We start from the raw sequence: 72,089 nt of genomic DNA on the forward strand, positions 1-72,089 counted from the left end.
TAAAATATTGTGAACTTGACAGAGATAGGGGAAAAGTCTGAGCCAAATGGCCACCGAAGTAACCACCTTGGTGATGCGGTGTGGACCAATAAATCTGGGTGCCAGTTTATGAGATGGCAACTGGAGACGCAGATCTTTGGTGGAGAGCCACACACGCTTACCACACACGTAGGTAGAAGGAGAAGATTGGCGGCAAAGGAATGCAGCATTGAGTTCCTGAGAGGGAATAAGGGTGGGAGGTAACAAATAGAATATTCAAATGGGGATATACCTGATGCCAAAACCAAGAGAGAATTGTGGGCATATTCTATCCAAGAGTGTTGTTAGCTCCAGGAACTCAAGTTATTAGATGTCAAAAAGCGGAGCATTGGCTTGAGATCCTGGATAGCCTATTCACCTTCATAAATTGGTCTGGGGGGGAGCCTAAAGACAGGCACGAAAGGGCTGCGCCGACCCCTCCAACCAATGACAGCACTCACCAAAAGCCAGCCGCACCACCGAAAGCTCTCGGTTGCCGATGTTGTAGTTACATTCAGCAGGGCTGAGGCGATGAGAATAACTGGCACAGTGATAGGCTTTCCCATCGTAAGAGAAACATGGTTTGCATATTAGGCAACACCCCTGAGTTTACAACAACAAATCACTACCAACATTCTATCATTATTACAAAGCTTTGTTCTCGCTGAATATTTAAGGATAGTTTGTCAAGGGTTCAGTGGGGATTTACTATATTGAAAATTGCACCCCATGTTTTTCAGTTGATTACAGCCTTTTATTGATTTATGTTTTGTGTCAGGAACGAGTCAGAGATAGGATTCAATTGCAAGTAAAATCTTTATTTATAAAGATAGTCACAAAATAACCAGACAGGAAACACCCTCCACGGGTAAGCTGGTGATGTCAGATGATCACTTGAAAGCCAGCGGGAAACTCCCTCCACGGGCGAGCTGGTGATGTCACGAGTCACTAGAAAGCCAGCAGGGAAACACCCTCCACGGGTGAGCTGGTGATGTCACCCGAGTCACACGGAAACCAGCTGGGAAACACCCTCGACGGCCGGGCTGGTGATGTCACACACGTACTCAATGGCCATCAAGAAACACTCTCCACAGGCGAGCTGGCAGTGCCCAATGTGGTGTCCGTAAGCGGGAGATGTAGACAGCGAAGCCGATACTCAGGAGACAGTACAAAGTTCAGGATAGGAGACTGGGGCAGATGGCAGGAAACAGTGATTTGAAACAAACAAAAGTGAAAGCACACGAAAAGCACTGGAGACTAAAACACTGACGGCAAAACTGCAGGAAAACAAAAACTAAAGAAGCTAAACTAGGCAAGAAAATAGGCGAAGACTAAGAATAAACTTAGACAGTCATTGAAGTGATCTCACAAAGTTCCTTGGGATAGTCACAGAATTTTGTGTTCATTTTTTGTGACATTCTCGTGGATCTCCGCATTTTTCCATGGCATTACCACGGATTGGTTACTCAACTGCTTTTTCCTATTTTCAAACCATTTTCGTTTCGGTTTAGGGTTAGATTAGGCTTATCACTAACTTTGTATATTTCTAACGTTATATTACAGTTATATTATGTTGAGTCTTGGACCTTCAATGTTTTTAGTACAGCCTGATCTCAGGAATTTCCTTGGGAATTTGTTGCTAATTTTTCCTTGGCATTCTCACGGATCTCCTCATTTTTCTGTGGCCCTGTACTAAATGGTCTTTTTCCGTGGCATTCTCGCTGATTGGTTACTCAACTGTTTTGTCCTATTTTCTTACCATTGTGGCATTACTCAATGCCAGGTGATATATTTTCTTTAACAGAATTAACCTTTCAAAGCCTACAGCGAACGGCCGGTTTGGACTACAGCCCTCTATTTCCTGCTTTAATGACGTCAGTAGAACAGTTTTTGACTACCTTCCGCCCACAGGAATATGTCAAACGTCAGAACTGCTATCGAATCACAACACACTACACAATCAGAACTCAATATGTATTTCTGATGGAGGGACTTCACAGAACAAGGAAGACATCGGCTTGTTTTTAGGAGAGTGAAAACAGCGGTATACACAAGTAAATTGTGTAAAAAATGCCGCATTTTTTACACGTGAAATACGGCTGCAGCTATCGTTTCTTTTGTGTGTTTAAAAAAAATTAAAAAATAAATAATGCATAACGAAAATGATGTGGCTGTAAAACGCTCAAGCATTTGGCTTTTATTTAAAAAAAATACTTGCCAACAAAGCAATTTTTTTTAAGCAATTTAATTTATTAATTTGCACAACAGGTTTGCTGTAATCTAGCCCTGACTTCAAAGTAAATATCTGTTTTATGTAGATTTCTACACCTGCAACATCTACCATTAGGCTACTAACAAATAATATATAATTTCTGGGGTGAGCCTATTTGCTATGGTACCTGTGTGTGTGTGTGTGTGTGTGTGTGTGTGTGTGTGTGTGTGTCCCCATGAGGAAACAAGCTTATAAATCAAACAAGATGATGTTTATTGAAAATCTAAGGTACAAGAAAGGTTTTTGTGATGGTTGGGGTTAGGGAATGGGGCAGGTAAGGGGAATAGAATATACGGTTTGTATGGTATAAAATGCATTACGTCTATGGAATGTCCCCACAAAACATGGAAACCAGAATGTGTGTGTGTGTGTGTGTGTGTGTGTGTGTGTGTGTGTGTGTGTGTGTGTGTGTGTGTGTGTGTGTGTGTGTACCTTATCACGTTGTGGGGACCAATTGTCCCCACAAAGATACACTCAAAAAAACGATTCCTGGCAATATTTACTTTTAAGTATTTGGATCATTTAAATTTTATTTAAATACTCGTTTTTCAAAATGTATGTAATCCGATTTATTAGAATATATATAAATCTGTTCAATGTAAAAACTATTAGATTTAATCAGTTAAAATGTATGAATATGAATTAAATAAAGCTACCCGTGAAACAAACCGGATAAATTCTATGAGATTGGTTTACATACAAATTTAAGGAAACTGACTTTAGTAGAAGCGGAAATGACGCCTATCCACACTCCAGTCAGGAGGTGGCGCCAAAATCAAAAACAGACGCTACAGACTTCGCCATTTTGCATTGGACTGGATCGTGCATAGTGAGATGTCACTAGTCTACGATCGCCAAATTGTAGGTGAGTAAAGTTAACAAGTTTGATGTGATTATCTAAAATATAATTGTCTGTTGTTTAATTACATGTGTGACGCGTTGCATGTTTCAGAGTAAAATACACCTCACTACAGAGTCAGACGGTCTGTTTGAATGTAAGTTACCATGTCAGTGACCGTTGTTTTTATTGGTTATTTATTTGTGGTTTAATGTTTGAAACCTAAGAAATAAATAAAGTCATAGGCTACTGTTAGCTTAATCAGAATAAAATAATCTTATAATCTCTGTGACTTCATTAACGAAAGAATGTTACAATTATACTATGTTGTTGAGTGCATTGTGTGTGTCTAACTAAAACTTTATTTTACAGATACAGCATCATTTCATCGTCTATATGGTGGGACAACCTGCTAGACAGGGTATGTAAGTTATGCTACAAAGATATTGATTTCTGTGATGCAAAGCTAAATTTTCATCATTCTAGTGTCACATGATCATTTAGAAATAATTTTAATATGATGATTTATTGTCAATATTGGAAACAGGTGGTTTATTTTCCAATAAATGCAGGCATGATAAGCATAAGAGACTTTTTTTCCAAACATTTCACCGGTAGTGTACACACATGGTGGGACACAATATTTCTGAAAAAGAAAAATACATACTCTTCACCTCACAAAATCTTTATCTGTCTCTATAAAAACTATTATCTACATAAAACATTGTTAAAGAAAATTATTAAATCATGTGGTTTTTTTGTCTTGTTCTAGTTTAAGAATGAAGACATCTGTATCTACCTCAAAGAAGGCTTGGAGAGACACATTAAAGAATATGTGGTAAGTGTATGTCAACCTACTCTATTTTTATATCTATCTATTTATACGCGTATGTGCACGCGTATGTATGTGCACGCGTACGTGTGTATATAAATATCTTCTGGATAACTAGATGTTTAAACAAGGTGATTATCTGTTTTCAGGTCTTTTGATGGTTTTGTGACTAATGTTCTATTATTTTACACATTTAAATCAGTCTACATATTTTAAATATCAGAGTTTGTAAAACAATTTGCCTGCACATTTTTGAAAATTTCACTGCTATTGGGACTGATTTTTTTGTTGTTCTTCTCCAGAATTGTGAAATTGGTGAGTTGGGGATTGCACAGACAGTGGAAGTCTTGCAAAACCTACTTGGTGTCACACATGGGTGTGAAATTGTTTTTTGGACTCATTTATGCACTTAAACTGAACTACCTGAAGAACCTCAAGTGCACCTTTTGAAAAAAATCCTAAGGGAACTGGACTTGATACAACCGAGCAATCACTGAAAGATGCTTCAGTGAATACCTGACAGACACGCTGATGCATCCCCCTCAAAGTGGGTACATTTTTGTACATTTATAAGTGAACTTTATAACATTAAAGGAATATTGCACTTTCATTAAACAAAAATCCTGGTAATTTACTGTCTGTCATCCAAGATGTTTGTCTTTTTTTTTGTTCAGTCGAGAAGAAATTAAGTTTTTTGAGAAAAACATTCCAGGATTTTTCTTAATTTAATGGACCTTATTGGACCTCAACAGTTTAGTTTCAATGCAGTTTAAAATTGCAGTTTCAAAGCAGCTTTAAAGGGCTCTAAGCAATCCCAACCGAGGCATAAGGGTTTTATCTATCCAAAAGATTATCATTTTTGGCAAGAAAACTTTTAAAACACAACTTCTTGTCTTGCATTATCCATGTGACACACAGTGCGACATTGTGTACTATGTATTAACGTCGAATGGTTACACATCACAAATGTGAAACGCACATTTGTGGACCATTTTAAATAATAAACGGACCCAAAGACATTAATTAGTATCATTTCACATTCAACAACATCTGAACGCTCCTCTTTCTCCCGGAACACTGGAGCGGTAGTTTCAATTATGTCATGCTAGCGTGTCACACAGCTAGTGCAAAATTTTGTGATTTAAAAGTCCTCTTTTATTTTTATTTTTGAAAAGTACAATCGTTTCGCTAGATAAGACCCTTATGCCTTATTTGGGATAATTTAGAGCCCTTTTAAATCTGCATTGAAACTGTAAACTTGAGGTCGAATAAAGTCTTAAATTTAGAAAAATCCTGGAATGTTTAACTCAAACTTTATTTCATCTTGACTGAACAAAGTAAAACATTAACATATGGGGTTAGAAAATTATCAGGATTTTTGTTTTATTCAATTGGAATATTCCTTTAACAATTTTAAAAGTTGGAAAGTTTTTGAAAAATGTAATTGATGTATATCTAACATGTAATTAAAGATGCATGAAAATTGTTCATGGCACACAGCCACTCAAAACACTAAGCCATGTGCCATTTATTTCATTCTAAATTATTATTACATCATGTCACAGATTCTGTTGACACAGAAAATGTTAATGTTGTTGTCACTGATTTATGTCTACCTCGAGTTTTACAGGGTTTTTTGTATTTCTGCAGCCTGTTTAAATGTTTGCTCTTATTTGTGGATTGAGGTTGATTGTGGCTGAAATGTCTGAAACACACTTATTAATTTATTTTTGCACACAATACGAGGTGTATAAGCCATGGCTGTCATGCTAGTTGTTAGCCGCTCTTTTTTTGCTGTCTTATGAGTAATGCCTTGAAGTATTAAATAAACTGATAAAATGTAAAACCAAGTGGTCTGGCTATTCTGTTTTTTTATTATAGCATATTGTGATTAAGGAGGGTGAATGGGGGAGGAATATATACAACTGTATAAATGGTTTATTAGTAAGATACATAAATGTAATGCATTTTAAGTGAATTGGGTTTATTAATAAAGAATACATAATCCATTTTTTTTAATGCATTTAAAACACATTGGATTAAGTAAAACAATTACATACATTTTAATGGTTTCATTTACATATATCTAAAAAAATATCTATCATATAAAGTTTATTTGTTTTTTTTTAGATTAAAAGTATGTAATCCAAATGGATGGAAATTCTACATGTAATCAAAATACATAAATCTTATGAATTAGGCCTAAATATTTTTTTGAGTGTAGGAATACCAGTGTTTTTGTGACCTTGTGCGGACATTTTGATGTCCCCATGAGGAAACAAGCTTATAAATCAAACAAGGTGATGTTTATTGAAAATCTAAGGTACAAGAAAGGTTTTTGTGATGGTTGGGGTTAGGGAATGGGGCAGGTAAGGGGAATAGAATATACAGTTTGTATGGTATAAAATGCATTACGTCTATGGAATGTCCCCACAAAACATGGAAACCAGTGTGTGTGTGTGTGTGTGTGTGTGTGTGTGTGTGTGTGTGTGTGTGTGTGTGTGTGTGTGTGTGTGTGTGTGTGTGTGTGTGTGTGTGTGTGTGTGTGCGCGCACATGTGTTTGTGTGTGCACGCGTGCTGTAGAAGAGTGAGGCTCCAGTCAGACCAGTTGCTTCATTGCAGTTTGGTACAGTAGAAATACATACATAAATTTTCAATAGAGTGCTGCATTTGGCTTGCATCAGTTCTGAAATATCGCGTCACAACATCACGTTGTATGCAGGTGTATACAGTGAATGCATGCTGAAATTATTGTTGCCTGGCTACATAAAAGTTTAAACATATGTGATGCATTGCGTGATTGGTCTGATTGTCGCATGAGAGAGACGAGGGTGCATGCGTGTGTGTGAAGAGGTTCTTTTTTATGCTATTGTAACCCAGGTTAAAATAAACTAACCACCTGAACCCTAAGTATTTTAAGTTACAGATGATAAAACAATTATTTTGTTGGAAAATTAACTACAGTCCAAATGTATGTTTAAAAATGGAAACATAACTTAAAGAAAATGAATAAATAAATTAAATGCAGAAATAATATGGTTTCGTATGCGGATATGACGAAAATAAGTATGACGTAGTCATAAAGTGTTAAGTCATCTGACTTGGTCAGGTTTTTTTGATCGGTTTAAAAGTGAAAGTGAAAGTGATCTTTGGCCAACGAGATCTGTGCTACGGAGACAACAAACACTGTGAAACTGATTTGTGGCTGACAAACTCCGCTTGAGTGGCTGTAAACAGACTCTACGCTAACTTTTAGTCATTTTGGAGCAACAAAAAAAACCCCTCCGTGACGGCGAGCCAACCCCGAGAGTAACTAAACAGAAGGCTTGTCTGTTAAAAATATACAGGTTAAAACGAACAACGGAGAGTAAAAATAATTTCGCACAAATTAGAAATAGATGTACTGCTGAACTGCGTAAGGCTAAGGCGATCTATTTTCAACAACAAATTGTTTTATCCGCCGCAAATCCAAAGGCGTTGTGGCAGACCCTTAAAGTCATCACCGGCGAAAATGTGAGGAAAAAGAATGTCAATATTCAAATTTCGCTACAAGGTACTCTCATATCAGATTTAGACAAGATTGCAAGAGCTTTTAACGACTACTTTATATCATCTGTTAAAGAATTGGCAACAAATTTTACAACTCCTTGTTCTTCACCTGTTCTCTCTTTGACATCTGATCAGTTCTCATTTTCTGAGATCTCACAGAATGAGGTAACAAGACTATTGCAGTCATTAAAAAATTCTCATACATGTGATACTTATGGTTTAAACACCTCATTTTTAAAGACTCATGCTGACAGCCTCATACCTCTGTTCCAGCATTTAATTAATCTTTGCATTAAACTTTCGATCTTTCCTACTGAGTGGAAAAAAGCGCAAATTACTCCAATATTTAAATCTGATGATTCTACTCTTGTGTCAAACTATAGACCTATAGCAATACTTCCAGCAATGTCGAAGTTACTTGAAAAAACCTTACATAACCAGTTAATTTCTCACTTAGAATTTTTTAACTGTCTCAACAACGTCCAACACGGTTTCCGTGCAAAGCGATCTACTATGTCGGCATTACTACTCTTTACAGAACAAATACGTAATGCACTTAACAAAGGTCACATAACTGGAGCTGTTTTTATTGACTTTAGTAAAGCCTTCGACACAGTGAATCATCAGATTTTATTAAATAAACTTCACTCATTTAATTTATCCTCATCTGTGATAGAAATGTTTTTATCTTTTTTGACACACAGGACGCAATCTGTTAAAATTAATCATGTAATATCTCAATCTTTAGCCTGTGACACAGGTGTTCCTCAGGGCAGTATTCTTGGACCCTTACTTTTTATTTTATATATAAATGATCTTCCACAAGTGTGTAAATATTCAGAATGCCTATTGTATGCTGACGACACTGTTATTTTTTTTCTGACCCAAATCCTGATGTCATAAATTCCAAATTAACATTGGACCTCCAGCATTTACATGACTGGTTAAACGCGAATCATCTGACCATTAATGTGAAAAAAACTGAATGTATGTATTTTCACTCACCTAGAAAAAGTCTTTCCTATGTTAACCCAATTACTTTTGCAAAACAAGATCTTGTTGTGACAAAGACCTATAAATATCTTGGGGTGATACTTGATACACATCTTACATACCGGGATCACATTTCTGATTTAACAAAAAAACTGAATCAGAAACTTTTTGTATACAATAAGATCAGATCATATCTTTCCTCCTCTGTTTCTGAAATGTACTTACATGCAGTGGTGTTATCTACAATGTCTTATTGCCTTCCAGTCTGGTCTCTTACAACTAAGGAAATTACTGAACCAATAGCACGACTATATAATCGTGCTTTTAAAATTCACAGTAATCTCCCAAAATGGTCTCACCACTGCATTGCACTGAAACGCTCAAATGCGCTAACTTTTCAACATTATATAAACAGTCATGCTGCTACATTTTATTTTCAAATTCAAAATGCTACTACACCAATATTTGATGCAATTCATCCATTAGATAATACTAGACCAGTACGTCACACTAGGTCAGTATCACAGGAACTTATACCAGTCCCCTCATATAAAAACAACTATGGTCAGAAATCTTTCTTTTACATATATACCAAAATTTGGAATGATATTCCATATAATATAAAAAAAGCAACCATCTATCACATGTTTTAAAAAAACATACAAATCCTATTTACTGAACAGTTACACTTGTACTCATTGATTGTTGTTAAATTGTCCTAGCTGTCTGTATTGATTGCATTGATGTTTATAGTCCTTGTGTTTGTGTAGTTTATGAGTGTGTTTTATATGGTATGTGTTTTATTGTTTTATGTTCTGCAGAACAGGAACCTGCTGGAAACCAGTTTTTAAACTGAGTCAGGCCCGTTTTAAATTGTACCTTGGTGTTACTTTTTATTCTTTCCTGTATAATAAATGAAATGAAATGAAATGAAACTAGGATCACCATAGCAACAGCTGGACGCGACTTGAGAATACGATAAGTGCATTTAAATATTTTCGTTTTGGACCACAGAACAATTCATCTACGATTACGGACGAACTTTGAGGTTTTTGTTATTCATACGAACTGAACTGTTTACATTTGTGGAATATATTTCAAATTGAGAGGTTTCATTCATTCTACTGAAGAGGTTTGCCTCTGTAAGCACAGAGAGTCTTGGTTTTGAATTATTTTTGAAGTCCACATACAAATACATACATATCAAATTGATTTGATTAACATAGATATATTTACAGCAATTTAAGGATTACAATTCTGGAAGTAGATTATAGTTCTTAACTATTTACATAATACCCTGAACTAAAATTAAGCCTACTCTACATTATAAACCTTTATAAACTAAGGTTCATAATAACCTTCTTAAATCCAAAATTGCTTTTACAAATAGCATTCATAAAGCCAAAGAAACCTAAAACTATATTCAAACAATAATTAAATAATTGAATAAGAAGACAACAATATTTTATTTTGGTTTTGTTTTCTTTATTAAAGGGGAGTTATATTGAATTTTACACATGTGAAAAGAGTAACTCAAGTCATTTTTGTGAATGAATGTTTATTTTTTTGTTTGGTTACTTCTTTGATTAAAGAAAAAAATCTGTTTAGTTATCCATCAAAATCTCTGTTCTCCGTACGAGCCTAGCTTTCTGGTCCATTCCCCTGGTGTTCCTTATTCTCCAAAAGTAGTAAAGGGTCTTCAGTGGAACACGTGTTACACAAAACTGGCGAGCCAGCCAGGAGGACAGTAATAGCAAATATTCTGAAAAAAAAGAGTGAAGTTAAGCAAACAAAAGAAAAACAAACATGGATATTGTTAACACTGAAAACGTTAACATTGCAAACTCAGTGATAGTCCGTGGGTTGACTGATTCAGAAGCAGACGAAGATCTTGCTGAATTTCTAAATCATTATGGCCATGTCAATAGACATATCAGAGTAGATGACCCAAACTCACCTTTTCATAGGGAAGTTTATAATAGAATTTGAAAGCTGTTCTGCCATAGCGGCTCTTGAAACTATGTTGCCATACACTTTTAGAAGCCCACATAACATCCCCTATGTCATATCACTCTTGTCTAGCGCCTACTTGCCAACGGCAACCAAGCAAGCCACTGCCTGCTACTTTGCTGAGCTTCAGAAATTAGCGGCAATTAGTGGACAAACATTTGATGAACTCCTGAAAGAGCAATTATCTCAGGCCACAACCACATGTGCTGGCATTACCACGGCTGTGAATGAACCAAAACTTGCATTAGGTGCAAGCACTCCAGTACATAATCCTTCCACGTCTAACAAAGGAGCTATAAACACAGAAGAGTGTCATAGCCCAGATACTGTACGCTCTATGCTCTTTAAGAAGAGAACATCAATCCTTGATGTGGCTGATATAAATCCACCTGAAATACAACGCGTGGTAGTTGAACATTTAGTGAGAAATGAAGCAATTTCCCACCTGCAGACATCATTCAGGCTTCGAGTGTTTTCTGGGTCCACGGCCTAGCAATGAGGTTGACTATGAGACCTGGCGAGGTATGGTTGAACTAATCCTGCAGGACCCCTCACTTTCTGATTTGCTCCGGTCTCGAAAGATACTAGACAGTTTACTACCTCCAGCATTAGACATAGTAAGACAATTGGGAACAACAGCTTTGCCTAATGCATACCTTGACATTCTAGACTCTGCTTTTGAAACAGTTGAGGACGGTGATGATCTCTTTGCACAGTTCTTGGATACAATGCAGAATGCAGGAGAAAAAGCCTCCTTGTATTTACAACGCTTACAAGCTGTCCTCATGAAAGCAATGAAAAGAGGTGCCATTAGTGCTAATGAAGCTGATAAACAGCTTTTAAAGCAATTCTGTAGAGGATGTTGGAATGACACATTAATAACAAACCTCCAGCTTGAGAGTAAACGAGACAACCCACCTTCATTTTCCAAACTGCTGTTGCAGTTACGCAGTGAAGAAAATAGACACTCTGCCAAAGAGAGCCGTATGCGACAGCATATGAATGTGCACAGACAGAAGGTTAGTTCACATGTGATATCTGCAAAAACATCTGATATAGAACAAAATAGTACATCAGAGGGGTGTGAGATTGACGAGTTAAGAAGACAAGTCACAAAACTCCAAGGTCAGCTTTGTAACCAGAAACCTAAACAGCCCGAGAAAACTGTACTACCGCAGAGTGATGAAGTGCTTGACTTAAAGGGACACAAGGCAGCATTTTTATGTTAATAAATCATCTTCGTAAGTCGGTATATGGTTAAATGACTCATTACATGAGTAATGAAGACTCTCTCGCCCGCCCCTACCGTCTGTAGGAAGAATACCCCACTTGCAAGTTCGCTGTATCCGACCCGGTGTGCTTCAGTCTCGTATAGTCTTAGATATAGAACGCATTTACTCCCAGACACTAGGGGGAGCTAGTAGAGAAATAATACTCAGACTTGCCTTGTGTGCCTTTAAAAAAACAAGTGGCAGAGCTTCAGAGCCAGTTTGCAAAGTTAGGGTCCCAAAAGCCTACAGAGCAAAAGAGAAATTTCAGTAGTACCAAACGGGCTCATACTAAGTCTACTCATTCAGCTGATGTTCCAAAGCCCCAGGATAGACCCAAGCCGGGTTACTGTTTCCGTTGTGGCGAAGATGGACATATTGCATCTGGTTGCGAAAATGATCCGAATCCATCGTTAGTCAGTGAAAAGCGAAAACAGCTAAGAGAACAACAGAGTCTATGGGACCGCCAACAATGTGCAGATGCATCAGAGTCTTTAAACTAGAATTAGCCCCTGTAGTGAGACGTACAAGGGCTACCCTTTGCAAAACTAGTCTCAAATTGCCTAAATGGAAAACCGATGCTTCAGAGGCATTTCACAGCAGAGATTCTTTAGCTAGCCTCCCAAAGGGGTTAATAGGAGCTAAATGTACTGCCCAGTTGTATATAGAAGGAAAGCTGTGTTCATGCCTCTGTGTTCGCAAGTGACGACTGTTTCCCAATCCTATCATGAGCAGAATCTACCTGAGCTAAATATTTCCCCTTTGCAGAATATTTTGGAAGGAGAGGCTGCTAATGGACAAACAATGCCCTATTTGGGATATGTAGAAATGAGAATCAAGTTTCCTGAAGATTTTCTTGGAAGTCCTCTTGAGGTGTCCACGCTAGCATTAGTTATTCCAGATACCAATGGCACCGCGGATTTCCCAGAAGTTAATTAATATGTCTGAAGTCTTTGCTATGCACTACTTTGATGTTGGGCGAACTGACATAGTGAAACACAACATTAAGCTACATGATGATACCCCTTTCAAACGCAGGGCTAGACCAATAATTTTAGACATCTGGAAGAGTTGCTTGAGGCAGGCATAATCCGTGAGTCAGAATCTCCCTTTTCGTCACCCATTGTGGTAGTCAAAATGAAAAATGGCAATGTCAGACTTTGTATCGATTATCGTCAATTGAACTCACATACAATAAAAGATGCTTATGCACTGCCAAACCTTGAGGAAGCCTTTTCATCCCTCCGTGGCTCTAAATGGTTCTCAGTACTCGACCTAAAGTCTGGCTATTATCAGATCGAGGTTGAGGAGAGAGATAAGCCCAAGACTGCATTCGTTTGTCCCCTTGGATTTTGGGAGTTCAACCGCATGCCACAGGGGATAACGAATTCTCCAAGTACCTTCCAACGCCTCATGGAGAAGTGTATGGGTGACATCAATCTGACTGAGGTTTTGGTATTTTTGGATGATTTTTGGAGTATTTTCTAAGACGTTGGAAGAACATGAAACCCGCCTTCTGAATGTCCTGAATCGCTTGAAAGAGTATGGATTGAAACTTTCTTTAGAGAAATGTAAGTTCCTTCAGACATCTGTGTTACGGCCAGCTCGTTTCAAACCACAACATAAACGAGGGGGTCAAACACCAGTTCAATAATCATAAGATTTTATTTAAACATAACAAAAACCACCCATTACAAAACATTAGTCTAGGGAAAAAATAAATAAACAAAAGAAATGACAAACTAAATTACTATAACAAATATTAAGGCTACATGATATAAGAAAGCATAAACAAAACAAAAGCTCAATGAGAGGTAATGAGCCTCTCTGGAGTTCAAATTGTCAGAGTGTGTGAGAGAGACAGACCAGAATCACTGCTCAGCTTTTATACACACACACACGCCTGTTCCTCAATTAATAATTAGGATAAGGGGGTGTCTCAAAACTTCGAGAACTATCACCATCAGGTACGCAAAGCACTTGGATTCGTCACACCTCCCAATCCAAAAAGTGGTTCCCTAAAGAACCGACAAAAACAACAACTATAAACTATACAAATTATTACACACAAAACATTCAGGTCACTTATACTCATCTTTGCAATCCCACTCCATTTCGCTCTCGGATCTCCTGGGCCCTAGGACATCAGAGGGGGATAGAGACAAGGAGGGAAAGAAAAATACACAAATGACACAAACAAGTTCACACACGTGACAAAGCATCGGTAATCAAATTATCCTTGCCGCGGATGTGTTTGATCAATAAATGAAAAGGTTGCAAGATAAGGCTCTATCTCAGAATTCTTTGGTTTTTACCACGCATTCTGTCCAAAAAGGTTAAAGGGTTATGGTCAGTGTAAATGATGATTGGACCACAAATTGAGCTCAAATAGACCTCAAAGTGTTGAACAGCCAATACAAGGGCTAAAGCCTCTTTTTCAATAGTGGAATAAACCTGCTGATGGCGATTAAATTTTTTCGAAAAATAACCAACCTGATGTTCAATTCCATCAGCATCCTTTTGTAGAAGGACTGCACCAGCACCAGAAGCACTGGCATCTACTGCAAGTAGAAATGGTTTCTTAAACTGAGGTGCAACAAGTACAGGAGCATTGGCTAACAGACTTTTAGCATTATCAAAAGCACACTGACATTTTTCTGACCACTTGAATGGATTTTTCGGGCTCAATAAATCAGTCAAGGGAGTAACTACGCTGGCAAAATTCTGGCAGAATCCCCGATAATAGTCCACCATTCCTAGAAATCGACGGAGTTCACGACGGGTACTAGGTGTAGGAAAACTAACAATAGCATCAACTTTAGCTTGAATTGGTTTTACGCAACCACGACCAACCACTTTACTCAAATATGTCACGGTGGCTTTCCCAAACTCACATTTTGCAAGGTTAATGGTTAAATTGGCTTTGGCCAGCCGAACAAAAAGTTCTCTTATTTGGTCAAGATGTTCAGACCAGGAAGAACTAAACAAAACGACATCATCCAGGCAGGCCTCGCATCCAGACAAACCAGACAGTACTCTGTTTACCAACCACTGAAACGTAGCGGGAGCATTTCTAACCCCAAAAGGCATAACGGTGTATTGCATAAAGCTGTCAGGAGTAACAAAAGCAGACAATTCCTTAGCATGGGTTGTTAAAGGCACTTGCCAATAGCCTTTCAAAAGGTCAAATTTGCTGACAAACCGGGCAGAGCCAACTCTATCCACGCAATCGTCAATTCTAGGTAAAGGATAACAATCAGGTTTAGTCAGGGCATTGAGTCTCCGGTAATCAGTGCAAAAACGATAGGTATGATCAGGTTTACTTACTAAAAGACAAGGTGAGCTCCAAGAGCTAAAACTGGGCTCTGCTAAATTATGAGCAAGTAAGTAATCCACCTCTTTCTTAAGCAACTCCCTTTTTACAGGGTTTACTCGATACGCATGTTGTTTTACAGGTTGGGCCGTACCAATGTCAATGTCATGTTCAATGACATGAGTTCGGGTAGGAATATCAGAAAAGAGAGAGGGGAATAAGTTTATCAACTCAATGATCTCAGCCTTTTCTGATTCAGACAAATGAGACAAATAAGAAGTCAAATCAGCAAGAACTTCAGAATTGTGGAGTCGCCCTTCTACTACTCCTCGAGAAGGACTGTTCACTTCATCCATAACTGATAAACCCAAATTTCCCACCATCTTCTCAGACATTTCTGACATGTTCTGATCAACAGTGGCAGTAGTTGATACAGTATTAACAGATAGAGAAGTCACAGGAGTTACATAAGGTTTTAATAAATTAATATGACAGACCTGTAGTTTCTTTCGGCGATCAGGAGTGTTTATTTGGTAGTTGTTATTAGGAAAACATTTTGCGATCGTATAAGTTCCCATAAACCTAGCCTGAAAAGGACTAGTCAACACTGGTAACAATGCCAATACTTGGTCACCTACTTGAAATTCTCTAAATTTTAACCTTGCGGTCAAACAATCTCTGCATCTTCTCCTGGGACTTACCCAATTTTCGTTGAGCAATAGCTCTAGCTTCATAAAGTCTGTAACGAAAACTACTCACGTAATCCAAAACATTCTCTGGTGGATCAGACGTCTTCCACTCATCTGCCAAAACAGCAATAGGGCCCCTGACAGTGTGTCCAAACACTAATTCATTAGGACTGAACCCTATGCTCTCTTGCACGACTTCGCGAATAGCTAATAACATCCACGGAAGCCCCTCTTCCCAGTCACAGTCCAGTTCAACGCAATAGGATCTCAGAAGTGACTTCAGAGTCTGATGGAATCTTTCTAGCGCCCCCTGACTCTGAGGATGATAAGCACTTTAGATGTTATGCGTGACCTTAAGTTGTCGCATGACTTTAGAAAAGTGTCGAGACATGAAGTTTGAGCCTTGATCAGACTGAATATTTTTCGGAATGCCGAAAATTGACATAAAACTAGCCAAAGCCTTTAAAATTGCCTTGGTAGTGATAGATCTCAAGGGGTAAGCTGCAGGGTAACGTGTAGACCGACACATTACAGTAAGCAAATAAGCATGTCCAGCCTTAGATCGCGGTAAAGGACCTACGCAATCGATTATCAAATGTTCGAATGGGTTAGTAACCGCAGCTATAGGCTGTAAAGGAGCCAACGGAATTTTCTGATTTGGCTTCCCAGTCATTTGGCATGTATGACAGGACCGAATGTAGTTAATCACATCACGTTTGACTCTAGGCCAATAGAATTCCCTCAAAATTCTGTCATAGGTCTTTCGAACACCCATATGACCCGCAACGCCCTCATGAGATAACTGTAGGATGGCTTGACGAAAGGAAGCAGGAACCACAATTTGGATTTTGGGATCTAAAACAGGTTTAGAACCTATAGGTTGTTTCCTACAAAGTACTCCATCTCTAAGGAAGTAAACAGGAAATAATTTCTGATCTCCTCCTTCGTCCACCAAAGAAAACAGATCCTGAAGGGTGCAATCCAACTTTTGTTCTTTGATTAATTAATCTCAGGTCACACTATAAAGTGGAGATAAAGAACAAGCATTAAAAAGATGGTCACCAAAGTGAAATGGACTTTTAGGCATGGAATCAGACTTGACCATGTTGTCAATAACAGGCTGTAACTCAGACATAGGAATCTCATTTCCAGTACTATTGCACACAGGATTACATTCTGGTGGAGAGGAATTCTCAGAAAAAATTAAAGTATCACTAAGAATAGTTTCCCTTTCATCTGACATTTTCTTAGCCTTAGCTCGAGTTATCGCACATGCAGGGAACAGGTTTGGACAGTCAGGGGAGTTATACACTTTGCCGCTAACAGAAACTATGGGCGAAACCCCACCATCTGACTTTTCCCACACATTTCCCCCTTCTAAATCATTTCCCAGTATGAAGGTGACACCAGGAACAGGAAGTACTGGACGAACGCCCACCACAACATCACCTGACACAAGCTTGGAGTTCAGACGAATGTGGTGGAGAGGAACTTCCATAAACCCCATCTCAAACCCTCGAGCGAGTACATGAGCTCCAGTAGCAGTACTGTCACACAAAGGCAGAAGTCCTTCCAATAAAAAGGACTGAGAAGCGCCAGTATCTCGGAGGATACAGACAGAAACAGTCCTCTCAGAGCCAGGTAAAGACACAGTCCCTTCTGTAAGAAAAGGTGCATAATCATTATGACTCTTAAAGGCATTCCATGCAGTTTGATGTTTTTGTCAAACAGCGACCCCTAGAGTCACTGGGGAAAACTTGCAACTGTCGTAATTTCGCACGCCCACTCTGTACGTACCTGTTAGGATAGTGTTGGGCGTGAGATGGACTTCGAAGATAATGACCAGGGAATGTTTCACAGTTTCATACAAATATTAGGCTACTGCATGTCTACTAAACTACAGATGATGGTAATAGGATAATATGAAGTTTATGCCAAGTGTAGAGTAGGCATATAATAATAAAAGTAGCCTACCGCGTTTGCTGGCTTATTACGTTTTTACAAGATTGCAGCTTAATCACAAGTAAACAGTCTATAGTCTAACGTTATGTCTACTGTATAATTTCATTTGTTTTTTAATTGTAATGTAAACATTACAAAATGTATTGACAAAGTTAATTGTATACGTTGCATTATTTCATAACATTGGCCGTTATTCGTTGGCCATAAGCAATCGAAATTAGACAAATGACTACGTACACATCACAACACTACACTTGAGTTTAGATGGCCAAAAAAAAACATGTAAGAGAAACGAGTGTTTGTTAGCAAGTCTGCTAAATGCTCTTATGATTGTAAGCTAGCTAGACCCTTGTTGAAGTTATTTTACTGGTCTAATTATCAACACTGGATGAATGAACAGCTTAGTAAAAAAATACACACTACAAGCAAGCGCAACCACATACAACATAGACCGCAAACAAATTTACAAATAAAAGATTTACTTACTTGTCCATCAACAAGATCGCCAGATCAGCATCCCTTTTGCATCCAGGGCTGTCTATTAGCCCACGCCAACGAGTAAAAACCTGACCGCGTGGGACTCTTGTCCGGTTCCTAACTCGGTCAGATTCTCTTTTTCGCTTCTACTCTCTTCCGAACGGATTTTCTTAGCTGTTTCCCTCATCGAGCATCACGTCTCAAATGCGCGCGTGCAGTTGTTGTTACAGGCTTGTTGTTACAGGCTTGTTTGACTTCGTGCAGCGCTGCAGGAACCAACAGCCGGATGACGTCAAAGTGCCGTCTCGGACCATTCTCGCGGTACTTTTACGTCATCCGACTGCCGGTTCTTGCAGCGCTGCACGAAGTCGAACAAGCCTAACGTGTGTGACGTCGTTGCCGTAAAGCAAGTCGTGATTCTCGCGAGATTTGTCAGGGGCGGTTCTCTCAAGCTTGCATTGCTGGTTTTGGTAGCGGCGTCCTTCCCGAGCTTCAACAGGGGGATGATTCGCCATACTATGACTTCGTTTACCATCGAAATGACTTTGAAGCTGTTATATTAAGGTAAAATAACTGCATAGTGTGTCTTTAACATTTTCCACTTCAGAGATAACCTTCTGCATTTTCACAGAATGAGTATGACTATGTTTCTCAAATGATGTAGAAATTAATCCAATAGTTTTAGCAGACCACTCTTTTTCTTAAGAATCATGCAATCAGAAATTTTATGTCCTATTTTTTTACAATTAAAGCAAACAAGCTCTCCTTTTGCACGTGTAGGAACAGCATAATCAGTGGAAGAATTTTGAGCAACATGTGGACGTTCATAAGTTGTTTTGCACTTTCCCAAAATGCTAGTCTTAGGTCTATGCAAATCATTTAAATGACCAGTCGAACCTCGGTGAGTAAGAACAAATTCATCAGCCATGATAGCAGCTTCTGACAACTTATTCACTTTATGCTCATTTAAATATACAGTGACAGCTGTCGGTATACAACGTTTAAACTCCTCCAGACCCTGATAGCAATAGGCTCCGGAACGGATCTGCAACGGATCTGCTCCGAAGCCGACAGCTCCGGTCTGGATCCGTTGCGGATCCGTCCCGGAGCTTATTGCTATCAGGGGAAGTATCAGCTCTCTAAGCTGTTCCTTAGTATTTACGTTCATTGCGTTACACCAACGATCAAACATGGTTTCTTTTTCTCTGGCAAATTCAAGAAAAGTGCACTTCTCAGACTTAACAAAATGTCTAAACCTTTGACGATATGCCTCAGGTACCAATTCATATGCTTGCAGCAGTGTAGATTTAACTGTTTCATAATCACGACTTTGTTCAACGGTTAGTGCTGAATACACTTCCTGTGCTCTCCCTGTCAAAACACATTGTAACAATAATGTCCAAAATTCCCTGGGCCATTTTAATGACTCTGCAACACGTTCGAAATGAGAAAAATATTTTTCTACCTCCCTCTCAGAAAATGGCGGGACCATCCGAATGTTTTTAAAAACATCAAAAGCAGGTGCAGCTGGACCAAATTCATTATCTGACCCTGAAGATAGAGCGGTTTTTGCGTTCATCTCCAACTCATATTTCCTCAACTGAAAATGTCTTTCATCCTTCTCTCTTTCAAACTGCAACTCCATTTTTCGTATCTCCAATTTCTGTTGCAGTTTCTTAAACTCAACATCTCGCTCTAACTCCTTCTCCTTTAAAACAAGAGCATCACGCTCAGCACGAAGCCTTTCTGCATCAACATATAACTGCTTCTCTTGTACAGACATCTCACCAAACTCTACATTTTTATCAGTATCATACAAAGACGTTGTTAAAGTCTCCTCAGAGTCTACAACTTCAGCCCTTACCTCTAAAACTCCTCGCTCGGAAAGTGCGCTTTTTAGAGTGTTCGTCAGAGTTTCTTTAAGCTTCTTGTCGTTACTGGTTAACTCCACAGCAAAACGCTCGGCAATCTGCAACAACTCTTCCTTTGTGCATCTCTCCAATAATATCTCCGAAGGAAACGCGGAGAAATCGTCGACGATCGTAGACATTCTTCCTAAAACAGTAGTTAACCCGAACCACAACACAAACAGTAAACAAACGCGTGAGAACGCCACTGTAAACTATAACGTTGAGACCACAAATCCCATAAGCCACTTCGCCAGGGACCGTCACAGCATACACACTCCTTGCAAACCCTTCTGAGTTACAAGATAGATGAAGACTTAACACAAGTCGTTTTTCACATCATCTTAGGCATAACAAACACAAAACAGTAAGCAAAGTGTCACTTTAAATGAAAAATGAGAGACTTCAGTTCCTCCCTATAAACAAAACTAACTAAACCTACCTTGCTCTTCAAAGGTGTACCGGACTCGAGGCAACATTTAAACGCTGAACTCAAGGTCAGTTGGTACATTTAAACCAAAAGCCTGAAGCGTACCCCCGACAGAGATTTAAAAACCTCCGCCCAGAATAACCTTCAAAAATAAGAAAGGCAAAACAACAAACTAAAATAACAAACAGTGTCTCGATGGAAGGATTATAAATCCAGCTGAGAACACTCTAAATAACTGAAGTCTACTCATTTATACAAGTGAACACTAAAACATTATACTTTACCTATACATGTAGCTATCCCGGACGAGTGTCCCCATTTTATGTTACGGCCAGCTCGTTTCAAACCGCAACATAAACGAGGGGGTCAAACACCAGTTCAATAATCATAAGATTTTATTTAAACATAACAAAAACCACCCATTACAAAACATTAGTCTAGGGAAAAAATAAATAAACAAAAGAAATGACAAACTAAATTACTATAACAAATATTAAGGCTACATGATATAAGAAAGCATAAACAAAACAAAAGCTCAATGAGAGGTAATGAGCCTCTCTGGAGTTCAAATTGTCAGAGTGTGTGAGAGAGACAGACCAGAATCACTGCTCAGCTTTTATACACACACACACGCCTGTTCCTCAATTAATAATTAGGATAAGGGGGTGTCTCAAAACTCCGAGAACTATCACCATCAGGGATGCAGAGCACTTGGATTCGTCACATCTGTCAAATATTTGGGACATATTGTGTCACAGAATGGTGTAGAAACGGATCCTCAGGAAATAGAAACTATCAAAACCTGGCCAAGTCCTACAACACTCAATAAACTTTGTTCGTTTTTAGGATTTGCCGGCTACTATTGCCGATTTATCCAAGATTACGCAAAGATCGCAAAGCCACTGAATGACTTAACTGTGGGGTATCCACCCCTTCGCAGGAACTGTAAAGGAAGAAACAAAAATAGGACCTACCTGCATCCCAAAGTTCCTTTTGGAGGTAGATGGACAGAGAGCTGTCAATTGGCTTTTGACACACTAATAGAGAAGCTCACTACAGCCCCTGTTTTGGAATTTGCTGATCCCAAACTCCCATATGAATTACACACCGATGCTAGTACCACCGGGCTAGGTGTGGCACTTTACCAAGAACAGGGAGGAACGCTGAGAGCGATTGCTTTTGCCAGCTGCGGGCTTTCAAGGAGTGAGGCCCGGTACCCTGCTCATAAGCTAGAGTTTTTAGCTTTAAAATGGGCAGTTACGGAGAAGTTCTCAGATTACCTGTATGGAAGCACTTTCAAAGTAGTCACAGACAGCAATACATTAACTTATGTGCTGACTTCTGCAAAGTTGGATGCGACGAGCTACAGATGGCTATCTTCCTTGTCCACGTTCTCTTTCACAATACAATACAGTCCGGGAAAAAACAATTTGGATGCTGATGGCTTGTCAAGATGCCCCCATGGACTACTTACCAATGACCTTGTATCACAGAAAGAGCAGGAGCGCATACATCAGTTTACCTTACATCACTTACCTGATACCGACGATTCACTCTTGATCTCTACCGATGTAGTACAAGCCATCCATGACAAACATCTGGTACACACAACTGAGAGTGGCGACTGTATTCCTCTTATTCAATCTCTTTCAGTGAGTCCAAAGGTGATACCTGAGACTATTGAGAGCCTTGAGGGATTTCCAGTTGTTCCGTACATGACAGAACAAGAACTAAAAGATAAACAGAGAACTGATCCAGCAATGTTAGAAATCATTTTGCAACTGGAATCAGGAAACTCTTCCTTACCTGCACTGAGGAGAGAATTGCCAAAGCTCACATTTCTTCTGCGAGAATGGAATAGGTTAGAGCTGAAGGATGGTATTCTTTACAGAAAGAGGATAGTCAGTGATCAAACTACTTACCAGCTTGTCCTTCCAAAAGATCTAAGGCCAATGGTTATGGAGCAACTGCATGACAACATGGGGCATTTAGGTATAGAATGAACCCTTGACCTTGCTAGAGCTCGTTTCTATTGGCCAAGGATGGCCATGGACATTGAAGTTGAAATCAAGACTTGCAACCGATGTGTGTGTAGGAAGACCCCGCTTGAGAGAGCAGCCCCACTTGTGAATATTCAGGTGTCCCGACCACTTGAGTTGGTATGTATGGATTTCCTGGAACCGGATGGTAGCAATACCAAGGACATCCTAGTGCTGACCAATCACTTTACAAAGTACGCAGTTGTGGTCCCTACACCAAATCAAAAGGCGAAGACGGTGGCGAAAGCCCTTTGGGAAAATTTAATTGTACACTATGGTGTTCCTGAAAGGCTTCACAGTGATCAGGGACCTGATTTTGAGAGTAAGACCATTAAAGAGCTGTGTGACATTGCTGGTATTCAAAATGTTCGGACTACCCCATATCATCCGAGGGGCAACCCAGTTGAACGTTTCAACAGAACATTGTTAAGTATGCTGGGTACTCTAAAGAACAATGACAAAACCCATTGGAGAGATTTTGTGAAGCCTGTCGTGCATGCATATAACTGCACTAAACATGAGACCACAGGATTTACGCCATATGAATTAATATTTGGTCGACAGCCTAGGTTGCCGATAGACCTTGCTTATAACATTCCCTTGAACCAGTCAGAATGAGTCACATTCGCAGTATGTAAAAACCCTAAAAGCCAGTTTACAAGAGAGTTATGAACTGGCCAAGAAGAATGCGGTGAAGGTTGCAGAAAGAAACAAGGCACGGTTCGATAAAACAGTGACAGAGTCATCCCTTGATGTCGGTGATCGAGTTCTTGTCAGAAATGTGCATCTAAGAGGGAAGCACAAGTTAGCAGATAAATGGGACTCAATAGTGGACAATGTGGTTAAACAAGCTGGAGAACTCCCTGTGTACACAGTAAAACCTGAAGGGAAAGACTGACCTTTACGGACGCTCCACAGAGACTTACTGTTGCCTTGTGGTTTCTTGTCACCATCGCTGGAGGAAGAGCAAATTGAGACTAAACTGCAAAGAGGAAGGAAAGTTCAAGGAAAAGTTGATGATGAAGGACAAGGGGATACAGAGCAATGCCTGGACTATGATGAAGACAATGATTACTTTGAGCAGGTTGTTGAACCTATCACTGAACTTACTCCACTAAGTTTTATTAAGGAGTTTGAAATCATTACAGCAACCAGAGAAATCCCCTACAGACCTACCAAAGCTCAAACCCAGACATTGCCCGATACATTTCCTCTTGGTGGTAGTGGTGTAACAGAACCACATAAAACACACTTACCTGATCCTGATCCGAGACACTTACCTGATCCTGATTCGAGATACTTACCTGATCCTGATCCGAGATACGTACCTGATCCTGATCCGAGACACTTACCTGAAAGTGATACAGTACCTGAAAAGAAAAAGTTGGAGGAAAGAAACCAAGCCCGAAAAGTTTAAATTCATCTGATAAGCTTGGAATGGAATGTGAAACTAACACGAGAACTTCAGAAACTGAGAGGACCATACCTGATAATCCAGGAGGAGAAGAGAGAGTGGATCCCGATGAATCGGATGCACCTGAGGAAGACATAGAGTCAGATGAGTGTGAAGCAGAAAGCAAACTGAGGAAGTCTAAAAGAGTGAGACAAAAGAGTAAAAGATTGACTTACCCTGAGATGGGCAATCCCATGATATCTATTATTCAATCTCTTTTGCAAGGGTTGAATACAGCTTTCATTGAGACGCTTGCAGAACAACCCAGATCAGTAAAGCACTCTAAGAAATAACATTCTTAACCCTGATTGGTAGTTATAATAAATGCATAGAGACTTGCATAGATTAAAGAGGGGAGGGTTAAAATAAACTAACCACCTATGGGGTCAGATTTGTTTCGTATTTCTGAATAAATATACTATGATCCACAAATAAATATAGAGAGTTTCATAAATATTTTTTAAATCCACAAATGCACAATAAGCGAACCATAAATATATGTTAGACATTTCATAAAAAGGAAGTAAATTCACAAATAAATAAAATGGGATTTGCAAATGAAATTTTTTTTATAAATATATATTTTTATTTTATTTATATGTGAATGGCTTCCTGCGCATTTGTGGATCGCTTTCTGTGCATTTGTGAATCGCTGCACACATTTGTGGATCGCTTTCTGTGCATTTGTGAATTGCTGCACTCATTTGTGGATCGCGTTCTGTGCATTTGTGGATTTGAAACATTTCTAACGTCAAGACGTGCACAAGAATCCACAAATAGGTGGACTCCGCCCACCGTCTACTCCAGCCAATCAGACAACAAGCACATTGTGCTGACCAATCGTGGCACGATCTCCCTTCAACCAATCACAGAGTCTTTTCTAGAAACATTGTGCAAAAGACCCAGACGGAGGAGGACTTTTATTATGACAGTGAGAATCGCTCACTCAAAGCAATGGCGGAAGAGCGCTAGCTTTGTACAAGTGTCTAGCTGTGTGAGGCATGAATCATGTTTTTGTGGAGACAATAGCACCAGATTGTTACGCGGTGTGTTCATGTGCGTCATTAAAGTGAGTACAATTAGGTTTGCATGTTAAAATTTCCGTTATTAATAGCGCTAACATGTTATTAGCTAAACTGTGAATCTACTACGCTGTAAATTTATATAAATCACATTCTTTTGCTGTTCATCAATGTGTTTATCCAGTAATAATGTCAGTTATATTACATACGTTGTGTAAACACTGCTAATGGTGTAAAATGTGTCATTTGAGACACGTCTGTTTATTTTATTTTGATAACGTATGAGGGGAGAAGCTGTAGCTAATTTGTCAATGTTATGTATGTTTATTAGCATTAGTGTTACTTTGGGAATCCTGTTGTTATCTGTTGCAGGGAAACCACATCTACACCTGCCTATGATCTGGCTAAGCTCTCAAATATAGCCAGGCACTCATGCATCTCCATTCACATGCCATGCAACCAAGCTCATAAATACAGCTCTGGCCTATCTCTCTTAAAGGAGCATACCCTCATCCTGTGCAGAGCTTCATTAAAGGACTACTACCAATATTCACCATTACCTACATCAACGACTGCTATGCTATCCAAGTTGTGCCTCTCATTCAGAGTTCTGTGCTGTGTGTGCTACCCTTATAAATACTGAATGCTGGCTCTCTCCTATCTAATGTATGTTCTCTTGTGTGCCTAATAAACAGCTCAAGTTGGTTCAATGCTCTCTATTGTGTTCTGACAGACACCCTGGTACACTGCTATATTCATTCATAACTAGCCCCCTACACTTCAGAGTAGTCTTCGCTACCATTATAGTTATGTAGTGACATTTGCTTACAGATAGTTTGTATCTAACGTGGTACATTTTATTATGACATGACAAAACAAATGTGTTTTACCTCGTCTCCTACTACAGAACTGATCATTTAATTACACATTATGCATTATGGTATCTTTTAAATGAACAAGAAATTTCTGTGGTGTCTACATCTTAATGTCAAGAAGGTTTAATATGTCAAAGCTGTTAGATAGTCTTACAGTGTTGTTTTTATTTTCCCTTTATGCTCTGAACAAGCTTATGCTCTTACTTAAAATTCATAGAAGTAAGATGGATTTTTAAACAAGTATGCAATCAAACAACTGGTATGTTATTTGTTTTTTATTGTGTGTGTTTTTAAGGGGTGGGGGTGCATTCAGCTGATAGATGTTTGCCTAAAAGGGATATGACAGACGCTACATATCATTTCATGTGATTTTTATATGTTTTACGACTTGCATCTTTACTTGACCAGGTGTTACAGACGATCAACAAAACGCCCTCTGGAATGTCCTGAGCGGGGAATTCTCTGAAGTAAAGGATGAATTTATGTTCATATTTCAAGTTCAAGAGGATATTGATTTTTTTTGTCATACTATGTTAATGAACAAGGCCTGAAGGTCAATGCCATGTTTCTCAATCAGCAATGGCAGTAGACAGGAGTGAATGAATGAAATGTGTAATGAACTAATTTATTTATGAATCAATAATTTGAAGGAATACATAAATAAGCTAATCCTTTGTGTAAGCTTAGATGCAGACATTTGTTAGAGTGTGCTGAAATAAGTAGTACAGATTTATATAGAACACAATATCTTATCTTAAGTAAATTAAATATTAAATGTAAACACACACACACACACACACACACACACACACACACACACACACACACACACACACATCTGTAATTTCTAAATGGGGTGTAAATTTATTTTTAAGTTAAGCCAAGCCAGATTTATTTATATAGTGTTTTTATTACAAAGTTGCATTGCTTCAAAAACCAGGGAAATTACTAAATTAATAGTAAATATAATGGGTTATATATAGTATTATTCCAAACTATAGATTATAATATAATAAAACAGTATTTTGTTCTTCAACTATTGATAATTTAGTCAAATAATATAAATAATCAGGAACAGACCAAACTATACAAGCCTTTCCAATTTCCACCTCACATTAAAATGGAACCTTAAAAGGATAAAAATTACCTGAGAACAGGAGTTTGATATTACATAAGGGATTAGCAAAATTGAAACCAAGACGTCTTTAAGATTGTAGCCGGATTATTTCAAGAAATGCTATATGCTATATTAACAGAATTTACAAAATGCTAAACTTAGTTACTGCCAGCCAGGAAACAAACCAACACGGCAAGAGAAGGAACCAAAAAGCCACGTGTGGAGTAAACTACTGCTAAACCGGTTTTAATCTATTTAATTTGAAAAATATTAACCTTGACATACCTTACCACAAAGTGTATTAAGAGAATCCCTAGTAAAGAATTATTGACAACTGTCAACAGTGCCCGTTCCTCAATCGGAAGGCTGGAACCTCCGGAGGTCGCATATGCAGGCTGCATAAGTCATCACGTCTGCTTAATTTAAGTTAACTGAGCATTACATCCGCAAATCATAAGCATTTTACAACAATTACCGACTAACTAAGAATAATAGTCAACTTTATAATAGTTATTTTTTTTTAAATAAGACAGTCTTGATGATGTATGCAGCCTACAAAAGATTGCCTGATGAAATTCAACTGTGTTCCCAACCTAACAGTAAAACAAAATGTGATTGGTTGGAGGGAAATCTTGCCACGATTGGTCAGCACAGTGTGCTTGTTGTCTGATTGGCTGGAGTAGACGGTGGGCGGAGTCCACCTATTTGTGGATTCTTGTGCACGTCTTGACGTTAGAAATGTTTCAAATCCACAAATGCACAGAACGCGATCCACAAATGAGTGCAGCAATTCACAAATGCACAGAAAGCGATCCACAAATGTGTGCAGCGATTCACAAATGCACAGAAAGCGATCCACAAATGCGCAGGAAGCCATTCACATATAAATAAAATAAAAATATATATTTATAAAAAAAATTCATTTGCAAATCCCATTTTATTTATTTGTGAATTTCCTTCCTTTTTATGAAATGTCTAACATATATTTATGGTTCGCTTATTGTGCATTTGTGGATTTAAAAAATATTTATGAATTTCTCTATATTTATTTGTGGATCATAGTATATTTATTCAGAAATACGAAACAAATCTGACCCCATAACCACCTGAACCCTAAGTATTTTAAGTTACAGATGATAAAAAAATATTTTGTTGAAAATTAACTACAGTCCAAATGTATGTTTAAAAATGGAAGCATAACTTAAAGAAAAAAAATTAATTAAATGCAGAAATAATATGGTTTCGTATGCGGATATGACGAAAATACGTATGACGTAGTCACGCAACAGCTGTAGAGAGAGATGATGCTCGAGTCAGAAACACGAGTGTGAATCATCAAATGTGCAAAATGGTAATTAATTGTTTTTTTACCATCAAAAATGCATTGAAAGTGTAACATAGTCTTTGAATATTAATATTGAATGATTGAAAGTGTGATTATTGTTGATATTGAAGTGGATGCAAGCTGATTTTGAAATCTGATGACCATGAACAGATGTCTGCTTTAAAAGTGAAAGTGATCTTTGGCCAACGAGATCTGTGCTACGGAGACAACAAACACTGTGAAAGTGATTTGTGGCTGACGAACTCCGCTTGAGTGGCTGTAAACAGACTCTACGCTAACTTTTAGTCATTTGGAGCAACAAAAAAAAACCCTCCGTGACAACGTGATGGCGAGCCAACCCCAAGAGTAACTTGGATCACCATAGCAACAGCTGGACGCGACTTGAGAATACAATAAGTGCATTTAAATATCTTCGTTTTGGACCACCGAACAATTAATCTACGATTACGGATGAACTTTGAGGTTTTTGTTATTCATACAAACTGAACTGTTTACATTTGTGGACTATATTTCTAATTGAGAGGTTTGATTCATTCTATTGAAGAGGTTTGCCTGTGTTGAATTGCTGAACTGTTCCTCAGCAATTGTATATTGATATTTTGCTATGGGTATAATTCCTATACTTGTTTTGTTTATTTTTATTTTTATTTAAGTGCCATTTCATATTTAAATTCAGTGTTTATGTGATATGCTGGGTGGATGAAAGCACAGAGAGTATTGGGTTTGAATTATTTTTGAAGTCTACATACAAATACATACATATCAAATTGATTTGATTAACATAGAGATATTTACAGCAATTTAAGGATAACAATTCTGGAAGTAGATTATAGTTCTTAACTATTTACATAATACCCTGAACTAAAATTAAGCCTACACTCTAAAAAAAAGGTTCCTTGAGGTTCTATATAAAACCATGGGGTTCTATACTTGGCCAATAGAACCTTTTACCAAAAAAAGGGTTCCATTTAGAGCCCTTGGAGGGCAAAGAACCATTTTTATTAAAATGGTTCTATAATTCACGTTTGTGACTGAAGTGTAAACTAAAGATTACACAATAATTACAGACCAACACAACTCATTCACAAACCTTTTTGTTTCAATAGGCTGTGGTCAAATAAAGAGAGAGTCAACAAATAGGCTATTCATATTTATTGTATGATTTATTTCTTGTGAGCTTTTTTATGCAAGTTTGTACATTAGCATAAAACTTACAGTGCAGTTTGCGTTTTTGGTGAATAACCAGGTGTTTTCTTTATATTTGTACATTCTATATTGTCAATGTTTAATTTAACCTGAAGGGGCATTTAAAACAAATAATCGCAAAAGTGCCCTCTGGTGGCGTATATATGCGTTGCACCATAAGCGAAGATGAGCCTCCAGACGTGACAGTTTTTTTTCTTTTCAAACTGAGGAGTTCGGACTCCGGACCGGCATGTCTGCTTGTTGGTACCCTGAGGTAAGTAAACGTTCTACATTTTTGAAACGATATTACTGAAATATTTAGTATAATTAGTTAATATTTATTTTGTAAGAGGTCTTGTGCTAAATAGTGATAGAAGCTACATTTATAATATTTACCTCAGTTAAAAAATACTGTTGGTAACGTTAAAGCACTGACGGGCTTCGTCAACCGTCAGTTATAAAAGCTCTGTTAAATACATTTTGTTCCGGGTTTTAATGAATTACGTTACAGTCCTGCTTTATTTCTTTGTCATTTTAGATTAAATTGCCAATCACAATAAGACAGCTGTGTGTTGTAAGGAGACGAATGAAGCGCGTGGTCAAGGGAACCGGGTGGAAGGGAAATTATATGTAAATGTTTGTCGCAGTTTTACACATATTCCGTGAGTATTTTTCGTTTGTTCACGAGTGTTTTATCAGGGTTGGAGCTAAACTCTGAAGAAAAAAGTAAACTGGTGGCCACAGTTGGGAAATTTCCGCCGGTCTTTATTATAAATGCACGATTGCAGTGCAGCGTTCGTATCCGCAACAAGTCTAGATTTGCATGTTTTCTGTGATGCACACAATGAATTAATGTGATGGTAGCTGTTAAGACACTTACATTTAACATTCAAATGTTTTAAAAACCAAACGTGTTCAGGTTTTTATGCGTATTTGGTTTGTGAAGTGTAATTTATGCTTTTTTCCTTCCCCTCACAGATAACCATGGTTAATAAATGGTCCGTTATGACACGTCACTGGCTTTAAAATATTAACCCCATTGATGCAAAAAGGTAAGGTGCTTAAAGGGACCTCGTAAACCTGACTTCTGTCACTAATGTTCATCAAAAAGAAAAGAAATCTGTGTTTTATAGCTTTAATGATAATTCTTATGTATTTCATTTAGAATTTAGCATTAAAGACTGTAAAGTGTTTGAGGACTTATTTTTAATTCTGTATATTTCACACTATATTTTATTGAACATTGTGTTTTGAAAAATACATCACTAGTCAATTGCAACCTCAAGTTAATGTAGATTTTAAGGAACTTGTTTGTCTGAAAGTATATATGAATATGAATATATAAAGATTTTGTATTTTAAGATGCTGCATGGAATGACAATGAGGTTTGGAACAGACTTGGTGAAGAACATGGAAACATCTCTAAATAACATGGCCCCAACCATCATCAGGAGTGCAAAAGAATGAAGTAAAAACATCTCTACGCCAATCTCATTGGAACAGCAGAGGAAACCACAGAAGGTAACGCTTAGGTTACTCACGTAACCCCGGTTCCCTGAAATAACGGGAACGAAGCATTGCGTCAGTTAGCTGACGCTATGGGGGAAACTCCTGTTTACTCCATGACTGAAGCCTATTGGTTAACGTCTGTACAAAGTACAGACCAATGACGTTTGAACCCGCGCGCGGGAGGAACGCGTCCTTATATAAGCGCGGTTCAATCGTCAGGAGCTCATATTATTCGACTGAAGCGCGCAGCCGAATAACACTCGCTGCGTAGACGTTTGTAGCACGGCAAGAGACGCAATGCTTCGTTCCCGTTATTTCAGGGAACCGGGGTTACGTGAGTAACCTAAGCGTTCCCTTTCAATACGGTTCACTTCGCATTGCGTCAGTTAGCTGACGCTATGGGGGAACGTAATCCCATCACGCCGTGCATACACAACGTACTGAAGTGCCTTACCGGAGAGACACTGCGTGTGGCCCTATACCCGGCATATTCACAGCTTTAAAAGCAAATGTGTAAGCACCATATAAATTGTTGACGCGCACACGGTGGGGTTTTAAACGCACCGGGGCACATAACATAGCACAAGACGGCGAGGTACCGAGCGCGCCGCGGCTGTGCGAGATAAGTAAATTCAGAGTCACGTTGGTGAGCTCGCTGAGCGCACCGTGGTGTACACATAAAACGCATGAGCGTGCATGATTGAGCCGAGAGAACCTGCGCTCGTAGGGCAGGGACGTCTAAGCTGTACAATCTGACAACGTAGACGGCGAAGACCAGCCGGCCGCGTAGCAGATATCAAATATAGATATATAGATACCCCTGTAGACCAAGTTCATGAAGAAGCCAAACTCGCACAGAGTGGGCTCTATATAGGACATAGCTCATAGAGGGGCGTGAGCCAGTGCGATGGTTTCAACGATCCATCTAAATAACCACTGTTAGCAACAGACATACGTAGTGAGTGATCTGCGAAGCTCACGAACGGCCGATCTGACTATAATATGCGGCAGAACGGTTCGTAGCGTGGGATTATACAGATACCACAATAGTGTGAACCCAGGTGCACCCTCGAGCGCATCGGGATGCATGTAGGTAGTATTATAGTGCACAGATCGGTGAGCTTTCCAAGCGCGCCATAAATGTGTATTGACTATAAATTGCACGGGCACAGGTGAACACTTGAATACATCGTGAATGCATATCAGAGTGTTATAATGCACAGGCCGGCAAGATTCTCGAGCGCGCCGTCATGTGTTCTGATAATAAATTGTGCGCACACGGGTGAACTCTTCAGTGCACCGTGAATGCGTATAGATAAATCAGTGCACAGAACGCGCCGTGAATGTGTACAGATATGATTGATGAACGTAACGGTGGGCACCCAACGCACCGTGAACGTACACAGATGAACAACAATGTATGTGTCACAAAGCATAACACAGCTGTGTATACAGGTGAGCTTTCCCAAGCGCATCTTATTGTATACCAAAATGTTATAGCGTGTACATGTGAGCTTCTCTAAGCGCACGGTGGACGCATATAATTAAAAACCATATCGTGCATACAGGTGAGCTAATGGGCGCACCTTTAATGCAACAAACCTCAGTAGTGCGCGAAGCAGGGATGTCGAAGCTGTAAACTGACAACGTGGACGGCGGGGACCAGCCGGCCGTGTCACAATTGTCAAATGAGAAACCTCTACCATGCCCATGCTCTAAGACAAGTGAGCATAATTGTCACGGGAGGTGATAACGTCAACGATCCATAAATAGCCTGTATTGACAGGTGCTCTAGTGAGTGATCTGTGACGCAGATGAACAGCTGATCGTCTGATGTACGTCAGACGTATCTGTCATCCAGGACCTTGGACAGTTCCAGAGCGCTGTGCCTCGGGCACCGTCCACATCTGAGAAATGACAGGCTTATGAATAAAGTGAATGGCCAGCCGTAAAAGCATGGTTCGCTGTTACCGCCGCCGTCCGCATCTGAGAGATGACAGGCTTGTGAATTAAATGAATGGTCGGTCGTAAAAGCGTGGTTCGCTGTTATCACGGCCACATAGATATAGGTAGGGGAGAGAGCCGCCATGCCTCTGTAGTGAGGAGAAAAGTGTTCCACCCACGATTCGCGGGGGGTATTGACTTTCAAATGTCACTAGACAGAATGGATCAGACTTTGCATAAGGACGCCTCGTGAAAGGGGTCCTAGCAGCTTGTGTCAATGTGTCATAAGGCACGTAATGTAGGTCGTGTCCCACGGATGCCATCTCCGCACGCCCATCGTAATGGGTTAATATTGGTAGTTTAAGCATGAGATGCGTATCACTCTGATTGAACATAGCTTATAAAGCGATGCAATGAGTTTATAAAGGAGATGACTCGTCAGCTTGTTCAGGGGGCGAGATCTCAGTCTGGTTCGGTAAATAATGAAACCACCGTAGATTGCCCGACCGCATTATCACAATAACACGGTCGAGAGTGCTGCAGTGCTAAATCATCCTCTTAATGTACCGTATTCACAGTACAAGGTGATTTATATGAGACAAACGGCGTTCCACGCGCCGAAGGCTGATTGCCGTCGTAAAGCGTGTTCAACCCACAGCAAATGCTGGGCTAGCTCGTAATGACAGCACTTCATGCAGCAGTGTGTAACTTAAGCAAGCTTCCCGGCCGTCAGCTCGGGGCGGGACCTTTGCTTAGTCAAACTGAAGTGGACTTATGAACAGAATGCCACGATATTCAGCTTTCTGAGGCTCGTTAGAGGGGTACGTGCGCCCGTCTTAAACGAGATGCCGCGCGCGTCTGACTGTGCGCGCGCTTTAAGCTTTGAAACTTATTGTGGCGGGTAGCAAGCTCACTTGAGGTTGATATTACCCTTAATATCTCCGAGTATTGGAGCGGAGGTGTGAGCGTCTTCGGATCCGCTAATATAAATCAGCTATATGGCCGAAAAACGTCATAAACCGCTTGGCTGTAAGCCTTTGAGTGGCCGTCCGGAGAGGGCGCGATTCAAACGCTTGGAGCCATGCAAAAGTCTGAGGCTGTCCTTTCTCTAGGAAGAGAGAATAACAGTCGTAAGACCGTGCTCGTTTGCGCCATCAGCATCGTAGCGGAGAAACCGAGGTGGGCTGCGAGCGAATTTGGCAGAAAGGTGTTAGAGACACCGTACAGTCGTGGGGTGTCAATACACAGTATTTGGCCAAACCGGGGTTTTTTCGGCTAGCGTCGATAGAATTATGGACAGCGGGCCGTGTGTGCGTATTACTGATTGCTTGTCAGTAAGGCGATAAAGTGTTTAGAGACACCGTACAACCGGGGTGTCAATACACAGTATAGTAAGCACGGAAATTACTCTTTTTAGAGGAATCAAATACCGTTCGCCACTATAGTGAGGTCGCATAGCCGACAGTATTACACAGTATGTTTGGATAAACAGCACACAGAAAACATTTCAGGGCAGTCCAGCCGAGGCGCGACATAACCCCTTTTTCCCAGACAGTTTCGTTCTCTGTTGATGCAGCTGTGCTGCGGAGACCAGAGCTCAGCCGTTCAGGTGCACAAGCCTCAGTAGTGACGGTGACCGAACGGCTCACAGAGCAGGGTAGTATGTCTAGGTGGTTAATGTCAGACTGAACCCATCGCAGAGAGGAAGTCTGCCGTGAGGCCCGCGGTTTTGCCGTTTATTAAAAGGGCAGAAAAACCGGGTATATATACAAGAATGTACCAATATTCAGCGCACTGATATAGGACGGGACTGAATAAAGGGAGGTATTCGGGCCTCAGTATATTATAAACAAATTCGTTCTGCCTCTGATTCCGTCTAAACCAGAGAGAAATTACCAGGCAGACGAAAAATGAGCTATCTGAAGTGAGATCGGCTCAGGCCAGTAAAGCTCTATAATAAGTGTTTTAGCGCTCCAATAGAGGCGTGTCCGCCTTATCGAGCAGACGAATGAGATCGTGCCGCTCCAGGAGGGGAGGGGCATGAAGCTCTCTTATAATGAGTGTTCTTGGTGCTCCAATAGCGGCGAATCGGCCCTATCAAGCAGACGAATGAGATCGCGCCGCTCCAGGAGGGGAGGGGCATGAAGCTCTGTAATCGTTGAACACTGGACAGCTGCATTTAGAGGCAGCGAGCCGTAATACCGCGTGCTAGCTAAGCCGTTAAGAGACCTCACCACTGTGGGGAAAGGAGCGAGGGACTCCGCGAGCGTGGAGCACGAGTGGCTGTGCTATGACAGAGACAGGGGCAGACCGCCCGTGTTTGCTTGTCGTATGCATCTATCCAGGTCTACGGTTCCCCGCTTGTTCATCTCAACAAGAGAGGAACGGCAGAGGGGAGCAGCAACACAGACAGAACAGCCATGCGTCGTGACGGTATCACCCGATGCACTCGGGGGATTAATATATGTGCCAGAGATCTCGCCACTGAATGTGAGAGGAGCGAAGGGACTCTGTAAGCATGAACGGTTGCGGTGTGACAGAACACAGGGGGGGTTAGTCCGTGTGTGCTTGTCTATGCATCCATCTAGTCTCATGGCTCGCCGTGTGTTCATCCCGGCGAGAGAGGAACAGCAGGGGGAGCACGAAACATGGATAAGACAACCAAAGCATAAGCGCGGTCCCGGCGTGGGAGGTGCCAGACCGGTAACGCGCTCGGAGGAAATTCATAGCAGAGAGGCTCACCGAGCCGCTGTGCTGGACGCTATTACAACAGCGCCTGCTCTTTTAGCTTATAGCTTTATATTAAAAGTATTGATCTTACCGGGCGGCCGCAGGGGAGACCTCGTCAGGCGTGTGTCCGCTGCACAGGGCTCGTACCACGGCAAGCGAAGGCTATCTTCGGTTCTCGGCCGGAAAGCGGCAGGGGAAGACGCTAGACCTGGACTCTGCTATCTTCGGTTCTCAGCCGGAAAACGGCAGGGGAAGACGCTAGGCCTGGACTCCGCTGCAGGGCTTTTGTCAACGGCGAGGTAAGGCTTCTTCTTTTTCTTCGGAGCAGCGAGAGGTTCGCGCTGAAGGAGAAATAATATGAGCTCCTGACGATTGAACCGCGCTTATATAAGGACGCGTTCCTCCCGCGCGCGGGTTCAAACGTCATTGGTCTGTACTTTGTACAGACGTTAACCAATAGGCTTCAGTCATGGAGTAAACAGGAGTTTCCCCCATAGCGTCAGCTAACTGACGCAATGCGAAGTGAACCGTATTGAAAGGTAACTACATCATATGCTTGTTCTTTGCCCAGTGTAAAGTAGCCTTATTTGCATTGTCAATGTAAAGGTTCTAGCACCTATAAATTGTATAAGTGAAAATATGAAAATAATGTTAGTATAAACTTTTTCCTTGCCATTGAAGAGTTAACTTGTTAATAAAGAGACGCTGGCTGAGAAAGATTTAAAGTTTACCCACAAATGAAAATTGTCGTCACTTTCTTCAGCAGAACACAACAAAAGATATTTTAAAAAAGTATGGTAATCGAACAACAATGGTGCCCATTGACCTGCATTGGTTTTGTGTCCATTAAATTGCTACCAGCGTTGTTCGGTTACAGACATTCTTCAAAATCTTTTTGTGTTCTGCTGAAGAAAGAAAGCCGTGAACGTTTGAAATAACGAGTGAGTGAATGAGTTTTCTTTTTTGAGTAAAATGTCCCTGTAATTGATTTCTGTACCTAATGTACAATAATTTTTATCTTTGTAGGTCTGGTGAGGAATGCTGCACTTATGTTATTGCAAGCATTATTTTAAGAAAATCCCAGCTTCCTTTGCTGTGTAAATAGTGTAAGTATAGTCTTCTGTAGCATTTGAGGCACTTCATTTAAAGTAGCATTCAATGCAAATATAAAAATATTACTCTGTTTACCCTTAAATAGCATACAGCTCCACATCAATTATTATGAGTCTTGTTGGTTCTTGAGTGTCACTTGCCTAGTTGTCATACTTTATTTGTGTTATTATGGGGTAATTTTAAGTCTATTTGATGGCTTCTGTTAATTGGTAAAAAGCACTTAAAAGGTGAAATGTTTGTTTTACAGGAACCCAAAGATCCCACACCAACCATAGTGTTCAACGGCTCTCCTGATCCTCTCAAATCTCAAAGTATCAACTTTATAATGGACAATGTGAACATAATATGTGGAAGACATTGACATCACAGGCTGTGGAATGACTGTTTGCGGGTTTTTTTCTCTTCAATGTTCAATACCCTTTTGCCATTAAGCACACAGTGACTTTAATTTATAAAATATATGCTTAAATTTAAATACCTGTACAATCAACTTGTGTAAATTGTCATTCTATTTAATAGATTGTTCATGAATTGTCTTTAAATGCATTGTGATTTCTTTTCATCATTTCAGACACATGTAAAAGTTACTAAAAATTAGTACTGCATATACTGTACAGTATCTTTGTTTATAAAAACAGAAAATGCGTAAGGGAAATAACTTGAACAAAATTTTTGAATGTATAGTGTAATTAAGAGTTTAGCTGTTTAATACAGAGATGCAATTTTAATATATATATATATATATAAACGCATGTATGTTTATAAAAAAGTGAAAATGCTTAGTGGAAATAATTAAATAACTAAATGGTTGAATGAAATGAGACATTTTAAATGTAAACTAAATGTTTTGCTGTCTAATACAGAATAAAGAGATGTGATTTTTAAGTAATTTTTATAGATTTATATTTCTGTATAATACAATTAATAAATAGTAAACTTTTATAATTTTCAGGATCGGTTATAATTTCTTATCAATAATAAATTCCTCATAATTATAAAGAACCTTTAATGGTTCTAAATAGAACCATCTAACTTTGTTTCAAAGAACCATTTGGGGTTCTTTTTAATGAACCCATTAAAGTGGTTCTATATTGAACCATTTGGGGGTTCCATATATGAAGCAAGTGATAGAACCATTTCTGGTTTGATATAGAACCATTTTTTTTAAGAGTGTACTCTACATTATAAACCTTTATAAACTAAGGTTCATAATAACCTTCTTAAAACCAAAATTGCTTTTACAAATAGCATTCATAAAGCCAAAGAAACCTAAAACTATATTCAAACAATAATTAAATAATTGAAAGAGAAGACAACAATATTTTATTTTGGTTTTGTTTTCTTTATTAAAGGGGAGTTATATTGAATTTTACACATGTGAAAAGAGTAACTCAAGTCATTTTTGTGAATGAATGTTTATTTTTTTTGTTTGGTTACTTCTTTGATTAAAGAAAAAAATCTGTATAGTTATCCATCAAAATCTCTGTTCTCCGTACGAGCCTGCTTTCTGGTCCATTCCCCTGGTGTTCCTTATTCTCCAAAAGTAGTAAAGGCTCTTCAGTGAAACACGTGTTACACTATACTCTCTTGCAATTGAACGTGAATAAATTTACTACTTAAAAACATCAAACCTAAACATTATATCTAGTCAAATCGCATAATAACATTGCTACAAATACAGTATGAGATTAAAATCAGCAAACATCAATAGGCTTCGTTACCTTGTTTCAGCGACGCTTGGTGAAACAGCAGTGGATGTTTTAGGTTCAGCTGCTTAATGTAAGGTAATGTAATAAGAATGTAATGATCCCAAACTTTAGACATTCTCTGTCATTTTTGGACATTTACTCTCCGCCATCATGCAAACTAAATTTAAAATGTCTGTGTGAATCAGATCCCTGCGCGTATAGTGCGCGTCATAGAAATTTAATGAGGCTTCGAGGGAGAATTTTTGCCTTGAGGAATTTTTGTAATCGAGTTGTAATCATTTCAGCCCTAACATAAAACATGAACACATGTTATATTCTGCACTTTAAACACAATCACTGTTAAAAACACACAAAGAATGGGAGCTTTAATGTTTTAGATCATGAAACACATTTCAATAGTTATCATTTCAATAGTAATCAAAGATAACACAGTTTTTAAAAGGAAGGTTTTTGTTATGAAGGGAAAACAAAATCCAAACCCACATGGCCATGTGTGAAAAGATGTTCCCCCTCCCCCGTTATTACATAAGTGTGGTTTTTCACACCTGAGTTCAGTTTCTCTAACCACACCCAGGCCTAATTACTGCTTCTCCTTTTCCCAACCAAGAAATCACTTAAAGGAGTCATATGACCGATTTCATGTTTTTCTTTGTTTTTAGAGTGTTAAATGATGTCTGTGCACATAAAAGATCTGTTAAGTTGCAAAAATTAAAGATTCAAATCCAAAGAGATCTTCTGAAGCCTCATACACGCCTACCTAAAACATCTTGTTCAACACGCTCATGCAGTAAGACATCAGACTGGTTTGAACATTTGCATAACACCGCCCTAATGTACACGCAAAGATAGAGGGTGTAACTTTCAATTGCGCTGTAGTACCCTGCTGAAAAAAAACAGCATCAAACCAGCATGGACCAACATGGGATTTATGCTGGTCTATGCTGGTTTGATGCTGGTTTAGCAGGTGGTCACCAGCATACCAGCACCAAAACACAATATATGCTGGTCTTGCTGGTATGACCAGCATGGGTTGCTGGTGCTAATGCTGGTTTGGTGCTGGTTTAGCTGGTGCTAATGCTGGTGCTGGTTTAGCTGGTGTTCACTAGCAAACCAGCACCAAAACACAACATATGCTGGTCTTGCTGGTATGCTGTTTTTTTCAGCAGGGTTGCTGCTGCCATGTTGTGGAGATGCTGTGTTTTCCCTGTGAAAGACAAATGACTTTGTTTGGCCTTCCGATTGAGTAAACATTAAGAAACCAGTGGTTAGGTACAGCTCAAATGTTTGATTGTGTGCTGCACATTTGCTGACTGACATCCTGTAAGTAGCTGATGTTTTCATATTTAAAGAATTTCCTACTGACGATTCAAACGCAAGTTTTGTGCAGTGAAGAGTCTTTTCTACGATCACAAATGCAGACATGGTTTTGTTTTAGTATCCTTACCCTACCAATCGGTTACGTTCTGCTCACATCTTGCTGGTAAAGTTGATCAATCAGCTTAGTCATTTGCGTTTTCTGGGTCAGATTCAGGCTCGTATTGATAAGGTATTAAATACGATAGTATCTCCTGGCTCTCAGTATTGCTTTGGGATCTCAGCTTTTAAAACATGGTAAGGAACGTCACATTTCTGTTTATGTAATTCGGCCAATCACAACGCACTGGATAGCTGGCCAGTCGGTTCACACCTGTTTACACCGTGATTTTTCACAACAATGCTTTTACATAACGACCTGTTACAGATGGGCGGACTTAGAGCTGCTACAAAAATTTACAGTATGTGGAAAATAATGTGTTTTTTGAACCAAAACCATGCAAACACATTATATTACAACAAATACACAAAGTGATGTGCTTTTTAGCCACTAAATATGGGTCCTTTACATAGAACCTGCCTGACAAAGTGAAGTAGATCCTCAAAAGCTCCACATCATGTTAAGATCCAAAGAAATTCAAGAACAAATGAGAAAGGAAGTGATTGAGATCTATCAGTCTGAAAAAGGTTATAAAGCAATTTCTAAAGCTTTGGGACTCCAGCAAACCACACTGAGAAAACATAGAATAGTTGTGAACCTTCCCAGAAATGGCCGGCCGAACAAAACTACCCCAAGAGCGCAATGGCAACTCATCCAAGAGGTCACAACAGGATACAACAAAAACATCAGAAGAACTGTAGGCCTTACTTGCTTCAGTTAAGGCCAATGTTCATGACTCCACCATAAGAAAGAGACTGGGAAAATGTTTTGCATGACAGAGTTCCAAGACAAAAAGCACTGCTGAGCAAAAAGAACATAAAGGCTCATCTCAGGTTTGCCCGAAAACATCTTGATGATCGAGACAAAAGTTAAACTTTTTGTAAGGTGTGTATCCCATTACATCTGGAATAAAAGTAACACAGCATTTCAGAAAAAGAACATCATGCCAACAGTAAAATATGGTGGTGGTAGTGTGATGGTCTGGGGCTGTTTTGCTGCTTCAGGACTTGGAAGACTTGCTATGATAAATGGAACCAAAAAAATCCTGAAGGACAATGTCTGGCCATTTTTCATGACCTCAAGCTGAAACAAACTTGCATTCTGCAGCAGGACAATGAAGGCTTTGAGTGGCCTATTCAAAGTCTTGACCTCAATCCTATTGAGATGCTGTGGCATGACCTTAAAAATGCAGCTCATGCACGCACTTCATAAAGTCACATGTTTTCTATGTACAGGTATTAGAGAACAGAGTTACATATTGTATCAATGCATTCTTTGGCACCTTTAACCCTGGAGAACCCACAGGTCAAATTTGGCCAATGTTAATTGATGCTAAGAGATTCTTGGGTTCTCCAGGGTTAAAAACTAAAATTGTCATCACATCTATGTTGTCAAGCTTTTTTCTAGAATTATCAAAATTATGACAAATTTTCTCCATTTCAAGTGCTAAGAAGGTAATTCTTGCATTTCAGATCTATAAAATAGATTACTTTAATGCATTTGCTGGGTGTCTTGCAAGGCAAGATGTTCAAAATGCAGGACCTAGAAGGCTTTCTAGAAATATCATTATAGCTTGATTCTATCAACACTACGTTGGCTGCAAGTTTTGTGTACATTTTAGATTTAATTTTGCAAACCACCATTAAATGGTCTAACTCCCCAGTATCTAAGGGAGCACCTATCAAACTTTAGCCCATCATTGAGATTACGGTTGCAAAGTTCAGCTTGAATACCTAGAATATCAAAATAAGTGAAAGTAATGGAACTCTCTAATAACCAGGCATCATCATTTAAATGGTTAGCCAGGAACTATAGAATTGCACTTCAGGAAGGGGACATTGTATAAACAGTCGCTACAGACAAAGAGAAAATTATATTGTGTCGTAGCCATTTTGATATTTTTTACCTTCATTTGCATAATCATGCTCTTAGTAATAGCACTTAAGTTATTTTATAATTATTATTTAATGGTTTTGAATGTATGTGTTATTTGGTATGGGTTTAAATGTGTGTGCCTGTTTACTCTTAGTTTTATGGTAAGTGTGCCTGTTTACTCTTAGTTTTACGGTAATATGGAATACATGTGCAACTGGGAAAGGCCTAGGTAGTTGTTTTTTGTTTGAGTTAGGAAACAGGCAACACAAATGTGGGATCAGGTGAAGGTGGTTAAAACAATCTTTTGACCACTTTTCTCACTTATGTAGCATTTAAGTTGTAATATTAATGGAAATGTCAAGCCTGTTCAACCTTTAAATAAAAGGATATATTTTTGCATAAAGAAAGTGTTGGAAGTGCGTACAGAGGGACCACCTGTTCACTCGATCCACGGCCTTAATTTAGACTGTTAAGAACCATTGGAAGGCCGATACATATTGTTTTCATTTCTCTTTTCACCAAGTGTATTTCAACCGGCCACAGTATGAGACACAATTGTGTTAATAGAGTTTACACATCAAGAGTTCTGATCTTTGAAGGGAATAGGACATAGGGATGAACACTTCCGAATGGATTTCACCCTTAGTGTTCAGGCCCGACAGCATCTTTCACTGCTCCTAACTAGCTTAACGTTAGCTTACCAGATATCTCATCATCTTCAATTTTTGTTCTTTTGCTTATTTTAAAGATAAAGGTACTCAGCTTAGTATATTTAGCCGTGTCACATATCTCCAACAACTGACTCTTTTTGAGCAAATTATGGGTAACCATAATTAAGTCATCATTAACCTGCACTCTGACTGGAATTCTCCCGGTGCTTCTGATTAGCCAATCTGGGCATGTGTTCAACCGTGATTATGTGATTGGTCAACCCAGTCTCACCCCATGTCGTCAATATTTGACGACACTTGACCATTCGTCAATATGTGACGCGGAGGGTATACCTTTCGCGTCATTTTTTGACGAACTGGGGACTTCAATACTATTACGTCCGTTGCATTCTCTTCTCCTATTTTCTTACCAATTTCGCGTCGGTTTAGGGTTAGATTTACATAATGACATCCCTACCCAAACCTAACTCTAACCCCAACGCCAGGTGACAACTGTTTCTAACCCCAACGCCAGGTGACAACTGTTTAATTTCGCGTACACTGTTTAATTTCGCGTACACTGTTTAATTTCGCGTAATCTAACCCTAAACCGACGCGAAAATGGTAAGAAAATAGGAGAAGAGAATGCAACGGACGTAATAGTATTGAAGTCCCCAGTTCGTCAAAAAATGACGCGAAAGGTATACCCTCCGCGTCACATATTGACGAATGGTCAAGTGTCGTCAAATATTGACGACATGGGGTGAGACTGTGTTAGATTGGTTACATGTTTGTGACATGGGAAACCACAACAAATTGTCTTGGAGAAATTGTCTTGTTTCAACTTTGCCTGTTTGAAAGTGATATGTGCAAGTGCTGATATGAGCGTGTCTGAAATGGCCTGTAATAAATGGGAGGGATTGGGTAAAGGGGGCATGTGGTGGGGTGGGTGGAGAGAATCTTAATAACTTTGGTATCAATGAGCGGAGAGAACGAGGAGAAATGAAAGTCAGATGTAAGGGTGTTTTCACATATACACTGTTTAGGTCGTCCCAAATGACGTGTCGCTCCGAGTAGGGTGCGTTTGGGTCAGTGTGAACACAACAGCCGCACTCGGGTGCGCACTAAACGGGCGCTCCGAGACCGCTCTAAACAGGTGGTCTCGGAGCGGCTGTTGCCGAACTCTGGGGCGACCCACCTGTGGTGTGAACACTGCTGGACCTCAGGCCGAATCAAATACAGGAAGTTCTCCACATGTTTGAGCCACTGGGCTTTCGTTGTGACGTGAGCCGGGTGTTATATTGTGGGTTAACAACAAACAAGCCAATCCTGGTCCGTTGCATAGAGATTCGCTGTCTCCTTTACGTTTGAGCTTATGATTTTATAAATGCATAGCTGTCCTCCACACACAAACAGTGACATTACGGGCTTTTTAACAAACGGCTCCGTGAGAAAGGCTTTAATAGAACAGCTACGCAATTTCGCGTTAAAGCAAAGAAACTTCGCAAAGACGTGCATCGTTTATCTCCACATCTTGATAGCTGCGCTCTCCCTGTCAAGCTGGTTGTCGTGGAAACGTGGGGGTGGTCATGAGACGGTAAGAGCTGTCAGAGACCAATGACAGCGTTGACCGTTGTCACATGGTGTACGGTGCGGCATTTCAAGTAAAGTAAAAAATATATATATGTGAACACGGACCGCACTAACTGAAAAATGATACAATGTATTTTGGTGCGCTCCGAGGCCGCACCACGGTGCGCACCAACATATGTGAAAACAACCTAAGTGTAAAGTATTCTGAGATATGTGGTGAAAAGAATTGGTTACTGGTGGATGAAGTTTTGTTGGTGAAAAAGTTTGCAAAGTCATCAGCTGACAAAGAGAAGGTGGGTGGAGGAGGACAGAGGAGAGAGTTAAAATTTTGAAAAGCTGCCAATTATGTTGGGTGCATTAGTTACCTTGGTGGTAAAAAAAGGATGTTTTAGCTGTAGTGACAGCAGCAGAGAAAGATGAGAGAAGTGACTGGTAGTGGCAGAGTTTGGTCCGGTTGTTAGACTTTTCCTGCCATTTCCTTTCAGCAGCCCTAAGTTTAGTCCATTGCTCGCAGAGAATATCGGACAACCATGGGAAAGAGGGAGTAGCATAAGCTGGTCTAGATAAAAGAGGACAAAGAGTATCTAAACATGATGTAAGAGTAGAGCGTAAGGTGTCATTGGCAGCATCAGCATCTAAATACAGGTGGTGAGATGAAAGAGAAGATGCCACCTCAGCCGAGAGGTACTAAGGGAGAGAGAGCGAAGGTTACGTCTGAAATAAACTGGAGGTGGCGTGGGTATGTGATGTAAGAAGGTGTATGTTGAAAGTGATGAAGAAGTGATCAGATAGATGGAGAGGAATGACCTTAATTTTGCCTTTAGTGCAGTTACGAGTGTCTATGAGATCAAGCTGGTTTCCTGATCTGTGAGTGGCTGTAGTCTTTGTATAATTTTAATTTGATAGATTTTTACAGAAAATTTACAAGAATGTACATTAAAAGTAGTCCTAGTGTATAAATCTGATATCTTGAAGCATACCAAAAATTATTATTAGTATTTGATCTATGAGGCTGTTTACACTTGGCATTAACATGCGTTTTCGTCGATCGGATCACAAGTGGACGACGTTAATGCCAGGTGTAAACGGTGTTCAAAACGTTTTGAACGCGTCCACTTTCGACCACTTTCAACCACATTCAGAGGTAGTCGAAACCACTTTCGGTCGGATCGCTTTGGAGTTGCGGAACGCAATGTGGTTGAATGTGTTCGAACAGCCACATGCGACCGCCTTCTCTCCGCCCATTTATCTAATCTGAGGTATTAAACACTAATTTTACGTCTTTTTTGACTTCTGCCGTGAACATACGGTGAACAGCGCTATTTTTAGCCTTTCATTGATAAAACTACTGCGGGGTGTTCTCCGTAGTTTCGTTTTGAAAGCGTGAAAGTTGCGCGATCCTATTTCATCAATTGCGCTGAAAATTCAGAGAAAGGTCCAACAAATAAACGTACAAAACACTGTGCAGCATGTATACTTACTAAACAAGCAGCGGGCTCCGACATAATATAAGTTTGCATCCATATAAACTCCTAATTACTCCCGCTCGCGTTTGAATGACAGCAGAGAGACTCGCCCACCGTCTTACAGACCACCCCCTCACAGTATTCAGGACAGATGCGGTCGAAAGTGGACAAAAGAGACGGATTTAAATACCATGTGTAAACGTAATGTGTCTCTCTCGTCCACTTGTGATCCGATCGATGAAAACACATCTTAAAACGAAGTGTAAACAGCCCCTATGGTCTCTTTCATTTATTAGTGGGGCGTGAAGTGGTTTCATCCTCAGAGCTTCAAGCTTCAATCAGTTCTTAAAATCCACACACTCTCTACTTTCAGCTTTCTCTGGCAACCCTACCAGCTTTAAATTGGAGCCGACAGTGTCTCTGTTTTGTCTTCCATGGGTTTGGATGGATTTTAAAGTTTGGTAACTGTATCTTACTTCTGAGATATGCCCTGTTCAGCATCAGTCAATATATTAAAGACATAAGAGTTTGGTTCTTACTGTCTATTAACATGGTAATTACCACTTCAAATAGTATAAATATTTTTTATGACATTATTAGAGCCTGTTGAGAATATGCCATTTAGGAATAATCATTTAATTTTAATGGGTGTCTTGTGAGGCTTTATGCAAGGTTGATAAGCAATGACGCGTAGCACCAGGCCAGACACGACCTGAGACATTCTATTATGGACAAATGCTAATTTTCAAACATTTCAGGTCACTTTGAGGTGCACCTTATACAGTACATACTACAAACGTACAGTATATTTATGTCAGTAGAGAAATGTGTCAGTCTGACATCAAATTAAAGCATCCAAAATGAAGTACAGATGAGGGATATTTTAAAGATTATTTGGATATACTGGGGCTATTTTGTATTTGTTCAAGAGTATGCATTTTCTTCATACAAATCCAATGGCCTGCTACCTATGCATTTAAATAATGCTAATATTTGTAAATATTAGTTTTATTACAAGAGCACAGATTTTATTCAAAAGCATGATTCGTTAATGTTACTTACATCAGTATTAATAAAAGGCTGACCTCTGGTGGAAAGATGCATTTTCTCACCATTTATTTACATATATTTTTATTTTCTAGATTAAAGTACAGAGAATAAGAAAAGGATCATTGTCATAACTGATAGGGTTAGCAAGGGTGTCTTCGATAGCTTAGTTTGTAATCGTACGTATTCAGAATCCCTTACTTCATTCATGTTCAGCACAGCAGGTGCAACATTGGACCTGCGAGAGAGTCCTTGAAACCCTGTAACTACTTACGGGACAGCAGAGAACAAAGGAATGAAATGAAGGAACATACAGCCTCATCAAATAACTTTGACCACATGACCACAATGCCTGGAAAGCGGAAAAATTCCACAGACTCACCACAAGAAATGCAAGAAAACCTGCTCTGTTTCATTCAAAGCTGTCAGAAAGCATCCATACAAAAGACACAAACAGAAAACATTTCAGATAAAAGCTTCCAGGCCCCTTTTATGAAACAGACCTCACACCGAGTTGTATGTAATTCCTACCAGAAACTGGTTTATTTACCGAAAAATAAGATTTAACGCCAAGCTTGGCACTACAAATAAAAAGCAAACAAGTGTAGGAATCTAAGAAAGAAAGGGAGGGAGTTAACGTGAACCTGGGGAGAAAAGGAAACCCACACAGCAGTGGAAAGTTTCTCTCTGTCTTTCTAGTTATTTTTCTGTTGTTTATGTGACACTCTTAGGGTACATGCGGACAAATCCAAAGGGCACCACCAGATGCTTATGCTGACGGAACATCGCTGCTGCTTTTAGTGACTCGCTAGAAATTCGTAAATCTTTAAGTAAAAACATTTATTATGTAAATGTAATTTGGACATCTGCGGTTGCAACAACTCTCTGGGCCTGTCTATTTAGGAATTCAGCCCTCAGCTCTGCTTTCACTATGAAACAATATTACCATTTTCCAAGCAGCTGAGCGATAACTATAAGGGCTCCAAAGATCCAATGACAATACAGAGCTAAGGGGAGTTAGAGGGTGGAGGGATGATAGTGTAACCCGCCACCCACGTTGCTGAAAAGAGCACACGCTTACACGCAGGCACTGAACTATAAAACCACACGGACCTCCGTATAACTTGTGCTGTCCCATTCACTTATGGTGATTTCAAGCAGGCTTATTCTTCTACAAGTATTTCCACGATTATTGCCACACTACAAGTCTCCCAGTGGGGACTGTGCTCCGGCACGCACCCACTCTGTGAGACGAAACACGCTGTTTCCAAGAGCTTAGTCCGGTGATTGAAACAGCCACCTTTCCAGTTTAATAAGTGGGTGGTATGGTTCTTAATTATTTCCTGAAAGCCCTCAAACTACATGCTGTGATACTAGAGCACTTGGGCATTTTATGATTTTACTCAAAAAGATGCTACCAATCCATTTTTGCGACAAGAGACGAGACATGGGATTTAAGGGTACCATATTTCAAAGCTTAGTATGAATTCAGAACATCCCTATGCTTCAGGTCTAGTAATTTTATCCTATACTGTTAAATCTGTGTGACCCTCTGGGAAGATTGAATTGTCATATTTCTCAATTGAAAAACCACCAGTTATGTGGTGTGGGTGGCATTGGAAGAGTCTTTCTAAAGACCATTAATCTAAATAGCACATCACAAAGTCCCCCCACGGGCCTGGTCTTGAAGTCTGAATAACTCCATATTTCCAGCCACAAAGGATGCTTTGCTCCTGTAAGGCACAGACCTACTGGAACTCTGAAAATCACACCATGAGGGTAGCCAGATTAACCAGAACATGAATGCTGTAAGGATGCGAGGTATGTTCACAGAGTAGCCCTCTCCCAGGGATTATTCTGCAGGAGCAGGAAAGACTTTTAAACTAACCTAGAATGTATGCTTCTCTGATCTTCATTTCCTTTTGCTGGGATGTAAAGGGGTGAAGCATGAGGTCAGGAGAGAAGCTTTATCTAAGTTGACAATGAACTTTATCTGTAAATGAATTTTTGTCTCATTCAACAAAGGGTGTTGGCTTCTGGACAACCAACACTTCCTTAAAACACCTGACAAATGACATACAGTACAGTAAAAATGACTTGAAAAAAAAATGGACGGATGAATGATCTCAATTAGTAAAAAAACAAAATGTTTAAATTAGTAGTGGGGTAAATTAGGTAAATATTTCTTAATAAACAAAACAACACAAAAGTAACACATTGTTGGACGAAGGAAATATGTGCCTCATTGTGTCACTTTATAATAAGCTTCAACTATCGTTTTGTGTGATCTTTTAATATTCATTGAATGCACACAACACTCAAGTCCATTTGTTTGCCAAATGCAGTGTAAGGATAAATATACCACTACAAACATTAAGTGTATTGGGAAAATATGAAAGCTAGGAATTGTCTGGGAAAATTTGTCGAAGAAACACCATCAGCTGGCTACATCAGTGTTGCTAGAATCATTTGCCTCTCACTGGCAACTGTCAAGTCCCTGTCACTAGGTTACCTTTCTCACCAGTAAATAAGTAAAAACACGGCCTAAGCACAAATGACAACAAATCAGCAGCCATCTCTTTACACTCTGAACTTATGCAGGTGATGTCAACAGTTCTGAGATGCTATTGTTTAATGAAAGAAGTTCATAACTTTATGTAAAGCATTAATATAGAAAAAAAGATTACATACTTCCACATACAGTAGTTGTTTTATTAAAAAAAAGATTGCAGTTTCAATAAGGTAATGCATAAGCCTCCTCTCAAAACATTAGGACAATTATGAATCAAAATTGCTGCCTTAATATATTTTATCTAAATTATTTTCAGTGTTAGAACTGCAGCGTACACTGTCAGAAAAAAAGGTACAAAACTGTACCTTTTTTTGTCGCTGGGGTGGTACCCCAAGGTACTGTTTTGTACCTTTACAGGTATATAAACATAATACAATGTTGTACCTTTTGGGGTACATAACTGTTCCTTAAGGATCTATTTTTGTACCTTTAAAGGTACAGTTGACTGTTTTGTACACCTTAAATTTAACTGGTACAAAATTGTTCCTTAAGGTACACTATTGGTCCTTAGGGTATAATATTGTACCCCATAAGGTACAACATTTCAATGTGTTTTATACCCATAAAGGTACAAAAAAGGTACATTTTAGGGTACCACCCCAGCGACAGAAAAAGGAACAACTTTGTACCTTTTTTCTGACAGTGTATGCACGTGGTATTCTGCAATAAGATAGGAGAAGGTAGAGACTTACATCTTAAGTAAAAAAACATCAGCCTCTTGTGGTCAAAAACTTTTATTACATGCATCACAAGAACGAAAACAGGAAATGCAGAGAAACTCCATATATGTGAACTTCACATGCCGATAAGTCAGACATATTGAAGAGAGATGTTAAAAGCAGTCAAACCATTAAGGAGCGCATTTTCACGAGCAGGCTGTAAGTTCATGTTAAATATTATAGGTTGTTCATTGGAGTATTTAAATAGGTTTCCAGTCCTTAGTAGCCTACTTGAAGACCCACTGAAGTGCTATGAAACATAGACAATAATGACACCACATATATGTCTATTGGCCTATTGCTACAATGGGTCAACAGCACCGACATAGGGAGAGCAGAGCAGAGCAGTAGGGTATTTCTATCAGGGAGTTCTAATCCAGATCCTGAAAATTGCTGGGTTGTTTTTTACCCAAGGCTGGGTAAATATTGCACAGAACACATGTTGGGTTATAAATAAACCTATGCATATGTTATTTGTAATCCTAAATGTGTTCTTGGCTTGGCTAAAATTGTCTAGGTAAACTTTAAGTATTAAAATTATTTGGGTAAAGACAATGATAAATTGTTCATGTTGTCTGATTATTTTTATCCAGGGGCATCTTAAAGGGTAGAGTGTTAGAACAATTCTAGGGCTCTGGCCACACAGTGGGCCCAGAAAAGGTGCCAAAATCAATGCCCTCGCACTGTGCCAAGTGGGAGTGTGTTTCCCCTTCTAACGTTTGCGGATTAATTAGAAACGCGCCAGACACTGTTTTGAATGTTACGCACATCAGGTGGAATTGTATTGTCTTTTAATGCTGATACGAGTCTCTGATGGTCTCCATCTCAATGTTTTTTTTACTGTTACTGTAAAACAGTAAATGTCAGTGTTTCGTATAATGGCACCTGCTAAACTACTCCTAGTCTGACTAAGACTTAACGAATGAGTCATTGCACTACACAACACATTTAATGACTGCTTAGACTTTACATTCTGCATAGCCTTGTTTCACTTTTATGCATGCATAAAAAAAGTTAAATAAATTGGTAAAGAAATCTACAGACAGCAACAAAAGCTAAGTGTGGTTTCTTGAGCCCCTCCTCAGAGTGCTTGGGGCTGATAGCAGTGACAAAATAAAAAGAGAGACGACAAGTCTGACCTCAGGTCAGTCATTATCACAAGCCATAAAGCTACATCGAAGAGTTCCTACGGTCAGAGGGCGCCCCCTTTCAGGAGGCAGACAGCATCTGCTCTCCTGGAGAACCTCAGGGAATTATTACATTAACCCCGCAATTCATGACGCCTCAGGGCATGTTAATGTCCAATTTATGGGTTTATTAATCTTTTTTCCACTAGGTGGACCCTGCGCAGGCTTGGGTGTTACAAAAAGATGTTTTAACTCTGCTGGAAAAATGGGCCATAGAGTGTGTTCCCTCCTCGAGATTCAGACCCAGTTTTATTGTATTTTATAGTTCCCAAAAAGGATGGAGGGCTTTGGCCAATCTTAGATCTCAGACATGTCAAGTTCAAAATGTTAACTATTCTGTTTATAGTGGCTGGAATTAGATCCGAGGACTGGTTCACCATGATAGATCTGAGAGATGCATACTTTTACATCTCCATACTTACACAACAGCAGGTTTGCTTTCAGGGGCAAAGCATACAAATATTGTGTGCTTTCGTTTGGCCTAGCTCGTTCACAAAATGCATGGATTAAAGTGGCTAGTGATGTTAGCTGTGTTTTGCGAAGTGAAATACTTTCACGCCCTCTGAACAGACTGGCACATCATATTCTCCTATGGACTAAAGGGAAATTTTTATCTGTCAGGGCGATGTATATTCTGGGAGCCCAGAATGTGGGAGCTGATATTCTGCCAAGGCAGGGGCTGAGGCCGGGGGAATGGAGACTTCACCCTGAGGTGGTGCAGCAGATATCATTCAAATATGGTTGAGCGGAGATACAGTAGGCCTGTTCTCATCTCGAAAGATGACTCATTGCCTGCTTTTTTGACACACATGCTATGGTACAGACGTGGGCGAGGCCTTCATGTTTGTGGTTCACTCTAGGTAGAATTAAAGCTATTCTACACCTGACACTATGAAGGTATATTTGGTGCAAAACAACTGCACACCTGTGACAGTGGAATTTGCATTTGTAGAGATTATCCACACATGTGTATCAGTAAATTTGAAGTCACAGAGGAAGAGTTGCAAACTTGTAGATATTTTTTCTTTCCCTCAAATACAACACAACAGTTACACATTCACAAATCCTTCAGTGCAGCTGCACAAATCCCATTTTACAAATCACAGATTAAGAAACTCACAAGCTCACATTTTCTGCTACAATTGCTGCAGTAAATATGGTGCATAACCTACTTGAACGCCTGCATCAAATAAGTCACACACACATTTTGTACATTCGCAAAATCAGTTTGTGCATCTGTGCGATGAGACTTGCATGTGTGTACAATTTTTTTTCACAAATATTTTTTTTTTTTTAAATATTTTCTAGCCCAAACACAAGTAGGGGAGACCGGGTATGATTGTAACACTTTTTTTCTCCAGCACCAAAACTACCTTTTAATTGTAGCTACATGTCTGAAACTTTTAGACAATGTACCCACATTTGTCTACTACAAATAGAAACAGTTTAAATTTCTACAACTATGTCACAGACTTTTTGAGATGACGACAAATACAAGATGGTCCTTTGTTACAACCTACCCCACTACTGGGGTAGATTGTAACACATACTGGGGTAAGTTGTAACAGGTAGACAAAATGCCCAAAAACTAAGGGTACTTCAAGTGTTATGCCACAACAACAGTTTTATTTTTAATGAATAGCTGCAACAATAAAATATGTGTGAATATGGGGAGTGTATGTGTATATTGTATGTGTTTGTGCATGAATTGTCTTGAATTTCTAAATAGTTCCATGCAGATGACCCAGAAATCTTCCTCATCTGAAGAGGAGTTATCAGCCTTCACTCTTTTACCGGCAGTTTATTTTTACCTTCTTGTTTTGGCTTTTCACATGGTGTGAAAATCATAAAAAAATTCTTATTTGTATGTAAGGGTATGGTTTCCAAACACGTGTTACAACCTACCCCATCACTGTCACCCATTGTTTAGCTAGCTGTATTAGCATGGTGCTTTGAAATTAGCAGAAGGTTGATACACCATTCTTTACTAGAGAAACTGAAGTTTGACTTGATACAACGCATACAACATTATCTACAACAGTGGAAGTGCTAAAAAAAATATTATCTCGTTAGTTTTTTTTTACTTTCTTAACTCAGAATTAGATTTTCTGCTATAGCTTTAGGAGAGATGGCAATACAGATGGCAACACCTCCATGAAGGATCATAAAGGAAGTCTGAGAAAACTGAAACTGTCACATGACTCCTATCTTATCCCTGATTCCTGGAATTGGTAGTGTTACAACTCTCCCCGTGTTACAACTATACCCGGTCTCCCATAAATACAACTGCTTGAATCTGCTGCTACGAGTTTCAAACACTCTTTTTCGTGTGCTCTCTCTTTTGCACCAAATATCTCTGAGATAAATGGTGCGAAAGTGATTTGTATACCTGTAGGCTATGGCGAGCACTGTTCAGCACTGCCCACCAGGTGGCGCCCCCGACACTCACTGAAGCAGAGTTTATTAATTACCACCAATGTTTCAGCAAAGTAAATCGCCTTTATCAAGGTATTATTTTCACCAAGTGGAGAACAATATAAATGGGAGTGCTAATTATACACACATGAATGTAATTACATACAATATTCCAATGATTCATTAGTAAACAAAATATAAGTCCCATAAATTTCAAACCATCAATATAAGTAGATAAAAAATACAAGCAGCAAATACACACATAGGCCTACATTTAAATAAGATACCAAATTATGTAAGTCTCATTCATTTTAAATGAATTGAATATCATAATACCAATTATTTTATTTTTTAGACTAATTTTTCATTCAAACAGGAGGTGGGGCCATGGAAAGAACGTTTGTGATTTCTTTTGCAAATATGACCTTGTTTCGAAGAAAAATATGTGTATTTAAATCATGCTTTTTCTTCAAATATACTAATTTGGATGATTATTTCTGTCTTTTTGAATCGGGTTACTGAACAACTAAATTATTTTTATTATTATCTAAATAGTTGTTCTGATTTCTTAACATTTACTTTGGATGCTAACCCAAATCAAATCAGCTTTTTAGACTTGTGGATGGCTTGTAATTGTTTATATAGGAATCCGATTAAAAAACCTACAGCTCATAATACACTATTGAGAGTGGATTCTTATTGTCATGAGCAGGGCCGTACAGAGGATTTTATAAATACAGAGGTCCATATATATTTTTCTAGGGAATGCACCCCAGGAAAAAAATATTTTTTAAATTATTTCTCTGCTCTACATATATGAATTATAACACATCAGAAAACCAAACAATCGAATAACTATACTGTAGATTTCAAACCATGTCAGTATGCACAAGACTTGTGTTGTTTATTAGTAATACATTGAAATAATAATTTTACCATCCTGAGCACACTGCTGTGTCAGTAAAGTAAACATACACTGTAAAAAATAAATTGTTGGCTCAATTAATTATTTTTTAGTAACTAGTTCCACAGAAATTTTACGTTCACTCAATTTCTGACTCCAAAGTGTTACCTGGATTGATGTTTTTTAGTTGGCCAAATTTTGACTCAAATATAAAAAAGTATGTTTGCTCAACTAGCTTTATAGCTCATTCAACTAAAATGTTTTAATCAGTTGAATCTTTAAAAACTTACAGCAAAGACTCTGTCAATTAAATTATAAGTATTTACTCAATGTTTTATGTGTTACTGCAATTAATATTTATTATTTGGGAATACTTAATAAACTTTTTAAAATTATTTATCAAATAATTTATGCTGGTGTTGTTAACAAATAATTGACTTCAGTCACATAAAAACAAAAGCTTTATTCACTTATCATACAGGCTGAACATACAGAATTAAGTCTTCTCTAAATACAAGGCATAAAACAGTCCAAAAGCACTCCAAAGTCAGTCAGAACATCTCCAGGGCCATTTTGCCATGTATCTCTGCTCTGCCTCTCTCCACATCATCACCGCTCTGGTTTGATAAACAGAGGAATATAAATACATACATAAATAGATGTTTAATATTATAAAGCTTGACGGTGAAAGACTTTATACCCTAAAATTGCCAAATTTCCCTCAGACATCACACGTAATTGAATTAAACACTATTGGGCGGTTTTCTCGAACAGGACTTATCACTGACTAAAATACTGACATCTCTTAACATATGAGTGCTATTGTTTTGTCTCAAAATGCACGCCAGTATTGTATTTTATAAGGTTTGTTTGTAAAAATGTCCCAATTATAATTAAGACGGAGTAATAAACCCTGTCCGGTAATCTTAACTAAAATAGCTCCACTTTAACTCGGACACATAACATAACACACTTTTATATAACTTATATCTTTACAAAAACGTCGAGTATTTGCGTCTTTGCCAATTAATATTATCTAAAATTAACATTTATTTACAAACACTTACCTGACGTGAACTTGAGGAAACGGCTGATGACTTGTGTCATGTGAATCAGTAAGTGATTCAGGCTGTTAGGTGCGGATTGATCTCAGATGAAATGACCTGTGTTCCAGATCCTTCCGAGTTAAGACATTTTAAATTAAAAACTCACGTACATACTGTACATACACAAACGCGCGCGTGCACGGGTACACACACGGGTACACACACGGGTATATTTAGAAGTTTTATTTAAGATTGTTATGATATTGGGACTATTTCTCCACCTGCTCCTTCAGCTCTGAAGTTCAAATTCGCATGCAGTCCGGTTATAACAAATGTAAAAGATATGAAACATCACTCAACAGCCATATCAATTAAGTGCAATCCAAAAATATGATATAAAACATAACCCTTTCATTGTTAAGTATGAGAAATTAAAATGAATTAAATCACTTTTAAACGCCACAGAGATATCAGAGGCAGCAGTCGATTTCTGATGCGCTTGCCGAGGCGAGGCTGCTCTGGGCGGGGTGTGAGCGCTTAAAGCGCCGGTGATTTTCTGGAGCTCATATGGAGCTCCGTCCGGAAGTGTCCGAGCACATTTTTAAATAGACGCTATCTTTATTAACCGACCGCATATTTAAACTTTAAGCACATACATTCACGCCTGAACAACTCTTACAATTACATTTTGTGACCAAATAACAGTAATATTAGGAGCATTTTGTTGTCAGGAAACAAAGCTGTCATAAGTCCACATATTTACCTGATTTGTCTTAATTAGTTCAGTCAACACTAGCCATTCTGAATGTTGACTGGATTTGAAAATAACCATTCATTCAATGTTTTAAACAAAGATTTATCTAGACTTAAAATAATATGTCTTCTCAACTAGCTCAAACAAAAAAAAATTGGTTTAACTCAAAGGTGTCAAGTAACGAAGTACAAATACTTCGTTACCTTACTTAAGTAGATATTTTGGGTATCTATACTTTACTGGAGTAATTATTTTTCAGACGACTTTTTACTTCTACTCCTTACATTTTCACGCAATTATCTGTACTTTCTACTCCTTAAATTTTAAAAATCGCCTCGTTACTTCTATTATTTCGGCTTGTTTTCTTTTTTTACATTCCGGCTTGTCATCGTTAAAAAAACCTATCTTGATAAATTCCATCATCCAGATGACTGCGATTGTGGTTGGATGAGAAGTATAAACATACACCATTCCGACTCCCTATTGGTTTGTACGCAATCCCCGCCCCCCAGCTGACTGCAGATGATCAAAAGTTTGTTCGATGCTGCTGCACAGAGAAACATAAAAGAACCGCGAGAGCGATTAGAAAGCATGCGGAGCAGTTTGCTCTCGCGATGCTTTGATATCATCCACCATCCGTTTGTACAGTAACAGAACGCGGCATTCTGTCTTCAAATGGAAAAGTACGAAATAACACTCGCGCATCACTTTCAGGTCAGTACTCAGTTCACATTCACAAGCCTGTGTAAATATATAGCTGGCTGCTGACACAAACTCATCTGTGCGATTTAAATATTGTAACAATACCAATTTATAGTGATGGGGAAATGAAGCATCGAATCAAGCACCGATACTTCCCTTACTGTTTCGAACCATGATTCGATGCCTCAACGTGGGTGTCGAAAACAGCGCCATCTTTTGGTTAATAAAACATATAGCAGTCGCTTCTGGAAGAAGCTCCGTCAGTGAAGCAACAAGCTGATGAAATTCAGATGAATATTAATATTATGTGTACAAATAAAGCTTAGACAACGTGTGTGTGAATGGTCAATATAATAAATGTATTAACTCATTCAAGTGTGGCAAATATTTCAGAATTAATTAATAAGAGTTAATGTTCTTACGATTCAATACTGTATTTTATTGAATAATGTTCACACGCACAAGTATATGTACATACAATACTATCTATTCGGTATTATGTGCGACTAAAATGTGAATAATGCAAATAACTGCTAAAAAACCTCTGGGGTTCGAACGTTCTGACACGCAAAACGAAGCGCGCACGTGATTGAGCAGAAAGTGAAGCTTCGTTTGTCACTGGTCACATGATTTCTACGTTAACAACACAAGCTTCGAATCGATGCTTCATCTGGCACGCCCACTTTTGCTCGACACAAGCTCCGAAGCCTCGCTTCAAATGTAACATCACTACCAATTTATATCATGTAACTTCAGTTGTTCAACTTAAATGACATTGTGCTGCGTTGCGTTTTGAAGCATGGCAAATATATCTATGCTAAAGACATCTGTTGTTTTGTATATGCTTATAACTGCCCTAAATTTTATTTGCATTAACAAAACCTACTTAGCTGAATGCTTGAGTGTTAAATCAATCATGGTAACCAACACATAACCATACATACCAACTTTTGCTTTTGTTAATAGACATCAGCTGTTTCCTTAAACCTGACTTTTAATTAACTTACAAGAAAGACATTAAGTAATTCTTTAAAATTGCTTGGATTTATACTGACTAAAGTAAAGTATACTAAAGTCCATTAGCTACACAAGTACAGATGCAGAAATATAGGCTATAATATATAATTGCATATTTGTAGTTTGTGTTGCTGTCAAAATACAATTATAAATGATAACAATAGCATATTTCTATTCTCACACATGCTATAGTTATGTGTGATTTTGTTGTTTTTTAACTAAAGAGGGCACCACTGTAAAAGTTTTGCCAGCAGCGGCCCTGCTCTGAAGTTTGACTTTTTGCACCATTACAATATTTATAGGCAACTAGTCATCATATCTTCCTCTCTATGGAACACATGTTAATGCTCAGTAGTACACATATGGTTCTTTAATGCAGTGGTTATATGACCTTTTTTGCGGCCTCCCTTGTGTACAGTGGATTCCTTTGCGCCCCCCCCAAAGAAAATGTATGACATAAACATTCTAAAACTTACAATTTGAATTAAACAAAACATATTAAATTATACAATGTATTGCTTTTGTTTAGTAGCCTTATTTTTCTGAGGTTTAATTACACAGAATTTATAATAAAGTAATGTATTTCATAAAATATTATAAAACTGGGGCCCCTGGCACCATCGCGGCCCCCAGTTTGAGAACCACTGCTTTAATGTATTTGTTTGCATTGTAGTAAAATGCGTTCATTTTTAATGAGCATATACCGTATGTGGTTGAAACAGATAGCCTAGTGCAGGGGTAGGCGACATGGAGTGCAGATGTCCTGCATTGTTTAGCTCCAGGTCTAATCAAGCAGACCTGAACAAACTAATAAAGGTTTATAAAGTCACCTGAAACTACAGGTAGCCAAGGTTTTATAAGGGTTGGAGCTAAAATCTACAGGACATCGACACTCCAGGACGGACGTTGCCTACCCCTGGCCCTAGTGCATCCCAAATTTTTTAACATGAACATTTTTAATACAACACTATAGTTATTATGGCCTTTAGAAACATGTTTTAGAGGAGATAGGGTAGTGCACAAAAGGCCCCTGTGGCGCGGCCTAGGCTTTTTTCCGTAATGACATTTTTTCCTTACATTACTTTTACTTTTATACTTTAAGTAGTTTTGAAACCAGTACTTTTTCACTTTTACTTGAGTAAAAAGCTTGAGTTGATACTTCAACTTCTACAAAAGTCTTTTTAAACCCTAGTATCTATACTTCTACTTGAGTAATGAATATGAATACTTTTGACACCACTGGTTTAACTTATATATTTTTGCCCGTCCAACATTTCATTAATTGGATTTTTTACAGTGTAGGCTAACGGAATATAGGATCAGTTTAGTGAATTAACTAAAGGCTATCAAGAATTGGTTTATTAAATTCATTCACAATATGCACACCCTTATTAATATGCTGAAATACAACATCAATAATGCAGTGGCAGAACTAGAATTTTATAAATGGGGTGGCCAAGGCTACTTTAGGGGGTCCATATCCCATGAAAGAAAACTATGTGTAATTATTATAATACTTCACATTACCCCATATCAGATAAATATTCTTCTTGCCCTGCATGTATTACTACATGCATTAGCAAGGTTGAACTTGCATAATAAACCAATAATAAACCAACTTACTTCAAAGAGCAGAGCTCAACATTAAGGATTGTTGGCAAAAAAAAGGTATTTATTTAAAATTAAATATGGATTCATCTTTTTTATGAAGTTGCAGTCAGGACCAGTGAGTGATTTTCTCTTCTTTTGTTATTTAAGTAACTTTAATGACTTCAACAGGTACTGTTTTTTAGACTTTAAGACAGAATGTAATAAAATGTTTACATTCGGAAGACATATTAAGACATAATCAGTAACTTACTATGATACTCACTAAAACAGTCTGGACTTCAATGGTGGGTACGGCCAAGATCATGAGTCCTGTCTGTGTCTGCCCTATTTCCCTCTTGTTCCTTTGTTGCCCCGCCCCCTTTTTTGTTGCCATGGACATCAATTCATACTCCACCCACTGCCCATCCGTTTCCATAGTAATTAATTGTTTCTGTTCTGTCATTGGTTCTTGTCACGTTTAATTACCCTGCCTGTTGATTGCCTGTTTGTCAGCCTTCTTGCCTGTGCTCCTGTACCTTTTTTGGATTTAATACACTCAAAAACTGCATTTGGATCCACTCATCTTGCCATGTTTCGCCTTCCTGTGACAGTTATCATCCGTTAACATTGAAGAAAAGTCTTCCTTACAGTCAAATGTAATATATAAAGTCTAAAAATAATATATAAGGGACCAAATGATTTTATTAAGAATCTTAATGATATGGAAATATCTTTGGGATTCACCCCAAACAAATACAAGCTTATTTATTTGATAACATGTCATTGTGGTAAATCATATGTAGGAAAAACAAATAGAGAGTATAAAACACACATCACAAAACATCAGAGTGCAATAATATGCAGAAATATGAACCTGCCATTAGCACTGCATTTTGTTGAACTTAATCATCCTATTACTTCATTATTGTATAGGGGATTTCGATTTCCATCTAGAAGTTGAGGTGAGTTTGACCAATTTTTACTTAGACAGGAGGCCTTTGAGGTATATTAAATGCGAACATTGGCACACATGGTTTAAAAGTAGATTTTGATTTGGGTTGTTTTTATAGGTATTATGATATTAAAAATGAATGGGACTTACATCATTTGGTATCTTATTTAAATGTAGGCCTATGTGTGTATTTGCTGCTTGTATTTTTTAATCTACTTACAGTTTTTTACGATTGCTATGACAGATTTTTCAATACTTTTAACAAGTTTTCAAAACTCTTAACACAGTTAGCACTACATCCGCCTGTACAAGCTATACTATTTACACATTTCTTGTTGCTTTAACACAAAATGCATATAATTAACACAAATTTAAAATGATTTAATTTCTTGTACAGACAAGCTCAAACAAGACCAAAACAATAGTTCTTTACTGTCAAATTTACAAATGCTTTCACACAGCATGTCAAAACAGATAACATTATGTCCTAAACTTGACTAGTCAAAGTAAACAGCTGTTTATATGATGAATTGAAACATAAATATATCCCCTGTATTTTATTCCATTGGGATTGAAAAACAATTTATTGTACCAATGCAAATATATAAATCACAGCTGATTCCCACCTAGAAAACACACTCAGGTTCTTTCAATTGCATGACTATATGGTATACAATAGAGTAAAGGAGGTCTTTTTTAGGTTGATCTTGTGTGGAAAAGGAACAATATGAGCAACACAAAAAATAAGATATATGGCTGCACAAGTCAACTGAAGACCACCAGGTCAAGGGGAAGGTTTTCCTCCAGTCCCACCTGGATGCAATAGATGGTGCATTCACAGACATTACACCTGAACACTGTCAGGGGTGGATAAGACATGGCAAAAGATTCCCCACAAGATGCCTTGCCAGAGAAGATATCAGGTGTGATGTGAGTGAGAACATGTGGCCAAGTAGAAACGCAATAGATTAGATGATGAGATTTTCTTTTTTGCTTTATTCTTCAGTGGCTTTTTCTGTTTGTATTTGTTTATTTTTACTTTTTTACTGTAAATGGAAGTAATATTGACTATGTTTGTTATCTTGCAGTAATGTCCTGTTGTAAATACTGTAAGTTCTTTACTGCAGCAAAATGTCTACTTTCTTTATAAAACGTACTCTAAGAAAGATGATTCATTTTTGTCTTGAATTGCTGCAGCAAAACAAACATAATACATGCATTTACTGCAACTAAACAAAAATATAAAAAAGTTTTCAAAAAAACTCTATAATCTATAATCTATAGTCTATAATCTACTACAGTCTATAAGAGCAGACTTACACATAAACTTATGCAGTTTTTGTTTTTCCACCTTATGTTTGTGTTTTTTATGACATTGTGTTATGATTGACTAAATGTTTTTGTTGGAAGAGAACATGTGTTGGTGATCTGGTATAACTAGTTGATTCTGAAACATGTTTACAGTGTTTTTGTAAACAGTGTGAAAGTTTAGTTAACAATGTGTGATTTTGAGGATAAAATTAACTGTTTTGCCAGTTGTGTGTTTTAGGTGTGTTGGTGCGTTAAGAGTTTAGAAAATTTGTTAAAAGTATTGAAAAAAGTGTCATAGCAATCATAAAAAACTGTATATTGATGGTTTGAAATTTATGAAACGTATATTTTGTTTACTAATGAATCATTGGAGTATTGTATGTAATTACCTTCATGTGTGTATAATTAGCACTCCCATTTATATTGTTCTCCACTTGGTGAAAATAATACCTTGATAAAGGCGATTTACTTTGCTGAAACATTGGTGGTAATTAATAAACTCTGCTTCAGTGAGTGTCGGGCGCCACCTGGTGGGCAGTGCTGAACAGTGCTCGCCATAGCCTACAGGTATACAAATCACTTTCGCACCATTTATCTCAGAGATATTTGGTGCAAAAGAGAGAGCACACGAAAAAGAGTGTTTGTAACTCGTAGCAGCAGATTCAAGCAGTTGTATTTATGTACTTGTGTTTGTGCTAGAAAGTATTAAAAAAAATATATATTTGTGAAAATTTTTTACACACATGCAAGTCTCATCGCACAGATGCACAAACTGATTTTGCGAATGTACAAAATTTGTGTGTGACTTCACATTATTTGATGCAGGCGTTCAAGTAGGTTATGCACCATATTTACTGCAGCAATTGTAGCAAAAAATGTGAGCTTGTAAGTTTCTTAATCTGTGATTTGTAAAATGTGATTTGTGCAGCTGCATTGAAGGATTTGTGAATGTGTAACTGTTGTGTTGTATTTGAGGGAAAGAAAAAAATCTACAAGTTTGCAACTCTTCCTCTGTGACTTCAAATTTACTGATACACATGTGTGGATAATCTCTACAAATACAAATTCCACTGTCACAGGTGTGCAGTTGTTTTGCACCAAATATACCTTCATAGACACCAGGCTATATACCAAAGGCACCTAGCCATTTAAATAAATTCTTCAGGCATTTTATCCTCCCCCCGGTATCTGTCACACTCGTGACGTCATCTCCTGTTGCCTTTAAGATGGTCTAGTTTTACACGTTTGTTCAGAGTTTATTCATGTGCGCAAAGTGTCATTACAGGACACAGCATCTCGTTCCCTATCTTAGGTAACAGAAGTTACAGTCATAACCGAGACGTTTTATTGTGTCCACATACACATATGTTTGTAAGTAATTATCTTTTAAACACATTTAAATGTTATCTGAAGAACTTTGCATAGGCATATTTCATTTTATGTTATGGACAATGTAAGCAAAAAATGATAGGTTCATTTACATATACTAATCTTCTTTCAGAAACATCTTTGGCCATTAAAAATTTATAGTGGATATAGATACATATAAAAACTATGTGGAGTAAATAGGAAATTCTAATGTACAAACATACAAGTAAGTGTTTCATATGCTCTGTGTTGAACATATTGTTTTGAACGAAATGATCAAATTAGCTTTTACACGCAGCTATAGACGGTTTTAGCAGAAACAACATAAACAAATGCTTTCATGGAACACATGTAATTTCCGGAAAACTCCGCTAAGAATCAATAACAACAGTCCTTTTCGGGTAGTAAAATAAACAACAATTTGATTACCTTAGTTCATATTTCATAGCTAAAGCGTAAACGCGAAAAAGCATGTGCGCATGTGCGTCCGAAGAAACGGTCTATAGTTCACACTTTAAGGATTTAAAAGCAAGGCTTTGAACCGGAGTGAAAACTAAAACCAGAAACTTTTGATGTTTTGCAAGGAACAGAACAAAACCAGAAAATATATGTTCTGGAACAGTATTGTTTATTTAAAATAATGGTAACCGTTTAATACCATTATTTTTTCATTCTTTGACAAGATTTCACTTGAAGTTCACTTTCAGTCGTCGTTGAATCATCTGAGAAATGAGAAGCTTGCCACCAGCAAGTAGCCTACTCAAGCCCAGGTCTCTAATGCTCAATCTTAAAGGTCCACGATGTTTGAAAAACGGTTTGGAAAAGGAGACGGGTCGACTACCAAAACACACTTATAGCCAATCAAATCAAATCAAATGCCGGGTTGCGTATGTGTGGGGCGGGTCTATCAACAGAAGGTCCAGATTCTATTGGGGTAGGGGCGTGTTTGTTTAGGTGATTTCAAATATCAACATTGGCTTTCAAACATCATGGACTACGCCTTTAAGAGGTAAATATTGTAGGCTACCAAGTACCTCAAGGGACCCTATTTTAACGATCTGAAACGCAAGTGCGAAGCGCAACGCACAAGTGAGTTTGTGGGCGGATCTTGGGCGCTGTTGCTATTTTCCCGGCGTGAGAAATAACTCTTGCGCCGGGCGCAAATCAATAAGAGGTTGGTCTGAAGTAGGTTCATTATTCATAGGTGTGGTTTGGGCGTAACGTCAAATAAACCAATCAGAACGCTATCCAACATTCCCTTTAAACGCAAGGGCACAAGTTCCATGGCGGGTTGCTATTATTATGACGGATTTACCAGGCGCACGCCAGGAGCAGTTCACAGCCGAGGAGATCGACGTTCTTGTAAGAGCAGTCAAGGACAGAGAAGTTGTTTTGTATGGGGATCAGTGGTGTCAAAAGTATTCATATTCATTACTCAAGTAGAAGTATAGATACTAGGGTTTAAAAAGACTTTTGTAGAAGTTGAAGTATCAACTCAAGCTTTTTACTCAAGTAAAAGTGAAAAAGTACTGGTTTCAAAACTACTTAACCCTTGTGCATTGTTCAAATTTACTACCCTTTCGTGTTGTTAGTGGATGAAAACATCCACTAAATTCAACGGCTATAAAAATGTATCGGATGAATATTTTTTCCAAATTTTTTTACATAAATCTGTTAATCAACCTCAGTACTGATCAAAACTACCAAATCTTCACAAAAATTCAATGATTTTAACTCTTTAATTACCACGTTTATAAGTGGTGTCACTGATTTGGGGAAAAAAAACACACAAAATGACCGATTTTCAATATAAAATGTGATTGTAAACTGGATTTTTTTAAACCTTTTTCACAGTCTTGGGCATGCCAAAGATTGGTAAAAACATTGGCTTTGAAGCATTTTTAGTTTTTGTGCAGCATCAGTTAAAAAAAATTTCTCCCTCATTTATTGTTATTGGCTGTTTTTGCCCCATTGACTTCCATTATAACCACATTTTTTGATTGCAGAGCTATGACACCTTTTTATCATGCATTTTTGAATGTTGTTGTTTTTTCCTTTTGCTAAGAGGTCAAATTAGTCATTTTTACTGTTGATCACCATGTGGCACTATTAACCCTTTAGTAGCCCTGTGCAAAAGCTTAATTTCTGGCTTGTACATTGTGTTTTATGGAGTATAACTCCATAATAAAAGCATATTTGTGTGTGTGTGTGTGTGTGTGTGTGTGTGTGTGTGTGTATGTGCATGAAAAAAAGATATTCTGTAAAAATCTTCTCTGCATTAGACATTAGATTTATGAACATCATTATTATGAACACATAAGTGTTTAGTCATTCCAACAGGACTTGCAGCATATCACTTGGTGCTCTCTGCAAGTTTGTCTGGAGGGACAGCAACTCATGCACGAGGGAGGTGAAAAGCTGTTTAGGAGAAGGCTTTCCTAGAAGACCTGGGAAAATCTCTGCAGCAATATTGAGGAGAGAGCATCACCCTCGCACACCAGTTGCTACTGCACTGGTGAGAGAGATTCAGTCTCCTGCAGCTGTCTCTCCAGACACAAATCCACAGACACCAGCAGCTCAGGAGTGAAGAGGGGAACATGCAATTGGTGCAAAGAACAAACATGTCAGCACTTGCATCTGTTGTGGTGGACACACTTGCAGAGAGCACCAAGTGATATGCTGCAAGTCCTGCTGGAAATACTGAACACACACACACATACACACTAAAAGTTAGTTTGATTGTTTAGTTCTCCATCCATCCTCTACTCTTGCTTCATTGTTCAATTTATTTGAAGTTGTTTTTGTGTTCATAATAAATGATGTTCATAAATCCGATGCAGAGAAGATTTTTACAGAAAATTTCCCTAACCCCAACCATCACAAAAACCCTTCTCCTACTTCACATTTTCAGGAAACATCATTTTGTTTGATTTATAAACTTGTTTCCTCATGGGGACATCAAAATGTCCCCACAAGGTCACAAAGACACTGGTATTCCTATCTTTGTGGGGACAATTGGTCCCCACAACGTGATAATTACCAGGTACACACACACACACACACACACACACACACACACACACACACACACACACACACACACACACACACACACGCACACACACACACAATAATATGCTTTTATTATGGAGTTATACTCCATATAACTCAATGTACAAGTCAGAAATTAAGCTTTGTTTTTGCACAGGGCCACTAAAGGGTTAATAGTGCCACATGGTGATAAACTGTAAAAATTACAAATTTGACCTCTTAGCAAAAGGAAAAAAATCCAACATTCAAAAATGCATGATAAAAAGGTGTCATAGCTCTGCAATCAAAAAATGTGGTTATAATGGAAGTCAATGGGGCAAAAACAGCCAATAACAATAAATGAGGGAGAAAAAAATTAAAACTGATGCTACACAAAAACTAAAAATGTTTCAAAGCCAATGTTTTTACCAATCTTAGACATGGTCAAGACTCTGAAAAAGGTAAACAAAAATCCAGTTTACAATCACTTTTTATTTTGAAAATCTGTCATTTTGTGTGTGTTTTTTCCCCAAATCAGTGACACACCTTATAAACTTGGCAATTAAAGGGTTAAAATCATGGAATTTTTGTGAAGATTTGGTAGTTTTGATCAGTACTGAGGTTGATTAACCCTTGTGTGGTGTTCATATTTTTGTTACTTAGACAATGTTTGTGGGTCTAGTGGACCCACTGCATTATTCGTATCTTAAAACAATGCCATCATACAAATTTATGTATAACTGTTAACAGATGTTTATTTTAGGCTTATTGCAAGTTATATAGACAGAATTTATGTTTAATTTTTGTCATTTACCACTAGTTGAGGACTATTTATAGATAAAAGTGCTATTCGTTTTTGTGTTAATATGAAATAACAGAAGAAAATTCTATTCTCCCCCAGATATTGTGGAAAAACAAAATAAGTATTTATCACTTTTTTATCTCAAATAAGTTTTTCATCACTTTGATGTTTAATTCTTTGAACTTAGTTTGAAATTGTACACATTTGTGTCAGTTTACATAGCACAAGCCCCATCTGGTAAGATGCCTTATCATAACACATCATCCACATTGAACACATAACCTGTACATGCCAGCCTACACAACACATAAGAAGCAGATTTTTACTTTGTAGCTGTGTTGCATATGCATTTCTTGCATTTTATAGACATATACTGTGTCTTCCTGTCTATCTTATGTCCACACACACTGCAGTACAATGTGTTGCTTTTGGCTACAACTTAAAATGACAAAAATGCTTGGATATAAAATTTTACTTTCTCTATTTCTACTTCTCTATTTACTTTGTATCTCTCACGCACTCATAACACACACACGTGCGTGCACACACCATAGGTTTTGTGGTAAACCCATGGTTTTACAAATGGTAATCTATACACAAATTTACCATGATTACTACACTTTTACTGTAATACAACCATTGTTATTTTTTGTAAGGGAGATAATGGTAAAATGTAGAATGGTTCCTGTTAGACAGAAGGTAAAGTGTTTGGGACAGTGGGGGCAGACAAGTGTTCATGCTTGATATATCACATGTTGTATCCTTGCAGCATTATAGCAAGTGCAGAAGGACAAAACTCTGACATGCATCCATCACATATGTACAGACATATATACAAACACACTCATGCACTCACAGGAGTCCCAGATAGAAGAAAAACAGAGTGAAGTTACATAGCACATTCAATTTTTACACTCTTATTAACCCCGGGTCCAGTGGACCCGAACACCACATATGTAATATAAATGTGTAGGGGGGTGTACAATGTACAGCCATTATCAAGTTGTTTATTTTGATGTTCTTTATAGAAAATGAGCCAAGGCCAATGAATCTGAGGTTGAAACAATAATTAATTGCATATTTTTTCTTTTTGTAAACATTAAAAATGGGTCCCACAGACCCGAACACCACACAAGGGTTAACAGATTTATGAAAAAAAATTTGGAAAAAATATTCATCTGATAAATTTTTACAGCCGTTGAATTTAGTGGATGTTTTCATCCACTAACAACACGAAAGGGTAGTAAATTTGCCCACGGTATATCGTTGAGTTTTTAAAAAATTTCAAAGCATTTTCTTAAAATATATGTAAATATAAGATTTGTCACCAAAAATCATTCAATTTGCTAAAACAGAGAGAAAGTTACGGCCAAATTAAGAGTAAAAAAAACTCTGTAGTGGATGAAAACATCCCCAACAACACATGAGGGTTAAAGTATAAAAGTAAAAGTAATGTAAGGAAAAAATGTCATTACGGAAAAAAGCCTAGGCCGCGCCACAGGGGCCTTTTGTGCACTACCCTATCTCCTCTAAAACATGTTTCTAAAGGCCATAATAACTATAGTGTTGTATTAAAAATGTTCATGTTAAAAAATTTGGGATGCACTAGGGCCAGGGGTAGGCAACGTCCGTCCTGGAGTGTCGATGTCCTGTAGATTTTAGCTCCAACCCTTATAAAACCTTGGCTACCTGTAGTTTCAGGTGACTTTATAAACCTTTATTAGTTTGTTCAGGTCTGCTTGATTAGACCTGGAGCTAAACAATGCAGGACATCTGCACTCCATGTCGCCTACCCCTGCACTAGGCTATCTGTTTCAACCACATACGGTATATGCTCATTAAAAATGAACGCATTTTACTACAATGCAAACAAATACATTAAAGCAGTGGTTCTCAAACTGGGGGCCGCGATGGTGCCAGGGGCCCCAGTTTTATAATATTTTATGAAATACATTACTTTATTATAAATTCTGTGTAATTAAACCTCAGAAAAATAAGGCTACTAAACAAAAGCAATACATTGTATAATTTAATATGTTTTGTTTAATTCAAATTGTAAGTTTTAGAATGTTTATGTCATACATTTTCTTTGGGGGGGGCGCAAAGGAATCCACTGTACACAAGGGAGGCCGCAAAAAAGGTCATATAACCACTGCATTAAAGAACCATATGTGTACTACTGAGCATTAACATGTGTTCCATAGAGAGGAAGATATGATGACTAGTTGCCTATAAATATTGTAATGGTGCAAAAAGTCAAACTTCAGAGCAGGGCCGCTGCTGGCAAAACTTTTACAGTGGTGCCCTCTTTAGTTAAAAAACAACAAAATCACACATAACTATAGCATGTGTGAGAATAGAAATATGCTATTGTTATCATTTATAATTGTATTTTGACAGCAACACAAACTACAAATATGCAATTATATATTATAGCCTATATTTCTGCATCTGTACTTGTGTAGCTAATGGACTTTAGTATACTTTACTTTAGTCAGTATAAATCCAAGCAATTTTAAAGAATTACTTAATGTCTTTCTTGTAAGTTAATTAAAAGTCAGGTTTAAGGAAACAGCTGATGTCTATTAACAAAAGCAAAAGTTGGTATGTATGGTTATGTGTTGGTTACCATGATTGATTTAACACTCAAGCATTCAGCTAAGTAGGTTTTGTTAATGCAAATAAAATTTAGGGCAGTTATAAGCATATACAAAACAACAGATGTCTTTAGCATAGATATATTTGCCATGCTTCAAAACGCAACGCAGCACAATGTCATTTAAGTTGAACAACTGAAGTTACATGATATAAATTGGTAGTGATGTTACATTTGAAGCGAGGCTTCGGAGCTTGTGTCGAGCAAAAGTGGGCGTGCCAGATGAAGCATCGATTCGAAGCTTGTGTTGTTAACGTAGAAATCATGTGACCAGTGACAAACGAAGCTTCATTTTGCGTGTCAGAACGTTCGAACCCCAGAGGTTTTTTAGCAGTTATTTGCATTATTCACATTTTAGTCGCACATAATACCGAATAGATAGTATTGTATGTACATATACTTGTGCGTGTGAACATTATTCAATAAAATACAGTATTGAATCGTAAGAACATTAACTCTTATTAATTAATTCTGAAATATTTGCCACACTTGAATGAGTTAATACATTTATTATATTGACCATTCACACACACGTTGTCTAAGCTTTATTTGTACACATAATATTAATATTCATCTGAATTTCATCAGCTTGTTGCTTCACTGACGGAGCTTCTTCCAGAAGCGACTGCTATATGTTTTATTAACCAAAAGATGGCGCTGTTTTCGACACCCACGTTGAGGCATCGAATCATGGTTCGAAACAGTAAGGGAAGTATCGGTGCTTGATTCGATGCTTCATTTCCCCATCACTATAAATTGGTATTGTTACAATATTTAAATCGCACAGATGAGTTTGTGTCAGCAGCCAGCTATATATTTACACAGGCTTGTGAATGTGAACTGAGTACTGACCTGAAAGTGATGCGCGAGTGTTATTTCGTACTTTTCCATTTGAAGACAGAATGCCGCGTTCTGTTACTGTACAAACGGATGGCGGATGATATCAAAGCATCGCGAGAGCAAACTGCTCCGCATGCTTTCTAATCGCTCTCGCGGTTCTTTTATGTTTCTCTGTGCAGCAGCATCGAACAAACTTTTGATCATCTGCAGTCAGCTGGGGGGCGGAGATTGCGTACAAACCAATAGGGAGTCGGAATGGTGTATGTTTATACTTCTCATCCAACCACAATCGCAGTCATCTGGATGATGGAATTTATCAAGATAGGTTTTTTTAACGATGACAAGCCGGAATGTAAAAAAAGAAAACAAGCCGAAATAATAGAAGTAACGAGGCGATTTTTAAAATTTAAGGAGTAGAAAGTACAGATAATTGCGTGAAAATGTAAGGAGTAGAAGTAAAAAGTCGTCTGAAAAATAATTACTCCAGTAAAGTATAGATACCCAAAATATCTACTTAAGTAAGGTAACGAAGTATTTGTACTTCGTTACTTGACACCTTTGATGGGGATAGGAGAAACACGCCCAAATCAGCGTAGGTTAAACAGGCGTGAGAGGAAATAGCCACAGTCTCATCAGCTGGCATCCCCATCGTTGCGTCAAGCACTACAATGATGTCAGGAGACGGGGGAATCCCAAGCTTGCCAGCATAAATCGGGCACGCCGTGTAACGGGAGGTGGAACTGCCTCAGGACCTGACGCCAGCAGAGGACATCGCTGCGTCCACCCTCGCCGCTGAAATGGTTTGGGGGCTTTGAAATCAGACCCAAGAAACGCAACCAAGGTCCAACCCCAAAGTACTCTTACAAATCAAGTTCATATACATTAAGGTTTCTTATGAAAACATTTTAATTATTATTTACATAAAATAAATGTAATACAGCCACACAACAAACTTATGAAAATATTTTAATCGTTATTTGCATGAGAATTTTTTAACGCAGCCACACAATAAATAAAAAACTATCACCACAATGCTCACCACAATGATTTCCCTTATCTCATGTATTTATATTTTTTATTGTAACAATTTATGATTTGCAAAAATAACTGTTGCATCTGTGTAGATTAGATAAGCAAAGTGTGTGCGCATAGTGCACGCTATACATTATGGTCAAGCATGCGCCCTTAAAATAGCATAATGAACTACGCGCAACACGCCACTGACTTTAGACTAGTTTTTTTTTGGTTAGTAGCGCAATTTTTTTTTGAAACTGCAAAATAGCATATAAGAGATGGTTTGAGCCGCAACACGCCTCCTTTTTGCGCTGAACCGCCCAGGGAGCGCAAGTTCATTCCCTAGTTTGCCGACGTGCGTCTGTGGAGGGAAAAACCCGGCTGTGCGCCGGTGAAAAATACGAATGATACATGCATCACTGACAAAGTCAATTGCGCTGGGTGCAAGATAGAGCCCAAGATGTTTGTTGCGATTTGTGGATTAATACACAAATTTAAATAGGGT

At 38.4% G+C, this 72,089-nt stretch overlaps 2 long non-coding RNA genes across 2 annotated transcripts; both read left to right on the forward strand.

Moving 5' to 3' along the window:
* Nucleotides 1-3,483: 3,483 nt before the first annotated feature.
* On the forward strand, nucleotides 3,484-4,668 carry LOC135786214 (uncharacterized). The gene is made up of 3 exons (XR_010546903.2): nucleotides 3,484-3,549; nucleotides 3,901-3,966; nucleotides 4,263-4,668. It is a non-coding gene; the product is annotated as an uncharacterized lncRNA (long non-coding RNA).
* Nucleotides 4,669-28,867: 24,199 nt separating this feature from the next.
* Nucleotides 28,868-37,696, forward strand: LOC135786213 (uncharacterized). Its single transcript, XR_010546902.2, has 4 exons — nucleotides 28,868-30,647; nucleotides 30,958-31,116; nucleotides 36,805-36,884; nucleotides 37,139-37,696. It is a non-coding gene; the product is annotated as an uncharacterized lncRNA (long non-coding RNA).
* Nucleotides 37,697-72,089: the final 34,393 nt, after the last annotated feature.

The sequence above is a fragment of the Paramisgurnus dabryanus genome, chromosome 4, assembly GCF_030506205.2.
Source record: "Paramisgurnus dabryanus chromosome 4, PD_genome_1.1, whole genome shotgun sequence".
NCBI lineage: Eukaryota > Metazoa > Chordata > Actinopteri > Cypriniformes > Cobitidae > Paramisgurnus > Paramisgurnus dabryanus.